Genomic DNA, 66,662 nt, shown 5'->3' with positions numbered 1-66,662 from the left:
AGACAATAATGCCGTCCACACTCCGTCTCAGAGCCCACCGCCTCCTCCTCTTGCTGTAAATGATGCTGCCGGCCTAGTATCTATCTCTAGATGCCAATTACTAATGTCGTCCACAATCCTTCTCAGTGCTAAATGTCTCCTCCTCATGCTGTTACTGCTGCTGCCCAGTACCCAACTTTAGATGCCAGTTGCTAATGCCATCCACACTCCGTCTCAGGGCTCACCGCCTCCTTCTTCTGCTGTTACTGATGCTGCCACCTGGCCAGTAACCAGCTGTAGATACCAGTTCCCAATGCAGTCCCCGCTCCTTCTGATAGCCCACCTCCTCTTCCCCTGCTGTAAATGATGCTGCCACCTGCCCAGTACCAAACTCTGGATGCCAGATACTAATGCCGTCCACACTTTGTTCCAGAGCCCACCACCTCTTCCTCTTTCTGTTACTGCTGCCGCCTGCCCAGTACCCAGCTGTAGATGCCAGTTAACAAAGCTGTCTATGCTGCATTTTAGAAAGTTACAGCTAGCAGATAGGAAAGGTTTGTGCCCTACAAAGCAATGTCTCCACTAGTTACAGCTTCTACACTGTCAACATAGGTTATGGCTTTATATTGTAATGCCCTCCTTGCTCCGTCTCAGGGCCCACCGCATCCTCCTCCCAGTACCCCGATCTAGATGCCAGACTAGACTCCAGCTCAACAGGGTCTTCTTTCCCCACTGATTCCTCCAAGCCCAATCCCTTCCATGTGTTTTCGCTACATAGTAGGTAGGGACAGATTGGAATCTCGCTCATCCATTCATGTCTCCGATAGCTACTGCTTCTACACAGTCCGAATAAGTGATGGCCTTCAATTCTAATGCCCTCCTTGCTCCGTCCCAGGGCCCACTGCCTCCTCCTCCCAGTACCCAGCTCTAGATGCCAGACTAGACTCAGCTCAACAGGGTCTTTTTTCCCCACTGATTCCTCAAAGCCCAATCCCTTTCATGTGGTTTCGCTACATAGTAGGTAGGGACAGATTGGAATCTCGCTCATCCATTCATGTCTACAATAGCTACTGCTTCTATATTGTCCGTACAGGTGATGGCCTTCTGTTGTAATGCCCTCTTTGCTCCGTCTCAGGGCCCACCGCCTCCTCCTTCCAGTACCCAGCTCTAGATGCCAGTTAACAATGCCATCCACACTACTCAGGTCCCACCGCCTACTCTTCTTGCTATTACTGCTGCTGCCTGCCCACTGTCCAGTACCCAGCTATAGATGCCAGGCTAGACTCAAGCTCAATAGGATTTTCTTTCCCCACTGATTCCGCCAATCCCCGTTTCATTTCATGTGCTTTCACCCGATAGCAGGCCCTGAGACCGAGTGTGGAAGGCATTAGTAACTGGCATCTAGAGCTGGGTGTAGTGCATCTTTAATGACACCCCGAACTGTGTAATCTGAAATTTGTGATTGAATGTAAAAGGCCACATCTTCTGCTTCATCCATCGGTACCACGCTTTATCGGACTTAATTTCTGTGTATGTTACCCCGGAACTGGGACGTGGGACAGCAGTCCCTCTGTATTTGTTGGAGGATGAGATAGTAAACACCGGTATATTTATTAGGAACCGAGAGGTCCTGGATGACCACATTGAGCCATGAAGTTATTGAGATCAGCAGATGTCCGGAGACTTCTCCACAAAAGGTATGTGGCCGTCCTGGGAGACTCCATTTAAAGATCCGTCAACAAGGATCTTGTGAAAATACTGCAGAATGATGACTTTCGGACTGAGAAGCAGCTGAAAGGGAAGGGTGACATGTCATTTGCAAACAACATGTTGGGGGATCTCTATCTGAAATGCACAATGCCATAATTTACCGCCAAGTGCGTCATTACAGAACTGACCACCAACTTGTACGGTTCTATTTCCTGATCCATGTTTCTTCGGAGTACATAGAGAACGTGCTGGCCAACTTCCAACATGGACCTCAGCCCGACGTTGTCATCATCAAGTGGTGTATATGGTGTACACTGCAAATGTACAAAACCAACATGGACCACCTGTTTATTCGGCTCACCAAGGTGGTGAGCTCCAAATGTCTGTTGATATGCAACACGTCCATGTCTGTTGGATTCAAAGCTGGTGAAGTGCTAGAGTACCCAATTCCTAATGTGCGCTGGGACATCAAAGAAGGGAATTTCTTCAGCGCCACACTGGCAGATTTGCACCAATTGGATGTGATTGACTTGCACTTACACTTACGCTTCAAGCTGTGCTCCAGGGTTAAAGATGCCACCCACTCGAATCAGCTGGCTCATCGGAAGTATACCTGCATCCTGATGACTCATATTGATTAAGCCTGGGGCGTGCAGCAGGAATAGCAGGAAGAGGAGGCAGTGGGCTCTAAGACAGAGCGTGGACAACATTGGTAACTGCCATCTAGAGTTGGGTACTGGGCAGGCGGCAGCAGTAACAACATGAGGAGGAGGTGGTGGGCCCTGAGACAGAGCAAGGAGGGCATAAGAAGTTGAGGCCATCACCTATAAGGACAGTGTCGAAGCTGTAGCTATTGGAGACATGAATGTATGAACGAGATTCCAATCTGTCCCTACTGAGATTGGAATCTCATTCATCCATTCATGTCTTCAATAGCTACAGCTTGGACACTGTCCATATGGGTGATGGCCTCAACCTCTAATGCCGTCCTTGCTCCTTCTCAGGGCCCACCGCCTCCTCCTCATGCTGTAATTGATGCCGCCTGCCCAGTTTCCAACTCTGGATGCCAGTTACAAATGCGGTCCCCGCTCCATCTCAGTGCCCACTGCCTCCTCCTACTGCTGCTGCTGCTGCCACCTGTCACTTGTAGCTTATGTAGATGTGTAGCTGGCTAATTTTTGGACTGAAAGACCCCCCTTAGAGACCTCTGCCTGTACTCTGAAGCCTGTGTATTTTTACAATTTCTAATTTTTGGACCAGAGGAACCCCCTCATGTCCCTCTCTGCCTCTATTCGGAGACCATGTAAAATCCGGCATGTTCCCTTGGCCGCCCCAAAAAATGGCCTTGCTAGCAACAGAAAAAAGGCTTCCTTATTTTTTTTTTACTTGTACAGTGTTGTGCAGAGCTGGGGGAGTCTTGACATGTCTTTTCAAATGTATTTATAGGCTGTAGAAGCTTTCCACCGACCCGAGTAACAACCCAAATTTTTCCCCCATTGACTTTAATGGTGTTCGAATTCGATGTTCGATCACCCAAATAATTATGCATTATTCGACCGAATAGCGGTCGAATCGAATAGTGAGCTATTTAACCAACACAAGTGCACTATGTCTAGTAGGAACGCATGTCTGAGATGATCCACTATCATCTGTTCCAGCAGACAAATGATGGGGATGGTGTCACTGACACAAGCCTGATCTCTGTTGATCATGCTCGTGGCCTCTTCAAAGGTGACAATACAGTGCACAGGTCCTCAATTTGCAGCCACTCTGCAGGGCTGAAGAAAGGTAGTGTAGGTAAAAGTCTCAAATGAACAGACTCTGCCACATAATCCACCACCACTTTCTGTTGTTCAGCCAGCCGCTGCAGCATGTAATAGGTGGAATTCCAACGTGTGGCCACATCACAATTTAACCGGTGCACTGGCAGGTTCAGATTTCGCTGTGAATCCACCAATCTAGCACTGGCTATGTACAACTGGCGGAAATGCGCTGACAACTTTCTGGCCTTCAGCAACAGCGGCTGGAGGCCTGGGTAATTCCTAAGGAAGCACTGTACTATCAGGTTCATGACGTGAGCCAGGCAAGGTACGCGTGTGAGTTTCCCACAACGCAGGGCTGCCTGCAGATTGACCCCGTTGTCACACACGACCTTGCCTGGCTGAAGTCTGTTGGGAGTTAGCCATATGTCCTCCTGCTCCCGCAAGGCACTTGAATGGCTGCACCCGTGTGGCTGAGGGAACCCAGGCTTCGCAACCTCAGGACTGCGTGACAACGTCTAAATTGTGCACTGCAATAGAAAACTGCAGGTTCTTGCTGGCGGTGAACAGATGCTGAATGGGAGGTGCTGGGTTTCCACAGCAAAGTGTCCCTGGAGGAAGAGGTTGAGGCACAAGAGTCAAAGGAGGGGGTGGAAGTGGAGGTTGAGGAGGAAATTGCATGGTGATGTGCTCTGGGCGGAGGTAGGTATGCAGGCCTTGCTGCAGCTGCATCTTCCCCTGTTGCCACCAAAGTTACCCAGTGAGCTGTATAGGAAATATATCTTCCCACTCTATGCTTGCTCGACCAACCAATGCAAAACAGGAACACATTTTTCTGCAAAATACTGTCGCTTAGACATAACGTACTGTGGGTTCGTGCAGAGAAATGTGTAACGAAACACATTGGCATCCACCAGCCGATATAGGAGGAGCTATAACGCAATCAGCTGTGCAATTGCCACATTGAATAGCTTTGTTTTGGGGTCATTTGGGTCATATTCCTTCTTGCGCTCCAGCATCTGGGGGATGGAAGGTTGGATGCTGCTAATGCTAACCACAGAAAGATTGGATGGTGGGGTAGAAGTTGTGGGGGATGGCAATGATGCCTGGTCTTGACTGCTAGCAATGTGACAAACAGCAGCTGATCTGCGTTGGAGCTCCTGCTCACCGCTGATGGAGCCTGAAAAAGGTAATGCTCGGCTACATGCCCCACTCAAATTGCTGGCCGCAGCACAGGTAACTTTGGTGGCAGAAGGAGGAAAGGCAGCAGAGGAAGATCGAGCAGTTTGAGCTTGTTTCTTGGGCAGAGGTGGTCCCACAGAGCTCTGTGCTTTGACCAGGTGTTCCCGCCAGGTTACCGGGTGGTGATAATTTTTGGACCAGAGGAACCCCCTTATGTCCCTCTCTGCCTCTACTCAGAGACCGTGTAAAATCCGGCATGTTCCCTTGGCCGCCCCATAAAATGGGCTTGCCAGCAACAGAAAAAAGACTTCCTTATTTTTTTTTTACTTGTACAGTGTTGTGCAGAGCTGGGGGAGTCATGACATGTCTTTTTAAATATATTTATAGGCTCGAATTCGACGTTCGATCACCCGAATAATTATGCATTATTCGACCGAATAGCGGTCGAATCGTGAGCTATTCGACCAACACTACTCCTGACCCTTCTTTTAAGATGGCGCTGTCTCCTGCTACGCAACACGAAGTGGACCATGTGGTCGGCGTGGACACGCAGCAGTTGGAGCAGGAAGATGCTTCTCTCCCCTGCTCCACACAGACACAAGGAGTTGACTCACACTCCCGATTACTCTTGAAAGCAGGACTTCCAGCACACACCACGCATTATGTGAAGAACTGCCTCTTCAACCTCACCAAATGGGGCAGACAAGGAGCCCTTATCACCCTTATCTTTGGGCAGCAGCCCTTCACAGCCACTTCTATCCCTTTCAGCCATACCCAGAACCGGAGGATCACAGGGTCCAGGAACCGGGGCTCTGGCGCCAAATTCTGGGTGACGACTACCAATAGAGCACTGTGGAGTACCCTGCTGGATCGGTGAGTACCCCACAGGGGTTACCCTTCATCGAGTGGGATCTGGCAACAGACCCCTCACATCCTAGAGGAAGCACTGGTACCACCCCTGATTACCAACGTAATCCTACCAGGCCCTCCAACTCTCCAGAACATTCAGGGTCCTCCTATGTGGCCAAAGGTACCCAGCGGGGGGTATCCTCATCTTTAGCACAGGATGTCCATCCTGGTACTTCGTTATGGCAAGATTATCTTCAATCAATGCCCACTAAGGAAGACCTCTGAACTCTGATATCAGAAGTGAAGGAAACCTGCTAGGCACAAATCCACATCCTGTGGACGGATTTACATGGTTTAGCAGATAGGGTTACCATAATTGATGATAATCTACAAACCACCAAAACACAGTTACTCAACAACAAGAAAAAATCACTGCTCAAGCTGTAACTATGCGTAATTTACAGCTCCACCTGGAGGATATGGATAACAAGGTACACCGCAATAATTTACGAATCCGTGGCCTACCCGAAGCCACCCAATACTCTGATTTACTAGCGGTTATTCAGGCCATTTTCAACAAAATTGTAGGCTGTCCATCTACAGAAGTGATTAAGTTGCACTGGGTTCCCAGGGCTCCTGGTCCCATTGAATCACCCGATAGGCCTTTGCCTATTGATGTAGCAATGCTGTTTCATGGGAGCCGACGTCAACGCCAGCGGGATTTCCTGTCAGTGGAACGCAATGTGCGTTGCAGCTGATGAGAGGATCGGGGGAAGTCACATGAGGAAGGGAGAGGGAAAGATCCCTACTTCCAAAGGATCATATAAATCACGTATTGAATTGGCAGTTCTGTGCAGTGTCTTGCAGAGCTGCCAATAGAATTGAGCCTAACATTCCCAGCAGGTCCCTAACATGGTTCTGGAGACAAATTATATATACATAAATAATACCTTATTAAAAGAACCAACATTTTATATATATCAAATTTACAATGTACAAAATGTATTCATTATTCATTCCTAATTAAAAAAAAAGAGGAAAGAGGCATAAAGGGGATTATTTTGTTTCATCTGTTGCTCTCCCATCACATTTTTCGAAAAAAGAATAAAATAAAATGATTTCATTTAAATCTGGGTATTCATTTGCATGTAAGTTAAATATCAATTTTCAAAATATCAATCAATTTTCACATTGAAGAATTAATTTATCGATGTCACCCCCTCTAGAATCCTCATGTATTCTATCCAAAGCGATACATTGTAAAGAATTCAAATCACAATTATGTTTAAATTGTTTATATTTATGTTGGCTTAAGTGGGTTATGATTTCTTCATTTGCAATTAAGTATATATGTTTATACAGTTAGGTCCATAAATATTTGGACAGACAACTTTTTTCTAATTTTGGTTCTGTATATTACCACAATTAATTTTAAATGAAACAACTCAGATGCAGTTGAACTGCAGACATTCAGCTTTAATTCAGTGGGTTGAACAAAAAGATTACATAAAAATGTAAGGAACTAAAGCCTTTTTTTAAACACAATCCCTTCATTTCAGGGGCTCAAAATTAATTGGACAAATTAAAAAGCTGAAAATAAAATGTTCATTTCTAATACTTGGTTGAAACCCTTTGCTGGCAATGACAGCCTGTAGACTTGAACTCATGGACATCGCCAGATGCTGGATTTCCTCCTTTTTAATGCTCTGCCAGGCCTTTACTGCAGCGGCTTTCAGTTGTTGTTTTGAGCATGCTCAATTGGGTTGAGATCAGGTGACTGACTTGGCCATTCAAGAATATTCCACTTCTTTTCTTTATTAAACTCCTGGGTTGTTTTGGCTGTATGTTTTGGGTCATTGTCCATCTGTATTATGAAACACCTCCCAATCAATTTGACCGCATTTAGCTGGATTTGAACAGACAGTATGTCTCTGAACACTTCATAATTAATTTGGCTGCTTCTGTCCTGTGTCACATCATCGATAAACACTAGTGTCCCAGTGCCGCTGGCAGGCATGCAAGCCCAAGCTATCACACTGCCTCCGCCATGTTTTACAGATGATGTGGTATGCTTTGGATCATGAGCTGTTTCACGCCTCCTCCATACTTTTTTCTTGCCATCATTCTGATAAAGGTTGATCTTGGTTTCATCTGCCCAAAGAATGTTTTTCCAGAACTGTGCTGGCTTTTTTTAGATGTTTTTGAGCAAAGTCAAATCTAGCCTCTCTTTTTTGCAGTGCACCCTCTGTATTTATTTTCATGCAGTCTTCCCTGTATGGTAAACTTGGATATCGATACGCCTACTTCCTGGAGAATGTTGCTCACTTGGTTGGCTGCTGTGAAGGGGTTTCTCTTCACCATGGAAATGTTTCTACGATCATCCACCACTGTTGTTTTCCGTGGACGTTCAGGTCTTTTGGCGTTGCTCACCAGTTCACCAGTGCTTTGTTTCTTTCTCATGATGTAAACTGTAGATTTTGCCACTCCTAATATTGTAGCAATTTCTTGGATGTTTTTTTTCTGGTTTTGCAGCTCAAGGATGGCTTGTTTCACTCACCTGCGTGGAGAGTTCGTTTGACCGCATGTCGTCTGTTAGCAGCAAAATCTTTCACATACAAGCCCCCCCAACTCCAGGCCTTTTATCTGCTTAATTGATAATGACATACAAAGGGATTGCCAACACCAGCCCATAAAATAGCCATTGAGTCAATTGTCCAATTACTTTTGAGCCCCTAAAATTAGGCGATTGTATAAAAAAAGGCTTTAGTTCATTTTTATGCAATCTTTTTGCTCATCCCACTGAATTAAAGTTCTTTCATTTAAAAGTTGTTTTAAAATAATTGTGGTAATGTACAGAACCAAAATTAGAAAAAAGTTGTCCCTGTCCAAATATTTATGGACCTAACTCTATATTCTTTTTCTAAATTGACGTTTAGTCTTACCTACATAGTAGCAACCACAGATGAAAAAAGCCAAGTATATGACAGCTGTGGCTGCACAATTCCCAAAATTACGAATATTTGGAATTGTGGTAGCTATTGTCCCACGAAAAAGCCCTATCTTTTGTGTCGTATATCCATTTACATTGCTTGCATGTATTGCATTTAAAAGTACTGAATTTCGGACAGGGATACCTTAAAGTTAAATAGAAGTGACTTTTGACCAATTTGTCTATTTATGGTGCTTATGGTGAAACCACAAATTGTGGTTTCTCCGAAATACATTTGCTAATAAATTGATCACTCATTAACAAAAGCCAGTATTTTGAGCATGTTTCGATCCGTGTTCTCTTGTATATGTAAATATACAAGAGAACACGTCTATCTGTAATTATACAAGAGAACATGTCTATTAGTGGCATGTTTTTTTGGTTTATTTTAAGAATCTAATCTCTTTAGAATCTATGTCTACTTTTTAACTTAACTTTTTGGTTAGCTTTTTTGAGGCACTTTTTGCTGTAATCTAATTTGCAGATCTTTCGCTTTTACTTAAAAATCTTCTGAATTGGAGCAGTTTCGTTTCAATCTCAAGTATTGCTAATATGAAATACTAAGGGGGCGGGTGGGCACTACTTGGATTTTTTCTGTGCTGATGTGAAATTGGTATCATGAGGTGATGACTCCAGGTTCATTTTAAGGATCTGTACCCTGGTGATATCTACAAAAGTTTGCATATGTGGATTTGTGGATTGAGGGGAAAAAAAATGTGGATTTAGGTTTCCTATGTATTTTTTATTAAGATTATGTAGCTGTTTAAATAATCAACATTTCAAGGTCCCATATTCCAAGTTAATAGCCTTATTAGCCAATAAAAAAAACAGGAATTTAGATAAAGAACATAATAATTGCACTATTTCTTAAATAATAAGACTGAGTTCACAAAACAAACATAAAACAGGAAATAATTGCAAACAATACCGCAGTAAAACAGAGTTTACAAAGAGGGGCTCCCATGTGACAAAGTTGTTCTAATGGGTAAATACACTGGAGAAGGTATGCATCGAGTTCCCTGCCACAGTTATACTAGTGTTGAGCTGTGTTAGGGATATCTGTGGTAGCCACAGAGGTGTCCTGGCCCTTTAGAGCAGACCTATCACCACAACTCTTACTTTATATAGAAGGGCAGATAACCCTTCCATGTCAAATAAAAATGTGTTTTTTCTCTTTTCAATAAATGCCACGGCGGTAAAGACTGAATGGGAGCACACAGCCTCCTGGGATACACAAGTTGCAAATCCTAAAAGGCTTTGGCCTGCTCTTTCTGCACATCCTGGTCTTCCGAGCTTTTCAGTCATTTAAAAAAAAAAAAAAGCTGGTCTCGCACAAGTGTAAGTGTTGTGGTGGGTGGGTTGTGGCAGGTGTTCCTGCCCATATTTGCAATATGGGAGACAAAGAAGAGCAGAAGGTTTCTGTGTGGAAGCTGAAGCTTGGTCAGGTTGTGGCCATCTTGCTCACATGCCAAACCGTGCCCTCCCACTTTTTTTTTTTAATGTTACTTTGTGACCACAATCATGTATAATGCAATCACATTTTTTGTTTTAAATGTTTATTAAACATTAAATTTAACATTATTTATTATTTTTTTGTTAACTTTAATCGTATTTAGCCCATTGCTGGTATTTAAATTTCTTATTTGTCATGTTGTGCCCATCTTCTTCATCCTATATTTTGAACTTCAGGACCCCGAATTTAAAAGGATTGAGATCTTCTTATTTCTAGAGCTGATTCAACCCTTTGTGAGAATAGGGAAATGTTTAGACTAGGTTTAAACCATGGTGTTTACCACCAGTGGTGGCTTACTGTCCATACAGTATTTTGCAAGCATAAATGCATGTGCAGGTCAACGCCTTGCAAAAATATTTTAAAAGCAGACCTTTTAAATAGGCTGTGAGTGTATGTCCCCCTGCCATGCTGCCTATTCATAAAAAGTTTTCTGAAATTTGGTTTGTGAAAGAAGGGAGCAAAGATGTGAGTAGCCCCTTCACTTTGGCAAAACCAGACCCTAGCCTGCCCCTAAAGGTGACAAGGGCCATTGTTGAAAAGAAGGCATCATTTCCACAAGACTTCAGAGCACAGGTGACACAGGAATAACCAAAAACACAGAGGAACACTGGGAACTGGCTGGGAAACAACAGAATGGGCAAAAAAAGGGTTAACCCCAGTGCTGGACAGGGAAAGCACTGAATTAACCAACAGGTGCACAGGAATTGCCCAGCAGACCTAGGGGGCTCAGCACTAGTGGAGACATGTTGCACAAACACGGAGTGCCGTGTCTAAGCCATAGTGTTTTTCAATGCCCGTTTTGTAAAAATAATTTAATTTTTAATTTAAAAAAAATTTAAAATAACTCTTTGCACAATTCATTAAATCAACCAAATATATAATTAGTTAAGCTTTTAGGAAAAAGTACATTTTATTCAAAACCACTTAAACCTGCATCTAAATACAGACAAAAATGATACAAAAGTGGAAAGTTAAGCAGGAAGTTGCAGCCATGGTCCAATCTTTGGATGTCCAATCATGATCCTCAAATGTCCTTTATAACCTCTTCTAGCTCCTCCTTACAATACATATGAAACTTTTTCCCAGGCTCTATCGTTGCAAGCTGTTAGGAGGATGAAAAAGAAGTTTGTTAGTAGGAGGGGAAGAACAAGTAGATGGTGGATTGAGCAGCTGTTGTGAGCCTGATTGATGTCAAAAAGAATCTCAGCAACTGCAATGTCCCAAATATAGATACTTGTAACCAGAATAGCTCATTGGACACCACTTCACTTCAGCTGAACGAGAAAATACATTCTGTGCTTTTTTACTATGTGGCGGAATGCCAGTTTACTACCTGAACATAGCTGAACATCAAAAAAGACATTGCTTGGGCTGATTACAAGTTAAGAAGACCCAAAAAAAACCATACCTAATGCATTCACTGACCTAAGGACTAGGCAAGTGGCCATTGTTCAGCTTATAATGAAAAGAGTAGAGTTTATTAAACACTGTGCCAACCTAAGCAATAAAGTGCGCCCCCACCCCCACAGAAGGTAAAAATTTTTTGAAGAAACAAACAAAAATGCATACTGCACACTAACCATATAGAAAAGGAAAATGTTAAAATTTAATTTCACTCAAAACATACATTTTAGTAGATGATGGAGGGTAAAAACAATATTCACTTTCTAACTTCTGGCATGGACTGCTGCAGAGATATGGCAGTTGAAAAATCTTCTGCATTAGACAATTTTTTGGGTGTTTGCTGCTTTGATAAAGGGGGCATTAAGCCCCAAAACAGTGTTAGCCAGAAATCGAAGTAAAGGGGAATTTAATTAACCAATAATACTGACTGACTAATTTTTAAACAAATAATTACATTTTAGTGCGTGTAAGATAGTTTGACTTCCCCTCTGTGGTAAAGGTGCAAAAGGAAAAAAAAAAAAAAAACAGTTTGCAGAAGTGGACCAGTGTGTGTAGTATACAACATGAAAAAAAAGTTTTACTCATATTAACAAATTTTTACACCGCTACTTTTTTGGGTTATGCTATGGGTTACAAGGAATTTTCTCGTTTAAACAGTTTTTACACATAAGCCACTATATGAAATAAGCTAGGATACTTTACCTCAATGTTTGTGGCATTTAATTTTTCTTCCATCACCTGTTTTAGGATAGTCAGTGATGATTTAATGGCTTCTTTCAGGGTCATCGACTATAATTAAGAAAAAACAAATAGTAATAGACATACATATGAAAATTAATGAACTGCTGTCCCATTGATAGCATGTTTTATTCCACTTCCTGGCGAAGGCTCAAAAAACCTACAAGTCCCAGTTAGCTTCTTGAAAAGTTTTGCACTAAAGGTTGGGCCAATTGATTAAGCACCCTTCAGTAAAGTAAATGACACCTGTACTTTGATCCTCCACAAACATTTCATCGCTGCAAGTTGTGTATTTTTATAGACCTATCCCCATTTTCCATAGTATATTGCAATATACTATATCACCTTTCTACTGATGTCCCAGGGCACAACTCCTGCCACTTTGTTTTTATTTAACAGCCAGTATATCATCATAAAGTAAAGAAAGAAATGTAGCTTAGACCAGCGGTCGCCAACCTTTTCAGACTGGCAGACCACTAAATTTACCAGCTCCGGACCGCCTATCACCATCAAACAATTCGAGGTGTCTATTAAAATGATCCCTCATTGCAGACTCTGCTTCTATCATCCACCCTATATATGTCACTGACAAGACACAAGAACGTAGTGGCCTGCAACATATACACAATACGTGGAAAGAGCAAAAATACATCCCCTTCTAGACAGACAGGGTCTGTGCCATATAATTTTTTTAACAAGCATGATTAGATGGCAATGCTTCAATCCTACCTTATGATAAACCTCTTGTAGTGAGCTCTGAGCTCCTTCAGAAGCAGAGCCAATGGCTCGAGCATCACATTGAACAAAGGTTCCAGAAGGGTCCATGTGAAAACTGCAAAAAATCAAGAGTAGATACACTGAACTAGAATTACAGAAATCCCAATGTTACACATACTAAAAAGTATAAACATTGCATTTTAATTTTTTAAAGCACTTACAGCTGAGGCCCTTTCTCATCTGCGCCACCAAAAAGAAGAGCAACTCCAAATGGACGGCTCTAAATCAATAGGAGAAAATAGATCTTTAAATTCTTCCAAATGTCTTAAGACAACAGAGATAATAGTGACTCTAAACTTGGCACAAAACAGAATATGTAATCTGTTCTACAATACTTGCCATAGCTCCAGGGTCAGCATCCTCCTCTCCAAACTGTAGGGCTAGATTAGAGACTGCCTGTGTGACACTTTCCACAGTCATAGTTTCGTTATAGGTAAACCAATGATTCTGGAAGACAAATAGACAAGTACACAATTTGCCAGTGTGTTTAAAAAAAGTAATGTACAACTGTGAATCAACAAGAGGTGTTCCTTTACAAATATACATACCTGTGTTTCAACTCGAGCTTTATCAATTAAGGTCTTTGCATCTGCAATTAACCCACTCATAGCACAGCCTTTAGGAAACATTAAAAGTAAAATAAAAAAAGGTTAAAATTATATCACTGCCCATTGCTCATATGTGCTGTTATGGCCTTCTTAATTTGCTATTTGCTTTCTGTCATTTTAGCCATTCAGCCTCAGCTTCCTGTATGGGGTTTGCTAGGGTGGCCTGTATGAAAATGGTAATAGAGGTCCAAAAAGGGAGGTGAGAGCTATTTATTCAATTTTTGTCATCCTAACAGGTACATTTTTTTCTAATAAACAGTGACTCAGAAAAGGATCCTTGATCTAAAGAGGATATCTTGCTTACTATTGTAAATATTGTAAGTCATGTTTTGAAACACTAGATGAGCCTTCCTCAAATATTTATAAACATTGAGAAACCACTGAAATATCTTTTTTAGTCTTAGGTATATATATAATATACCTCACAGTAAATAATGTAATGGTTAGCTTCATACAGTGAAAGATCAGTGGGTTAGATGCCTCTAACAAATTATTAAAAAACCTTTGGGGTCAGTGATCATTTACCCCCAAGTCAGAAATTTCCGAAGTAACAACCCCTTAGAAACCTCTGAAAGAACCTTAGGGTTTCAAAGAACTGAGACTTATAATAGATTTTAGGTAAAGTGGTTGTCTACTAATCGTTCTTGCAATGCAATGCTTTCTTGCAGTAACTCCGAAAAAAAAAAATAAAAACTTATTTAATGCTGTTTAAATAATTGTTGCTGGCAAACAAACATATATGTTACCTATATGAGCATCTATCTCCACAATCTTCTCGATGCTGCTGGGCTCCATCAAAGGTGATGTGATCCGCTTCTCAACTGCAAGACATACTCCTTCTGAAGTCTGAATACCAATGGCAGTAGAGCCAAGCTGAATTAGAATTTAAAAAAAATAAAATTCAATAGTAATTAAATATAATATACATACACAAAATAAATATCCAAACACAGCACTTTTACCATAAATTGATGTTGGTCAGATTTCTATGAAATGCACCTAATTGTTGCATGTATAAAAGTGGTGCAAAATGTTTTCCACATATCCCTTTTCCCATTTATCAACTGGCCATGAATATGTACAGAATAAGTATTATTTAAAGGGAAACTACCCTGTCCTTTGCTTACTAAGATACCTCCCCTCATTTCTGCATTTTAACTTTGGTGTGCAGTCTTTCACTTATCTTTATGTGCAAATCATGAGCCTCAAAAGGGAAAAATGGTAAATTAGTATTACCCAGAATGGCAAAAAGTGTATATTATTTGAGTAACTATTGAAAATGCATTGATTTTTTTAGCTGGGTGGGAGGGAGCAGTAGTCGTCGTCAAAAAGTTGGCAGGGCAACACACAACAATGTTAGTGTTCCCAGTTGTTTGTTCCTTATTTATTCAGCAACTCTCATATTTTTGGCCACTTTCTACCACCCTACTTTATTCTAACACAGCAATGCCTGTCCCCTTAGTATGTACCATTTTTCCATCATCTTTCTATTATGCCCCAACTGTCCAATGCTGTTTTTAACAAGAGACAATTTCCTCGTGGCCCATATTTTGTAGAGAACGTTCCTATTCATATACCAGTAAAAAACTGTTTCTGCTCCTAAGTGCCTACAGGTAACACCTAGGCCCTGTGAGTGGTAACAGGAGGTAACTGAGAATTTTTTTTTTCAAGTTTCTTTTGCTTAAAAACATTTCAATATTGGTGACAAGCGGTTCCCATTAAAGTCTATAGAGATGGCTGGGGGTAGCAAGCTACCCTTGAACATCGCATGTAGGAACTGAAGAAAAAAAACTTACAGCAATGCTGCCACTTCCTACCGCCTGAGAAAGAGGACAAAAAGTTAATCCATTTATTTCAAAGTCAAACTGTTTTTTGAAATTAACCTGTTAATGGGAAAAAAAAACATTAAATAAACCTTAATTTTTGGTACATAAGGGTTCTCCTGTTACTTATTAGCACTGAAGCTCTGTGATCCCCTCGCAGCGCAATAATAGCTCTATGAAAAAGCAAGCTTATAGTGAAAGTCAGGAGCTTGTCCTTTTACTCCCAGAAGATGGGGAGTGGAAAAGTTACCAAGTATAAATCTTCTCTCCTGTTATCAGAGCTGGCAGGGTGCTTATATTTACTGAGCTCTTTTTACACACAATCTAAGAGGTTGTCTGGTGACATCTGAGCGGTTACAGAAAAGTGCCAGGTTGTGACTCCCCGCTAAAAGGGGCTAGGGAGAACACTGAGCTGTATAACATACAAAGCTTTTGTAAATATCACATTTTTACATGCAATATACAGTATTGTTCTTCAATCAAAATAATTGGCGAATCACCTAAAAAAAAACAAAAAAAAACATAAAACCTATTTAGAAGAGATTATATCAAAAAGTTGAAATACCAATATATAAATAAGCAGTGATAAAGTGTGACAAGAAATCAAGAAATACATTTTATCTACTAAAAGAAGCTTTTTACTTTTATTTGCAAAAGAGTTTCACTTTTAGTTCTGGAAAAAGCAAAGCTAAGAAATAGAGCCTTATATTAATTATTACCTTTATTGCTTCTATGGCATATTCTACTTGAAAGAGTCTGCCTTCTGGAGAGAATGTATTAACCCCCCTAAGGCAAAGAAAAGTATAAATCAGCAACAGTGATGCAACACAAAACAGTAGAAGGGTCCTAATACAACCATTGACATTAACGCTGCAGAAAAACTAAGCGGAGTATACAGCCAATTGGCAAACAGGAAACAACTGAATTATTGCACTGTACTCCAATTAATTTTGATTTATAGATAAAATGACTGAACTCTGTAGTAAGATATGACGTGTTTTACTCGCTTGCCACATTCCTAATGCCGCAGCCAAGTCCAGTCTTTCTTAACAGCAGACTCTATTTGTATGTACCAAAATAACATGAACCTGTAATCTTTAATAGACCCAGTATGGTGGACAGTTACTTCGCATTCAGCTTATGACACGACGTCTTTAAACAACCCGATTTTATCTCACCTGTCATACTCGGAGCGTGTAAGAAACATCCCGCTACAGCACACTCAACCTACTACAGAATGCACGTCTGCTAAGTCACCAGGCCTAGTTCTTCCGGCACCAATAATGTATGTAAGGCGGATGTGATGTCAGAAAGGAGAGGGGACGAGATAGAGTTTCGCCGGAAACAGTGTGTTGCAGAGAAATTAGTGTGTGGTCTATAGTGACTTTATCGTTTCAAGATTAATGGTTGTGTTGGGGACTATCGGATGTGTTAACAACGACAGTATTGCGGCTTATAACATGTATTCGCAATGGGTGAAACGCAATTTCTTCCATAGAAAATCACTTTAGAAAGTGTTTTCAAGGAGTTAAAGCTTTTTATTTTGTTTGGCTTACGTGTTTTTTATTACCATACTCGGCCCGTCAAATCAGCGTTCGGATCAAAGATTTTTATTTTGTTTTGGTCCAGGTATAATTTTCGCAAAAAGAATGTCCCTTCAATCAACGAGTCATACACCGGCTTCAGGGCTGTTCCTGCCTATCCCTTTGACCCTGACCCTTTGCACAGTCCCCAGGTTTAAGGTTTATGAATTGCAAAGACAAGAGGAAACTGGGGACAGGAACAGAGCTACTGTCTGTATGACCCTGTAATGCAGGTTTTCACCCCTTGAAATGCCTTTAGGTCTTTAGGGAAATTCTGCTATAATTACTATATTCACAGTTCATTAGTGTGAAGGTCAGTGGGAAGAATGTCACCCCCGACAGGTAGACAAAAAGATAAGTCATGTCAGTTAAAGCAGGACTATCACTAAAGAGAAAAAAAAATGTGCTGTACAGTTGGAAAGCTTTTAATCCCTTAACACCCCTAGCGGTATTCCCGAGTGTGACTCGGGGTGGATTTTACTTGCAAAAAGCACTAATCCTGAGTCACACTCGGGGTCGCCAAAAACATAAAAAAAAACACCTATCTTGTTCCTTTGGCGTCCCCCGCATCCTGCTCGTCCTCAGGACACGTCTTCTTCCTCCGATTTACAGCAGGTGACTGCAGAGACATTCTCCGGGGTTTGCCGGTGATGGTGGTGCGGGCGGGAAATTCAAATAATTTTGTATTGGATTCAATACAAAGAAATCTTTATATATAATATATATATATATATATATATATATATATATATATATATAAAATTATATATTATACATGCTACTGTACAGTTATTTTATAGGTTTTAGTATTTTTATGCACCCTTGTTTTAACAGATTTTATTTAAAGTTTATTAATAAATTTATTAGATATTGGACATATTTTAGTGAGTTATGCCTAAAATTATAGGCCTACAATTAAAAATAAATTTCCATGTAAAAAAATGTAACGCTTTTTGCATGAAAATACGGACAGAATCAGAACGCCAGGGGGGTAATGATCCTAGTCATATGCCAAGACAACAGTGAAAGATTGAAAAAACAGGAAACCCAATTTTTTGTCCTCAGCCTATAGCAAGAACAACTTCAAAAGTAGTAACTTTCCTTTTTTTTCCTAGTTGCAATATTCCCCTGGAACAGTGGAGCTGGTTGCTGGTAAAAAGTAGGTTATAAGAGTCCACTAAGTAGAGTATCATGTTCCACTATTTTGTATGCTATCCTCAGATTTTGCCCTGAGGGGTTCTTTCTCCATTACTTAGGAGGGAAGCACTAGTGGTGCCCCCTCTTGGTGCAGCATGTATGAATCTCTGATGGGGATTGCCGCTGGTCTTAGAACACATGAAGGCCTTTTCTGTCCAACCATTCTATGGTTGCAGTAGACAGATTAGAGGCCTAGGTGTCATGCAGGACACATTGGTAGCTTTCATTATCAGGGGCTTGTGCAGAAACCTCTTTTAACCCCAGTTGCTCTTTGAATGCTCAGAGTAAGCAAGCATGTAAAGGGTGTTGGTTTTGGCACAGGTTCTTTGGGACTGTGGTATTTCTGCCCTGCTCTTAGCATTACGGCTCACTGATGCCAGTAAGGGGAAGTAGATGGCAGGGCTGGAACTCTGGGAGCAGAAGTGGTGCCAAATCTTTTAGCTAAATGCGCCACTACAACTAAAGCTACACAAGATGGACTAAAAGCTATATCCGTCAAGAAGAATCTGTCTCTTGAGGCATATCATCTGGTACAGGCTCCGTGGTAGCAAAGGTGTGAGTCATCACACCCTCTTCTTAAGTTTTTTTCATCACTGAAGAAACTTGGGTTGAAAATTTTTGTAGCTCTATTTTCTTAACAAATCTCCGCTTTTTCACCTCAGGTGTACAGAAAAATTTGCCTTCAAGGTGCATGAGAAAGGCCTGTAGGGTATGGCCTGGTGGTGATAGGCAGGCCTACCTGATGACCCAGTCCAAGATTTGGGGAGCACACACAAATACTTGGTCTTTTCTTACCCACTTGGAAGCCAAAGACTGGTACCTGTTTTGGTCAAGCCTCCTAGAGGAGTGGAGGAATGCTGGAAGTCAAGCTTGAGAGTTTCCTTTACTGCACTCCTGCTACGTTCAGCTGTGAGAAAGGTGAGAAAGAGAACATTTACAGCATTGACAGGCATCTGTGGCACCAGTGATTGTCAGGTAAGGTTTTAGTTTCTAGTCTTCCTGCTGCATGTTTCCCCTTAGAAGGTAATTTGGTGAGTTCTGTAACACAGAGGCTAACACTGTTGCATTTGCAGGGCTACCTCAAGGGCAAAATTCCATGTCTAGGCCCTGCTGAGGCAAAACTAGACTCTCGTCTTAGTCTGCCTGTAGTCCTATAGAGCAAATGTTAATGTGTAAATTATTTTCATGGTAATGATTAAGGATGGATTTTCATAAAACTCCTTTTCAGTTATAGAAATATGTGGTATTTAACAGATCTTTCTAGGTCCTAATCTGACCATACATTGTGCTGTATTGTACTGTTCATTTGCTCAGCTGCCACTTTAGGGCACACAATTTACATTATGTAGACTTCTACTTCTACACAGTGAAGGAACAAGGTCCATTCAATCATTTATGACACATATCTACAATATTGTAGTTTATAAGTGATACAAGTATGCCAAGCAATTGTCCACCACATGTAAATGTAATTTCTAGTTTATCCCTCAGCATACTGTCCTAGAAGTACATTAAAGAAAATCAGTTGCCTTTGTAACCTAATTTCCAAGAATCTATTCATATGTATGTTTATGTATAGGATGTCTTTTAGATGAACGTTCTGTTTGCCTTCAGTAATTTTTTATTACTAAAGTTTACAGGAAGTATTATCTCTTTGTTGTGAGCCTTGTGTTACCTGTTTTAGGTGGACGGATCCACTCTGTCATCATTGCTGTTCTTAAAGATTATTGGAAATAAAGTTACTAGGCAACTTACTTTGTTCTTCCTTTCACTGATCCCAATGATGGGGCTTATTTTATTACTGCCATTGCAATTAATGGGCTTAAATTACTCCCACTATCATGATTGATATTTTTACCATACTGACATCAACATTATTGTACTTATTTTCCCTTTAATGACACCAATGATAGGTCTTACTTTCTTTTTACTGAGACTAACAGTAGGGCTTATTTTTAAATATTGCTGCATTATAGCAATTTGGTTTATTTTATCCCACACAGTAGTTAATTGAGTTTTAAAATAATATTGTTTTTTTATGTAAATTTTTATTGAAAGATTTTGTAAAATATTACAATACAAACAAGAGGTAAATACAGCACTTCAGACCATAAAGTATAACAAGGCTTCAGAAAAAGAGTACAGACATAACTTGGCACATTACATATGCATAATAAAGCCATAAATATAAACATCATGACAAATAATACTAAATATAACAAAATATCTGCTTCATTAGGATTATCCTTATATTTTTAATACAACAAGATTCTAAGGTAAGTACAATATTGCTATAATGACCTAAACCAGAAGTGAACCACCTTGAAAAAACATACATAAAGAAGAAAAGAGCCAAGAGAGGGAAGCATATTTTCTATCACATGAAGTTCTATCTAGATCTACTCTGCAAATAGTTTAGGTTTAAATGGGCTACAGTTGAAACTTTTCCCAGGCTGCCCAAATCTCTTGATGCTTCTACAAACGATCCTGTATTCTGGCTGTCAGCAACTCCATAAATTTAATATCCTGTGTAACGTGTATTAACGTGTATTATGTAAATCTATTTCTATAGGAGGGTAAGAAGACTTCTATCGCAATGTAATTAAGCACCTAGCTTTGGTCAAAACATTAGTCATCAATTTTGGTTTGTGTGAGGTCTTTAACAGGGAGACCAAGGAGATGTTTTGGAGTATTCCTGCAGATTGGGTAAGATAGCACCCAGGAAAGAAGATCATTCACTATTCTCCAAAATGGCACAATAAATGGGCATTTCCAAAGGATATGAAACAGTGAACCCACTGCCATTCCACATCACCAGCAAATTTTGCTTACCCCAGGATATATGGAATGCAGTATCTCTGGGGTGTAATACCAATGCATCATAACTTTGTAAATGTTCTCATGATAAATAGTACACTAAGAGTATTAGTCTGCCCAATATTGCTTCCCACTTACGCATATATGAGTGGGGTATCATGTGGTCGTACTACCCCCTGCAAGAATCTGATATATATTGGAAATCAGGCCCTACCTTGCTGGTACCCCTTATTCAGGTCAGCAGGTTCCACAGTTTTTGCAAAGGTCTTCTGGTTTGCTGATGCCAGAGGTAAGCTCTCATTTAGTGATGTGTGAACACCTTCCACCTTCAGTGCATCCCTTTTTTAAAATATTTTTGCACATATTTGGCAGCTTTTCAGTGTCTAATAGTTCATAAAATGTAAAACCAGTAAAAGGTTTAGAAAGTAGGCAGAAAAGAGTTTCCCAGGCAGGCAAGTATTTTTGTACTTTTATAAGTACCTTTAGTTTTATTTTTTTAGTACCTTTAGTTTTATTGTTAGCATCAGGCTACTTCAAGGAAAGCAGTCTAAACAAAAATGTTTCAATAGTTTATAATAACGAAACAGTTGAGACCTGTAGATGTCAAACATTAACAATATATTCTGGTATCTGACAACTGAGCTGCCAGTGACAGCTGTAGCTCTGTAGCTCATTCTTTTATAGGATGCCTTACATTTTTGATAATATATTAATGATTTTTGTTGAGTTAGAAACAGGGTCACTGTATAAACAAATTTGTCTGTATCTGTAATAACATTGTTTTTTTTTTGGTATTCTTTTTCAGTTCCCTTAATTATAGTGTGTGATATTTTAGAAGAAAAGTTTGGTGACCTCTTTAAAGTCAGCTCTTGGGTATTACCCATGAGATTACAGAAGGCGTGAAGGCCCTGTGAAGAGTGAAGCGTTACCTCCTACCAACTGCACTGATGATTGCTCATCTCCGTTTTTGGAATGGGGTGTGTGTAGGGATCAGGTGTCTTTTGCATTCACTCTGCTTCACTCTCAAATAAGATTTTTTTTTGTCAGTGTTCTGGGGGAGAGAGGGAGTGAGGAGGTAAGAGTGGGACAGAGAAAGTAGGGAGGGGGCATAAGGAAAGATAGGCAGGCAGGCAGAAAAGGGCATAGAGCCAGGGACTGGTGCAAAATATAGACACAAAGGGAAAAAATCCTATGTTTAGAGAAGTACAGGACCCTGAATTCAACTAGAGGGTGTTTATATTATTATCTGTTTTAAGGACATATTAATGCAGGTAAAAGAGGACTGAAAGAAAATATCAAGAACATATCATAGAAATGCATACATTAATGCATATAATATAGAAAAAAGGCAGTTAAGTGAGCTAAGCAATAGGTATAGGTAAAGAGAACGGGGAAATCAAATCAACAGAACCCGAAACTCTCACTTGGAATTCTTTTCATCTACCTGGCTCAAATTTATATTGAAAGGATGTCCACGGGAATGCCCTCCACAACGATGGACAGAGAAGGGGGCCACAAAGGCTGGGCCATAAAGGTAGCATAAGAGGTGAACTGCATGCCAGGGGGGGTTTAGCCTCTGTGAAGGGGGGTATATACTGACCTCTTTTTCCATTCATTAGAACCCACTCACAGGCCTGCACTGGAGGAGGCTGGAAGAACCATTGGGCTTTGTTAAACTGCTGGAATGGGTAAGCAATTCAAATGTGATTTATATTTTTTGTCGTAGCAGAAGTATACATATCCTCCTATCCTTTTTTAGAAGTATTCTCTGTGCAGTTACATTTTTAGGGCTCAGTCTGATAAGGGGTGATGTATATTCTGCAACAATAACTTAAAAATGACCTAATTTTTGTATATTTAAATAAATTTAGTTAAAATTCAATTACAGTTTACATATCAGTAGTTCCTGAAAAATGTCTCTAGAGATTGTATCCTTTTTATGATAGGTCTCTACAACTCAATTATATGACGTGTATAATGTACATTGTAAGTTAAAAATTCTCTCACTATGATGAAAATGTTTTAACAGCTGTGCCAAGCCACATTTGCTTGTCCACCTCCTATACATAGTCTTCAACTGTTTCTGCACTAAGATCAGTACAACTAATTGCCCAGTGCAAGTGTCTGTTAACTTATGTTGTCTTTAGGGACGCCTGATCTCTTATGTCATCCTTCTCTATGGAAAACCTCCATTTCTGTGTTCCACCTGACATCTCCTTTTCTATCCCATTCCTCTTTAGTTATGTTCCCAGCCCCCATTTTGGTAAGCTCAGCTCTGTATGCTTGTCACAAATAGCTGTTCTCATATTTCACTGCAGTTTAGGAATCTCTCCCAGTCAGTAACCTTTCCACCATCTTCATAACCTACATACTTGGGATCATTCATCACACAGCCTGCGCCAAGAAGTATCCATATCTCATCTGTATACTTCATATTGTGCATACGTTTCCACTTTTATAACTTACCTCGTATGCTAACACTTATGAATTCAGCACAGCGATTGTCACATCATGCTCAGTTTGTATGCCACATGTGAAACAGCTGTAACACTCCAAAATGTATTATTTTGTCATTTTATTTCTTTGACCAAATGTTTTCATATTTTATTGGTAGTAAGTATTTCCAAGTGGCAATAAAATAACTTTTTAAGATGGTCAAAAAAATAAAAATGACAAAATAATACATTTATGCGTATTACAGCTGTTTCACATGTGGCATAAAAACTGAACATACTGTGACAATCACTGTTCTGAATTCATCATTTTTCCTACTATTTTCATTACTATTTTTGTTTTTAATGTAAAGTGTTCTATTGTGCTACAGTAAGCTAAAATTTGGTTGGTTTCCTATTTATTAGGAAAATTAAGAATACCACTCCCTGAGTGTCTAAAATATACATTGATTAATTTTATACATATCACCCCCCTCCTATTGTGTGCTGCTTCCCCACATCTTAGATTGTAAGCTTTTGTGGGCAGGGTCCTCTTCTCCTCCTGTGTCACTGTCTGTATCTGTCTGTCATTTGCAACCCCTATTTATTGTACAGGGCTGCGTAATATGTTGGCTCTATATAAATACTTTTTATTAATATTAACCACCTGAGCGTTACACTGAGGTCTAGATTTCTGTACCAAAAGTGATCCACTGTTTTTCATGAATTTTTTTTTTTTAAATTGTAGACCTGTAACTTACAGAAATATGTCCGAACAAGGGTTCTAGTAGATATTATGAATATAAAAGATGTTTGAAACACACAATCATTTAAAAAAAAAATTTGAATTTCCAAGTTATTTACTTTTATTTTATTTATTTTTTTATTTTTTGTATTGGATTGGATACGGGAGTTTGTATCCAATCAAATACAAAATATAAATTTGAATTTCCAATTATTTACTTTTATTTTATTTTTTTTTTATTTTTTGTATTGGATTGGATACGGGAGTTTGTATTCAATCCAATACAAAATGACAGTTTGAATTTACCAATTACACACTTTGTATTTATTTGAATTATTTTGTATTGGATTGAATACAGGAGTATACAGGAGAATACAAAATGAATGAATGAGTTTGAATTTGAATTTCCCGCACATGCGCCGACGTCATCACGCACGCAGGGAAGCCGTCCGGCTATTTTTTTCTCAGCCGGACGGCTTCTCACTTCAGAAGACACCCGGCGCTGGAAGAAGAAGGATCATCGGCGATCAGCGGGACCAGGTAAGAAGCCAACCGGCATCTTATGTTCCGCTGGCCGGTATCTTGTGTTCCGCTGGCTGGCATCTTGTGTTCCGCCGGGCGGCGGAACAAAAGATGCCGGGCGGCGGAACAAAAGATGCCGGCCGGCATCTTACCGGTCCCGCTGGCACCCGACGCTGGAGAGGGAGACCGACGGAGGACGACGCTGGAATAGGAAAACGACGCTGGATGAGCACAGGGGGACCAGGTAAGTATGGATGCGACAAAAATACGGGGTTAACCATCCTAGCCTTTTTTTTTGTCCGTACGAAGGTCGGGCTTAACGGCTAGGTGGTTAATAATCTCAAGTGCTTTATTTACAAAGGTAAACAATAAATGTAAACAGCTAATATTTTAAACTCTGAGACCTAAAAACAGAGCCGGATCATCTTTTGCCTTCTTTGTATGTAATAATTTAGGTTCTAAACCAAGCGTAATGGGATTTTGCACAGTTCCTAAAGTACAAAAGTAGAAAAGCCTCTAGCTTGTTTAGGGAGGAAGGAGGTAGAAATATGCTTTGCATTCCAGAGCTTCTCACAAAGCTTTGGTGATTATAGAGATCATAAGAGTTGTTTTAAGCTAATCGTATTATTCATGAAATCATTGTAAATATTGTTATTTTTTTGGAGATCAGTGTCTTTCTGTGAAATCTATTAGAATTTTACAAATTATTACAAATGTACAAAATGTTATCCAATGACAAAAAGAGTGTCCAGTCAAAGCAACAGTAAAACATAGTAACTGTAACAAAACCAGATGATGACATACATCAAAACATAAGCATGGGTTTATGGTTCAAAATCTGTCAAGTATGCTATATATCAAAAAACTGGCAAGTCCAGACACAAAGCTCTAAGTGGATTATTATTATTATTATTATTAATAATAATATTAATAATAATAAACAGAATGTATATAGCACCAACATATTATGCAGCTCTGTACATTAAATAAGGGTTGCAAATGACAGACAGATACAGACAGTGACACAGGAGGAGGAGAGGACCCTGCCCCAAAGAGTTTACAATCTAGGAAGGGGGGGGGGTAACACACAATAGGAGGGGAGATATGTAATGGAGAGAAGTAGTAAGGGTTGAAAAAGACAGGTAGGCAAATTAAAAAAAAGGGGTTTTGAGTGCTGTTTTAAATGAGCAGAAAGTAGGAGCCAAGCAGGGTTAGGGTTAGGCAAAATAGGATGAGGAGGACTATTTCAGAGAGTCGGGGCAGCTCTAGGAAAGTCTTGGAGCCCTGCCTGTGATGAGGTTATGAGTGAGGAAGTCAGTAGTAGTTCATTGGAGGAGCGAAGGGAGCAGCTAGGGGAGTATTTTTTACCAGGTCAGAAGGTAAGTGGGACAAGAACTGTGGAGAGATTTGAATGCAAAGCACAGGAGCTTGAAAGTGAAATGGAAGCCAATGAAGTGAACTACAAAGAGAGGCAGCAGAAGAGGAGTTGTCAGAAGGATAAATAAGTCTGGCTGCAGCATTCCTAATACATTGTGGTGGAGAAAGTCGGGTTAGTGGAATACCAGGGAGGATGTTACAGTAGTCCAGACGAGAGATGATGAGAGCGTGTACAATGAGTTTGGTGGTCTCTGGGGACAGGTAGGGTGGATTTTGGAAATATTGCGCAGGTAAAGTGACAGGACCTCGAAATGTTCTGACTACGGGGGGTAAATTAGAGTTCAGAATCAATGGTGACGCCAAGGCAACGTACCAGAGGGGAGGGACAAATACCAGTGTTGTTAACAGTATTATGTCGAGGAGATTTGTACATTTCGGAGGGGGGGTATGATGAGGTTTTATCCAGGTTGAGTTTCAGAAGTCTGTCAGCCATCCATGATGAGATGTCTGAAAGGCAGCATGAAACCTTATCCAGGACTAAGAGAAAAGTCAGGGGTGGACAGATAGATTTGAGTGTCATCAGCATACAGATGGTACTGTAAAGCAAAGGAGGCTTTGAGACTACCGAGATAGGAGGTGTACAGGGAAAAGAGAACCGATGCAAAGACTGACCTGGGGAACACCAACAGGGAGGGGAGTGGGAGAGGAGAAATTACCATTGAAAGAAACCTGAAAGGATCAGACTGGTGGGAAGCAAACCAAAAAAGAGCAATGTCACTGATACCAATGGAGCACATGATTTGGATAAGAAGGGGTGACCAACAGTGTCAAAAGCAGGGAAATGATCAAGGAGAAAGAGGAGGGAAAAGTTGCCTTGTCAGTTAGCTCTGAGGAGGTCATTGGCCGCTTTAGTAAGGGCTGTTTCGGTGGAATGGGCAGTTTGAAAGCCAGACTACAGTGGGTCAAGGAGAGCTTTGGTGTTCAGGTAAGTTGGTGAGTATTTTCAAGAAGTTTAAGTAGTTTGGAAACATATGGTAGTAAAGAGATAGGGCGGTAGCTACATGGTAGAGGGGGGGGGGGGGGTGGATCTAGAAAGGGTTTTTTCAGAATAGGGAGAATAATGGCATGTTTGAAAGTGGAAGGGTAGACACCAGTAGAAAGGTAGAGGTTGAATAGTTTGATTAGGGCTGGAGCCAGGGTGGAGGAATGGTCACAGAGTAGATCAGAGGGAATTGGGTCAAGCGGACAGGTAGCAGATGGAGATGATGAGAGAAGAGAGGAGACTTCGTCCAGAATAACAGCGCTGAGGGAGGTTAGTAATGATTTACAGGTGAAAGGAAGGGGGGGGGGGGGGGATATGGTTTGAGTGGCACAGTAAGCAGAAACATCATGTCTGATTTTGTCAATTGTATCTCTAAAGTAGGTGGCTAGGTCCAGGCAGAGAAAGTAGTTGTGGTGGTAGCAGTTGTGGGGTTTAGGAGAGAGTTGGAAGCTTGGGAGGAAATGATAGAGGAGAAAAAATTTTGCTTGGCAACAGTGAGTTCAGTGTTCAAGTGTTGTAGAGGCCAGATTTCCTCCACTTGCGCTCAGATGCGCAAACAGTTATTTGTACATGTTTGAGGTGATTTTTTGCCAGAATTGGGCGCTAGCAGGAGGGGGGTAACGGAAGGTGGCAGGGGCAACAGCAACAATGAGGGGTAGGGGGTCCGAAAAGACGAATTAGGAATGGGTGGGGTAGGAAGGACTCTGTATGTACAGTTAGGAGAGAGAATGAGACCCACACCTCCCCCTACTCTTTTGAGAGTGCAGCAGTAGAGGCTGAGTCTGAGGAGGAAAGCCAAGTTTCAGTGAGAGCCAGTAAGTTTAGAGATTTAGAGAGCAGAAGGTTGTGTATAGATGTTAATGCATTGCCAACAGATCTGGCATGCCAGAGAAAAGGGGTAACTTATGGGAACGTATGGGTAGGGTGAATGGGAATGAGGTTAGAAGGAGGGCGTATAATGCTGAAAGGGTAGGGAAGAGAGAGGCTGTGGGGGAGACAGGGGTTGGGTGAGATGTCACCAGCAAGTAGCAGTATAGAAAATAGGTGCAGGAGTACAGACAGAAAAAAGCAGGAAAGTGAAGGGGCAGTCAAACAAGAAGTTAACAGACTGGGAAGGGGAAGGAATAGAGCCAGTAGAGTAAATACAGGTGAATGATATGTTGTTACAGATAATTGTGAACCATATGAGTTCATGATACAATGTGGCAAACTTAAGTCCATGTGAGCAGGTCCTGTAGTATGGGTTGTAGTAAAGATTTTTGGTTAGCTTGTTGAGTTCTAGGAGTGGGATAGGAGTCAGTCAGAGAGATGGCTTGGTGAAAAGGCAGTTCAGGATGACAGAAGCAGAGGTTGTGTTGGAGTCCAGGTGGATAGTTAATGATGATTCAGTCCAAAGGCATGAGTTGGGAGTTGCAGATAGTAAATGGTGTGTCCAGTCATTTTCCAAATCCTGCTTCAATTCCTTGGATTAATTCCCATTGCACTTTAAATGTGGGCATGTGACCTTGCCTGATGTTTAAATAGAAGTGCTTTGGACCCTGAACATGGATGGACTGATGGGAGTAACAAGGAATTTAGGATATCAGTTGAACCTAGGTAGAGGAGGGGTTGGCAGGGCAATAATATATCAATGAGCACTCAACTGGAACGAAGGGATAGTGAACAGATAATTCTATGGGGAGATTCAAATGTGAGCAATAAGTTCATCTACAATGCAAGACGTACCATACACAATCAGATGAAAATTGTAGAGGAACACAAATGGGTAAACAGGGTGGATATGGCAGCCAGAATGTAAGATGTACCATACACAATCAGATGAAAATTGTAAAGGAACACACATGGGTTAACAAGGTGGATATGGCAAAGTTCAAAATAAATGATATTATTAACTTGAACTCTAAATTTTAATACCTTTAAACACTGTGCATACCATACAATGGATACATTCTGAAACAATATTCAACTCTGTTGGAATACCCTGTGACTACACAACAAAGGACTGGGAAATAGGAATAAAGTTAGGGAAAAAATCAGGAAGGAGGGGGGAGTAGGTTCCTCTTACGTTATCTAAGATAAAAGATAAGGGATCAAAGGGTTCAATGTTTTATGAAAAGGAATTCAATCCTTAAAGAGGAACTAAACTGAAAACGGCAATAAAAAAAAAATACATATACCTTCAATCCTGCAGTGCAGTCCGATCGCTCTTGGGGTGTTGTGCATCAGGTCCCACGTTGTCCCGACATTCGTCCAGGGCGCCACCATCTTCTGCTCTTTTTCCTGGTTCCTCACCCTACATCACCCGACCCAAGCTCGAGATCGGGAGACGTAGGATGAAAAAAAAATTGGCCAATCACACTGCCCATGCGTTAGATAGCCAAATTTTTCTGTGTGAGCGAAAAGGCTCCTTCTGTGCATGCTCAGGCACGTGCAAAAGGAGTACACAAGAGTCTCCCGGGATGCCTGATGGCGGTGCTGCACCCTTTTTTATTTTAAAAAGGGTGTTGCACTTAAGAAAAAAAAAAAACAACAGAATTTGTTCGTTTTTCATGATCCAGTTCAATTTATTCTTAGTAAATTCCAGTGGTATACTAGAGCAGTGGTCGCCACTGGTGGTCTGCGATAAAATTTTGGTGGTCCACAGCTCTGGCCGGTGCACCCCCGAGCGGGGTCAGAATAAGGAACCCGCTGGCAGAGCGCACCGGCCATAGCCATGGACCATATCCCCCGTACAAATCCATGGCTCAGGGCTGTGTCCCTGGACACAACCAGCCCACTCTCCAATTGCAGGTTTAGATCTGCGATGGGAGAGTTATGTCATGATTACATCACTACGAGAAGGTTTCTCCCACTTTGATTGAAACCCTGCACCCCCTGCATGCGCCGTCAGGAGCCAGAAATGTTAGTGGTCCGTGGAACCAAAAAGGTTCCAACCACTGTACTAGAGGCTTTCCAATAGCAGACTATTGTTATTCAAGCTGCAAGGAAAATGTATGTAATCAGGTGGGCAGTTTGTTTTAAAAGCGTGGCTTGGGTGACTGAGTAAATAGAATTATGTACTCTGATCCAAAATCTCTGTTTTGGGCAACTCCACCAAGCAAGTAACATTGTACCACGCTTGCCTTAGAACTTTATAGTTGGCTTCAATAGGAGAAGTATTACAAGATGTAGCCGAAGCTGAGCTCACAATACTCTGCCATTCATCAATGCTCAGCATCTCTCCCACAAATGTATAGAGAAAAGTTTTCTATGAGGATCAAATAAAGCTAAATAAACGGCTCAAATTCTCCCTTTTGCCTCAGATTAGGCTGAACATGATTTTTCAAATGCTGTGCTCTAATAAGGGAGAGCTCCTTTAAGTTTAAACTTTAATAGGCTCCTTTAAGTTTAAACTTTAAAAAAAGACTGTATCTGCATAAAGCTGAACATCCCTCAAAATGGGACAAAGTATTTTTTATGTAGTGTGGCAGTACTCATAACATCCCTTCTATCCAAGAGATCTCCAATATGATATATTCCCTTATCTAGCCACCATTTAGTTAGTTAGCTTGAAACAGCGCTGCCATAGAAGGTGTCAAGTTAATGCCTAGATATGGAATAGATTATGTTTCCAGGTAAATTTGAAAGTATTCTGCAATTGGGAGACCACTGCCTGAGGGAGATTTAGATTAACCACCTAGCGTTCTAATTCTGTCTGTTTTTTGATGCAAAAAGTGATACTATTTTTTTTACATAAAAATTTTTGTTTATATTGTGGGCCTGTAATTCTTAGGATTAACTCCCGGGTATAATAATTATATTTATTTATTATATTATAATCATAAATTATATTATAATACATAATTATAAATCATAATTATAAAAAATAATGAAATAATAGATCACAACAGTGTAATTTATCAAAAAATATATATTTTATCAAGAATAAACTCACTGAAATTTTCGAAACAAGAGTGCAATATTATTGATAAATAATAATATAAGTTCAATGCAGATTTTAGAAAAAAAAATATTTAAATTTTTAGTGGACATCCCGGGTGTGGTAGATTTTGAAGCAGGGGGCTGCACAAAGTCCAACATCACAGTCAGGACAGTAGAACCTGGTTTTGCATTTCTTCCTTCCTCTGTCATCGGTCTTTGAGCAGCAAACCACGCACATCCTTGTAGGTGCTGCCTTTTTCCGGGTTGGTGCGATGTATTCAGTGAAGTGACGACTGGTCAGGCGTTCTGGGTTGACAACGGGGGAAGCACAACGTCCAGGTCTATTCATAGCCACTGATTGACTGGTGTTTGGTGGTTCTTGACTATGGATTCGGAAATTTGCAAAATGAACTCTAAATGAGTCACAGGCCTCTGACTATTTTTTTTGTACAGAACGTAGGCATTCCATAGGCACTGCTCAACTAGATGCCTGAAAATCATTTTGAAGTACTTCCTTTGCTGCTTCCTCATCGCTGGGTAGAATGTCATGGCTTGGTCAGCTCTGTTGACACCTCCCATGGTGTTGTTGTAGTCAACCACCACCTGTGGCTTCGTCACTTCTTTCCCACGTTTTGTGTGTACCAGAACGGTGGAGGCATCATTAACAGTACTCATCAGGCACACATCTTTCTTGTCACGCCATCTCAGGGCCATCATCTTTCCTTTCTGCCAGGCAACAATTTCTCCTGTCTTCAGCTTCTCTTTTGCAAACAATGATGGCAGGTTTCGCTGGTTAGCCCCAATGGTTCCATAGGCATCGGTTCTGTGTTGCAGAGGGAACTCATAAAGGAGATGTGTAGAAATTGTCAGTTATGACACAATAGCCCCGATCTAGCAATGGCTCAATGAGGGATAGCACTGAAGATGTTGCCAATCTATAATTGCTGTATCTGGGGTTGAACTGTGTCACTTTTCCAGTGTATAGTACTGTATTCCAGATGTAGCCAGATGAGGATTCGCACAGCATATAGGTCTTCACGCCAAATCGTGCCCTCTTTGACGCAATGTACTGCACCCAGCTGAGCCTCCCCTTGTAAGCCATTAGACTTTCGTCAATGCTGACATCTCTTTCTGGCACATAGGTTTGCTGGAAATTTTGTAGAATCATCTGAGACACTTCTCAAATTTTCTTGAGTTTTGGTGCAGGATGGGTAGTCTCATCAAATTCTTCACTGTTTGCGAAGTGCAGGTACTTCATTATGAGGGAAAAGAGGTATTCTGGCATGACTGTGCCAAAGAATGGAGTGGCAATCATTTTATTCTTGGACCAGTACCACTTCTGCATGGGTTTGCCCACAACTCCCTGCAGGATCACCAAGCCCAAAAACAGCCAAATGTCATCCTTGGTCACAGTTTCCCACTTTCTGCTTCTTGCAAACCTCAGGTGTGGAGCACCTTGTTGTTGTCCAGCGTACCTGCATAAAACAAAATAAAAAATGTATTTTAGGATATGTTCTTTTATAGTGTAAAGGTTGCAAGTAAAATGTTAGCAAACACAGAGCTGCATACATGTTTGCATAAAAAAAAATAGCACAAAATTTCAAAAAATTAGCAAACACAGAGCAGTATACATGCTTACATTTGGCAAAAAAATTCAAAAATTTTAAAAAGCACAAAGCAGGATACATGTTGGCATAAAAAAAATGTAAAAAGTTAGCAAACACAAGAGCGGCTTACCTGTTTGTCTCTGCAACAATTTTTTAGATAACTTCATCGGTCAAAAACAACTTCAGGTATGCCAGGGGGTTGTCGCATTCAGCCTCAATTTTCATCCCAGGTGCGCCGGTGAATGGAAATCTTGGCTGTGCTGCCTGGTCCACATCAAGGTTGATAGGACACCATGTGCGCACAGCACTGACCTCAGGCTCAGAATCGTTGTTCAGTTCACTTTCGCTGTCCGATGACAAATTTCCAGGTTAATCAGTATCGCTCGATTCCACAAGGGACTCCAAATCGCTATCGCTGCTTTCAAATTCCTCCAAAACCGCGCTTGTGTCGGGGGAGTGCCTTTTGATGCCATGCGGTCTCCAGCAATCAGTCAGGAACAATCAAGGTCAAAGACAAAGTGATGATATGGTACATTCAGGAAGTGATTTATAAATCATCAAAAGGTCAGATCAAGGTCAGGGTAATAGTGGCAAAAATGTAAATAGTTTCTATGGCAATGATGCTTGGTGCACTAAAAATGTTTTTTTATACTTTTATTATATGTTTTTATGTGTTTTTTACTGTAAAAAAATGTTTTTACTTTAAAAAAAAAATTACTATGTAATCTGCTTTTAAATTTTCCACCCGAGAATTCATCACTCCATCGCATCACCCGGAAGATGTCACACATCTTGCCAGGTGATGCGAGGGGGATGTCCCGCCCTGCTCACTCCACTGAAGCTGCTTGCATCACCCGGAGGCTGATATCCGGGTGATGCGAGCAGCTGCAGTAAATTCCAGGGGTGATGCCAGCGGGAAATCGCCGCTGGCATCACCCCAGGAATTTTCTATTGGTGATCGCATCTGCAGTTAGATGTGATGCACCATGCAGAAATCCTGCATGGTGCATCGCATCTAACTGCAGATGCGAGCAGGGGGGTGGCGGGGACCCAGATTAAAGAGCATCACAGCAGGATCGTCTGATCGCCGCTTGAGCGCGGGGCTGAGGTAAGGAGGACCCCCAAAGTTACCTAAAGTGTGACTCAGGGTTACCGCTTTTTGCTAGTTTTTTCCACCCCGAGTCACACTCAGGATTACCGCTAGGGGGATTAAGAGCCATGGATTTGCTCAGACCTCAGAGAATACATCTAATTCTTGGAGATTAGGGAACGTAATCAAAGGAGAAGAAATATACACCAGCACATCATCTGAGGTTGTATGTGGGGTTCTATAGCTAATGCATACAATAGCGAGGAAAGTTGATACCCCCGTTTAGTTCCCCTCTGTATTATTGGGGACAAATGCCCCTTTAAAGAAATATTTGCTAAAGGTGTGAAGTAAAAATAAGCTATTACTCTACGAAAGCTACTCCAAATTCCTCTACGAAAAGCTACTCCAAATTCCGTTTTCTCCAAAAGTGCAAACAGAATTACCCAAGATAAGCTGTGAAAAGGCTTATGTAAATCTATAGACAATAGCATAGCTTCTCTACCGTGTATAAGATCCCATGTCCTTCTGCTTTGGTCTGGGGCTTGACGGTGACAAATAAAACCAACTTGGTCCAGGTGTATGTAATGACCCAAAAAGGTATTGAGTCTATCTGCCAATATTGTAGTCATTATCTTAAGGTTGCAGTTAATTAGGGATATTGGTCTGTAGTTTCCCACTTCAAAATGGTCTTTACCTCGTTTAGGTAGGATAATAATAAGAGCTTTGTTGACATCTCCTGGAACTAAATTGCCCTCTTTTAGATAATTAAAATAATGGCCTTGATCAGTAGCTGAAAAATCATCCACACCAGGGGCATTATTGCCCCTCAAACTTTTAATGGCTCTCAAAATTTCTTCAGTATTCATTTTTTTTTTTTTGTCTAAAATGTTAACATGATCTTGGTTCAATTTTGGAAGAGGAATTCTAGAAAAAAAGGGTCTCTAATCTGGCTCTGGATACCTCTGGGGGAGCAGTGTACAGCTTACTATAAAAGGTCTCTAGAACCAGCATTGGATTCTGAGAAAGTCTGCCATCAGCTAGTTTGAGTTTAGGTAGGGCATAAATCCTGTTTTTTTTTATGTAATCTATTTGCTAGAAGAGTTCCTGGTTTATCAAGTGAAGAATTTGTGTCTGAACCAGAGCAGAGATTTTTCCGCCCTGGAAGTCAGACACAAATTCAATCCAGTAAGGTATTTGATTTGTGGTCCTAAATCTAGATCTGGCTGCTGTTTATTTTGATGCTGCAATTCAAGTAAGGCCTGTTGTTTATTAATTCGGGTAAATTGCTTTTTCGGAATGGCAGCCAGGGAAATTATGTGACCTCTAATGGTTGCCTAATGGACGTCCCAATTGGTTATAGAAGAGGTATCATGGTATTCAAGCTAAAATATTCAAAGATTTTAGACCTAATGGAGGCACAGGTTGGAACATCATTCAATAAAGATTTCTTTATTCTCTAGTGTGAGCAATGGTTCTTTGTCCACAGTTTTGATAATTGAAACAAAACTGGGTCATGATCCGACCAAGGGATTGCTAAAATATGTACTGAAGTTAAATGTGTAATACAGGTAGATTTTATAAATGTGTGATCTATTTGTAAATATTGTTTATGAGCTGAGGAATAATAGGTGTAATCTCTTGTGGATGGGTTCTGTTCCCTCCCAGTGTCTACCAGGTCATATTGATGTAATAAAGATGCCAACTTTGAACTCTGTTTAGAAGGATATTTGTAAGTTGGCTTGGAATTCTTGTTAAGTATTTGGTCCAGAGACATTTGGGAGTCTCCCATTAATATCAAAACTCCTTCTATGTGTGGAGAAAAATACTCAAACATGTGTTGAAAAAAAGAATATTGGTCAGAAGTAGGAGCATAATATGCCAGAATAGATACCAATGCCTCCCCCAATTTACCTACTACTTATATATAGCAACCATCAGCGTCCCCATGCTCTGAATGAAGTTGTAATGAAATATCATTTGAGAAGCATAATGCTACTTTTTTTTTTTTCCAGGAATTAGCCAGAAAAACCAGTGGGAACCGTTTATGCAGGTACTTAGGATAGAAAGTAGCAGAAAAATACATCTCTTGTAAAGCTAGCACGTCTACCTTAAGCGAATGATAGTACTGGAAGGTCTTAACTCTGTCTCTGGAGAGTTGAGGCCTTGTACATTATGTATTGGAAAAGTTAATTTATGGGTCATAGAGGTCATCACAACTTGCAAAGAGCAGAACGCCTATCCACATAATCAGCCGTACCAAGGTCAATAACACCAAACAAGCATACCCTTGGACTATAAACCTTAAATGCAGAGGAACCAGGGACAAAAGGGATATTGAGAAAAATAGGTTAGGGAGGGTAAAAAATACCTCCATGTGTAGCACATGGAAAGCTAACCAATAGCTGGGGTAAAAAATCAAAACAAAAAAAATGCATTGATAGATTAGAATATCTGATCAAAAAAGGGAATCTGGTTTTCATTATGAATCACTGTTAATCTCCAAGGGAGGTCATGTTTACCCCCTCCAGTTTCTCCATAAAATATTGTACCAAATTCAATTACATAGAAAATATAGCCTTAGAAAATACATCTCTTCATCAATTAAAGCATGAAAACATTGGTACTGAATGCCTCAGTCATAAGGAAACCTAATAGAAATATCTCCTCGAACTTTAAAAACTGAGGATCACAGCGAACCGTTTAAAAAATATAATGCAATGTCAACAATAAATGAAACATGAAAGCACTGTTATCAAAACTTAGGTATCAAGAAACCTATTAGAAATATTTCTTCAGTTTCTAGAATTATAGGGTTACAGTGAGACTTAATAATAATAATCTATATTAAATGTCATTTGCCACTTGGCTGCCCAATCAAACAGTACATCCAGGTCTGCTTGTAGATTATAGACATCCTGTATGGGCTTAATTCCATTACATAGTTTGGTGTCATCTGCAAACACAGAAATGGTACTTTAATCCAAAACTCTATATAATTTATAAAGATGTTAAACAGTAAAGGTCCTAACACTGAACCCTGGGGTACACCACTAATAACCTTACACTCATGTGTCACAGAGGATGGCGATTCTCCTCTCCGTATGGACCTAATTTCATTACATAGTGTCATCTGCAAACACAGTAATGGTACTTTTAATCCTAAACTATATAATTTAAAAAAGATGTTAAACAGTAAAGGTCCCAACACTGAACCCTGGGGTACACCACTAATAACTTTAGACCAGGGGTAGGCAAACTCCGGCCTTTAGGCCAGATACGGCCTAGCCAGATCTTTCCAGCCTAAAGCCCCCCTAGTCGATTTGGCCTAATTCCGGCTGGCAGGGGTCCGCAAGCCGCGGCTCAGGAGCCGCATGGAGCTTTTGAGCCTCCTTGTTTTGCCTCCCTTCCCTCTTTACCGTGGGCGGCGTTAATACTTCCGCCGCCGGGGTAAGAGACATTTCCTCTCCTCCGTATGCATTGCGGAGAAAAGGGATTTCCCTTCAGGGGTGTTCCTGGTGGGGAGCAGAGCCATCAGCTTGGGACTCGAGAGAGAGTCCGGCCTAGTGTGCTTTCTTGACCTCCTAAAATGGCCTAGTAGCCAAAAAAGTTTGCTGTCCCCTGCTTTAGACAATCCAGAGTATGAATCATTTATCACTACTCTCTGGATGCGGTCTTTAGGCCAGTTCTCTATCCATTTACAGATTGACTTTTCTAAACCTAACTTGCATATTAACCGTCTGTGTGGTACTGTGTCAAATGCTTTGGCAAAGTCCAAGTACACTACCACAACTGCTACTCCACTGTCTACCTGTTATTTCCTTCCTCATAAAAAGAGTAACATTGTTTGTCAACTTTGTTCTTTCTTGAAGCCATGCTGACTATCACTTATAAATTATTTTCTAGCAGAAACTCATCTATGTGGTTCTTTATCATACTCTCCAGGACCTTTCCAACTGTGGACGTTAAACTAACCCCTTTGTAGTTACCTGGTAATGACTTTGCTCCTTTTTTGAAGATAGGAACCACATTGGCCTTATGCCAATCCATCCATACCATGCCAGTGACTAAAGAGTCTCTAAAAATTTGAAATAATGGCTTTGAAATAACTGAGCTGAGCTCTGTGAGGACTCGTGGATGTAATCCTTTGGGTCCTGGTGTTGTCAGCCTTTGTCAACCCTAATTTTGCCCAACTGTTTCTCAATCATCAATTTTGTGCCATTTGCCAATTTTGTGAACCATTTAAGGCAGTGACATTGTTATTATGAATTTGGACATGAGCTCTGCCGTTTTCCTTTGTGTACACAGAGCTAAAAAAAAATGTGTTTAGTAAATCCGCCTTTTCGTTTTTCCTAGTTACCAACCTAGAGACATCCTTTAAGGGGCCTACATGCTTAGATCTGATCTTTTTGCTATTAATATATTTTTAAAAAAAACAAATTTGGGGGTTTTATATACTTTCCTTTGCACTTTGTCTTTCATTTTGAAGTTTTGCACATTTTGTCTCCTTTTTACATCTTTTGTTATTTTTTTTATAGTTTTCAAATGATGCAGGTGATCCTTCATTTTTATATTTTTGGAATGCCTTTTTCTTGTTGCTTATGGCTTTTTTAACATCTGCTGTGAGCCATATAGGTTTTAATTTTAGCCTCTTAAACCTATTACCCATTGGAATATATTTTCAATGTGCTTTTGTAGAACAGTCTTGAAACATTCCCTTTTCTGTTCTGTGTTCTTTAAGGACAATATTTTCTCCCGTCCAAGTCACAGAGAGCCTCCCTAAATAATGGAAAATTTGCTCTCTTAAAATTAAATGTTTTTATCTTTAGTGTTTTTGCTTCCTGTTTACAGCTTACATTAAATGAAATCACATTATGGTCACTGCTACCCAGATTCTCATTTATATGCACATTTGTTATTAACTCTGCATTGTTAGAAAGAACTAGGTCCAGCAGAGTATCACTTCTAGTTGGGGCTTCTATAAACAGTACCATACAATTATCTTGTATTAAATTCACAAATTTCCTCCCTTTTGCTGTTCTTGTAGTTCTTGTCAATGTCAGGGTAGTTGAAATCTCCCATGATTAAAACATTTCCACTTTTTGCTACTATGTTGGTGGGCTGTGAAGCCTAAGGTTTCTTCAGGGGCAACAATAGTATATTTTCCTTGTTAACCCCTCCTACTATAGAAGTTTAAATGGGGAGCTTTTGACAGGCTAAAGTTGTAATCATTCTCTTAATGGGATACCAAGTCTAGCTATCATTTTCCTTCATTCTGGCATCCCTGCAAGGCTATGTGCACACGTTAGATTTTAGTTGGTGGAAAAGATCTTTGAAAGACCGAAAGATGAATGAATGAGCACTGTACATACAGGGCTGGTATGTTCTTTGGAGAGGGGAAGGGGGAGAATGAGCAAACAGCACTCCACTACGCTATTCTCCCTTCACTTCCGTTGCGGTCGTTGTCTTCGTTGTGTGTGGATCCATCAGGATGGATCCATGAACGACGTCCGACAGCCAATGTACATGTCAGATTCTCATCTGAGACGAGCCCTGAGGCTCATATCAGACGAGACTCGACTGACGTGTGTACATAGCCTTAGTTGTTAGCTCACAAGATTATTTTATAAATGAACAGCTATTTTTGCACTTACACTTTTGAACAACACACCTCCGCTTTTCAATAACATAGTAGGTTGGGTTCTGTTTAGTAGGTATCTTATTAAGAGTGCAGCAAGGAAATTATTTGCATACAAAATTTCTGACATGGTTATCAGGTATTTTGTTTACAGTTATGAAACCGATATAACAAAACACTTACAGACCGGAAAAAGCACTTTTGAGAACTTCCTCAGCATATACACTGAAACTGTGTCCAGCTGAAGGGGAATTAGAGTTTGTGCTGCAGCTATTTAGCAGAGTAGCAATCACTTACAAGTAGCAATTCCGTATCACAAGGCTCTTAATGGGGTAAAAAGCCCCAGCAATAATACTTAGTCTCCCCTTACCCCTGAGGAAACCCGGTTCAGGCGAAACGCGTCGGGTGGGACACCTTACCGCCATCACTAACCTAGTATGATACTAAACCATATAAAAAGGAAAAACAATAAACATACTATTTTAACAAGACTTTTTTTCAATAATATCTGCAATAACGAATCAAAATTATCCTGCATCACGAAAAACCTTCAGATGTAACCTTTGTCAATTGTTTGTAGGAATCTGAAAAGTAAAACATTACCCACGATGCCCATGTTTTTGTAAACGTATTTGCTCTTACATCCCTGTGCTTTCTCTTTCTGTAAATTCTTTCCTGTGGAGTAAAATGATAATGAGGACCGAGGGCCTCTGGCAATCAAGCTAGTCTTTAAAGAACAGAGACATTGTTTGGAAGTGGTGGAGTATCCAGTGACAGCATATACAGACCATAAAAAGTTGTAACACATAGAGGAGGCTGAAAGATCAAATTAAATGGCATTATTTTTCTCACGATTCAATTTTACGATCACAAATAGACCTTGGTTTAAAAAGTTAAAGCAGTTACCTTATGTTGTAATTTTCCCAAAGCAGGTTCTTGTTTAGATTAAATTTCCAAATCTATCCCCTCTTTTCACTGTGTGGTTGGGGTACTGTCAAAAAATGAACTCTAACCTGATTTATATGTCTTTTTAGCACCCCACCATTTAGACCCTCTACCAGGCAAACCCATGTTATTTATATGTGCCACTGTCCCTCCATCTTCAGGTTCTCCAACATTTGCATGAAAGATGGGTTACTGGACACCCAGGGGAAAAAAGACTTGGCTTTACTGGCACGCTACGTTTGGCAACTCTCCTTTCCTGAAGATACTCAAGTCTATGTAAAAGCTATAGTAAAATGGCACAATTTGTACCCCTTTTCAAATTGCCTTCTGCCAAAGAGTTGAAGTGACCCCAGAGTCTAAGTGACACCAGGTCTTCACCAGGGTACCCTGCATGGAGTGCAGGGCTGATAGCCTAGAGGCCACTGGGCTCAGGGCCACGCTACCTGAGGAGGAAGGCTGGAGCGGCCTTATTGTGGCAGGTGAATGCAGTTGGGGGCCAAGCAAGGGTCAGGGCAGGCAACAGAAAAAAATGTGGTCAGGGTCCAGGTGCAAAGTCACAGCACCAGCCACCATTACTGCTGAGGCTAAAATAGCCTCTATCCTTTTTAAGGAGCTACTCCTCCCTGGGCCGTGTAAGCAAAACTGTCCACAGACATGTGAGACCAGGAAGAGCTGTATGCTCTGACAGAGAGTGAGTGCTGCGCTTGGCAGCTTGACAGGGCACACAGGAGTGAGATGCTGCTGGGCAGTTTAGCACAGACTGCAGTTTAGCACAATCTCCTTGAAGGAGGCCCTTGTTTGGAAGGGGGGTAATGTTAGAGCCTCTTATCTGGTCATCAATCCTGTGCTGTGCACCATGGCTGGTGCCCTTAGCAGAATTTCTGATGACAGAATGCGGAAGGATATATTTGCTAAAAACAAGACAGAGTTCCTTTTCCTCACAGGTTTTTTGCAATCTTTTCCACAGTGCTTAAGAGACAGGTCAGTCCATCCAATTCTGGACCTCAGGAGTCGCAATTCCTTTGTTTACATTTGGAACAGAATCAGTTTGGTTGTGGTATCATAAGAAAAAGCCCTAAGTGGTCATCCAAGATGCATATCTCTGTCTCCATGCATCAGTGGAGGTTTTCACAGGAGGATTAGCAGTTCCAGATACAGTTTTAGATTACATTGCCTTCCCTAAAAAGTTTCAGGTAGCTAGTAAATTACCAGAAATCTTTCCTGTTTCCACCACAATGTCTGGAGCACTGGGCCTGATCTTGGACATCAGGCCAACAAAGATCTTTTACCACTGCAGAATCTGAAACTGCTAGGATTTTAAGTCAAGGTCATCTGGAGGAAGTGCAGCTCATCTTTGTGCCAAAGTATATGCGTACTAGGGAGGTGATTCCCATCACTTAGTTCCTCATAAGATAGCTAAGAACCCTCCTTTTTAATGGGACAGATCCCCTATCTCCTAGCACTGGGAGAGCTGTCTTCTGCCCCCACACCAAGATATGTTTTCTGTGGGGGTTTGGTCTAATGGTGTTACACCACTGTTCATTTCTATACCTTTACAGAAAGATCCTGATCACAAATGTGAAATTCTCTGTCTAAGAAGGAGTAATTGGTAATCAAGGGTGGTTGATCTACCAGTCAACATCTTTCATCATAACTTACACTGCACAACAACGATTTTGCTTCTGGGAAAAACACATGTGATTTACGGGTGTGCTGATTCCAAATCTGAACTCAGAATTTGCCTATCACGTACAGATTTTAGGTTATAGACATGCTATAGCTATTCAAATGGTCGGTAATTGGGTCAATAATTTTTCATGGCAATATTATACCAGTTGCATCTACCCCTATGCCTGTTGCCTCTCAGCTGAATCATGTCCTCTGGTGGCATTCATGTTCCAGCAGCTGCTGGACATGTCTGGGCAAGTCAGTGAGCTGACGTCCGAAATAGGAATATAATGCAAGATTGACCAAGGGCTTGTCTCTAGTTTCGCAACTTTCATGATCGTCAGACAAAGTTCGCAGTTTATTACAAGTTGGAAAACAACATTTGCTTCTGTACCGACATGAGTGGTCTGATGATGAAGTTAGGTTGCGAATACATACCGGAGCAGTGTAGATTGTTAATAGACTCAAGCAAAGCAAGTTTGAAAGCTGTAGTGCTGCATAAAGGTAACGAAAAACCTTCTGATCCTCTTGCTCATGCCGAGGGAATCAATGGAGGTCATTTTGAAGTTGATTAACTATTCAGAACACAAGTGGAACGTTTGAGGGTGACCTGAAGGTGGTGGCACTGCAAATAAGATATACAAAATATATACGCTTGAGCTGTCATCAGGGTTTATCTTTCCTTGGCCAATCACAGAGCACTATAGGTGATGAATGCCCGGGGATCCCACACTGAAAGGAGGATTTCCACGGCTGTGCTCATGAACGAATGCAGCGTGGGTATCATCATGTCAGTGTCACGGGCCGTGGAGTCACAGTACTACAGTTCCGCTAGGGCTGCAAGAGCAATCAGGAACGGAGCCCCTGAAAAATATCGGGCCATTCGATCAAATAGCTGCCGAATCGAAAACTGATATATTCGACCAACACTACAAATAAATAGCAATTTTGTATATAGTTTGACAATGGCAGTGGTTTACTTTAACCAGGAAGCACAAGATGTCAGATCACAATACAAGAAGTAGAACACATCATCCATTTGGTGGAATGTCAGATTCCAGCTCCTGCGTAGTAGACATACCCAGAGTGGAAAACTGAAAAGACAGATTATAAATCAGCAATGCATTTACCTAGAAGGCATTTCATGAGAATTGTCAAAAGTGGGGCATATCATACATAAATCTGTTTGCATCCCATTACAATAGATTTATTCTCAGGTACATAGCCAGAACCAAGCAATTCCTTGGTAAACGTGTTCTTGCTGTGTGTTTACCCTGCTGTAGCTTTATCCACACATCCTAGGAAGAATTAAATTAGTAAAAATGTCCACATTTTGGAAGCTCTGGACTGGCCAAGAAAAAGCCTAAACAATAGTCTAGCTATAGTTAATGCATTGCCTCCTTCTGTTTAACCAGACCTTTTGTCTCAGATACCAGTATACCATCCTGGTTTTCAGAATATGGCTTTAACAACATAGCCACTGAAACACAGATTCAAAGAAAACAGACATGAAAGACCTTTTTTCAGATTCTGATTCTGTTATACTCTTATATATAGATCTAGAGCTTTTCCTTGTAAAAAAAAAAAAAAAAAAAAACGCACTGGGTGTGCATTTCTTTTTCTGTGGTATGTATCTGCAGTGTGAGGTCATTTAAGACACTGCTGTTTTTACTTCTATTTTTCCATTCTGGAGCAAGGTTTGGTGATGCTACTACTGCACTACCTCTAAATGCAAAATACTGCAAGAGTAATTTATTGCTTCTGGTTGCAGTAAGCAATGGATTAAAGCACTCTTTTACTTTGGGCATCTGTGCCCACTGCATCATTGACAATTCTAAAAGGACAGATAGAAAGAGTAATTCTATTTAGCAGTGACACTGACAGCAAAAAGAACTAATCATGTTATCTAACCCTTCCCTACTATTTCTAAAACCCAAAAACAAATTAAATTTGTATACAAAATGTATTTTTCGCCATTAATTTCTAGATCATAATAGATAATTCTAGCAAAAGAATTGTGATATATTTGTGTATGGGTTTGATTCTCTTATGTTTGTACAGGCAGGACGGTGTACAGGAGAGCACCAATGCAAGAAAGTTACTTTGAACCACCAAAAAGTAACTCTGCAAATATACAGAGAGTTAGCTTCACCTAGCCAGTGAAGAGACTGGAAACTCTAAACCTGGAGAAAGACCAGGTGAAGACTGTGGGTGGACCAAGTGAAGTGCTAGCAAAGGAAGGGAGAGAAGGGATTGCTGTTTTGGAGGGATCACTATGCAAGATAATTGTCATAACATGCAAATATTTGCATAGTATGACAAAATTTCACCAACATGTGTGGACTTAAGTAAAACTTTAACGATTGCAAACCTGTGAAAATGTTGTTGCTAGCATGCACAATTTTGTCCACACAAACCCTAATTAAGCTTACTTGAATATTACACCAACAGTTTGTACAAACAGATATATTTCCTGGGTGCATCATGGTGTAATGTCTTAAGGGAAAAAGACCTTCTAAATAAAACTCTTTTTATCACATAGACAATCAGGAGAAATTGTCGGAAGTGGGATATTTAAAAAAAAACAGCCCTCTAAAAATGTTTCTGGTTGTCCAAATAAATAATTTCATGTGTACACAAGCTAAATTATCCAGCAGCCTTCTGGTCATTACAGCAGTCACAATTGTGGCTATATATTTAGAATGGTAACTATCACTGTTAGGGGTAATCGCACATTAGCAGAAAATTATCATGTACTGAAAATATTATGAATATTTGCAAAACAAATCAGTGAACAATAAAAAAATAGTAATGTCCATAGTGGTCAATAAATCAAAACCTTTAACCAGTATTCATAAGAGCGTGTGTGAAGTACTGGAATGTACTTTGAAATAGTATAGGATACTTGAGAATTTGTACAAGATAATCCAATCGCTCCCAAATAGGGAACATGGCATACAATATTAAACCAAACTCAAAAATAATACATAGTAAACCAAATGAAATATATATGGATCCAATACTTACATTAAATAGCAATAAACATTAAACTCACAAGGTCCACGATTTAGTGATTCATATAATAACTGGTGAGCCCCACCAAAGATGTAATGAGGGGGATATCAGATATAGTGGTAGCTGCCCATACATATAATAAATAAATATAGTAAGTAATGGCAATAATAGATTTGGGGAAAGAGTATACAGGAAAAGTATAGTTGACTATGTATGGGAAAAAATAAATGTGGGTATTTGTAATAAAGTTGTAAAAAAGGTTACCAAAAAGGAGAAAATGTAAACAGGAGTTTGGTACATTATAGAAGAATATGTGATTGAGAGCTGGCAAGAAAAAATGAAATGGTGGAAAAAACAGAGTACAGAAAATGAAATAAAATAGTACAGAAAATGAAATGAAAAAAACTGAAAAGAGGAAATATGAAAGGTAGTACCTGATGATGGGATGTGACAAAAATGTAGCATACCAAGCGGGAGAGAGGTCTGTGGCCTCTCCTAGTGTGTGTAGAATTGTGTGGGGAAAAGCAGGGCCAACCCTTTATTCCATGAGGAAGGTGGCGTCCTGTGTTCGCAACTGTGCATGCGCCCTGGGACCCAGGAGCTTGTGTTGATGTGGCTCAGGTGGATGAGACCCCCCCCCCCCCCCCCCCCCAGTGACGTCTATTGCACTAATTGTCACATCCCATCATCAGGTACTTCTTTTATCTTTTCTTTTCAGTTATAACTTCTATATTTATCTCAGAACTGTGCAAAAACCCTACTTTCTCATATATTGCAAACGACAAGCTGTTGCTTGCTGTGCAAAACTGTAACATTAGCAATTGTTGGTATTACCCAGATTCCTTTTGATTCCTAAATTTATGAACATTTTACATGGCACCATGTTTTCCTGGGCACAATTCTCATGTCTATTTACATGAAGCTCTCTTGCTTCTAATGTTTGTTCTTTCCTTTTTCCACGTTTCCTCTTTGTTGTAGCTCTTTGCTATCTTTGCATTTGGAAGTTGTGGTTCATTCAGTGGAGAAACTGCAGCAGTCGTGATGTGTAAAGTTACAGAAACGCAGACAGACACAGATCTCATCTCAGTGTCATTTTCATACCCCTTCAGGTAAAATCTTTGCAGGGTACCCACAATCATAACTATCTATTAGGATTAGAATTAGCTTTAGAAAATTAGAAAATTTAGCTTTACTATGTTACATTAGCTTTGGCTGTTGGCAAAAGGTTTCTAAAGTACCATTAGAATACTATACTAATTTCCTTATAGTTATTCATTGTGAGGTCTCCAATATTATTTTAGCTCAACAAACAGCTTTAGCTAAAAAACATTCCAACAAAAATTTGTGTAATTCCAAACCCCGTTTTTGTTAAAAAATTTTTTTAGCTTGCTCAGTTTAGTTTACCAATCTTTAGTTATTTTTAGCTTCCTTGAACATGATATACATGAATATATATATATATATATATATATATTTATATATTTATTTATCTCAATTCATCAATTCTCTAAAAGACTTTGCTGTGATTGCTCCACCCAGCACATGGTTTATATGTTTTAGTTAGTAGAAGCAGAGAAAGGAGTGAAGCCAGTTGTAGCCTGTAGAAAATATTCAGAGATAGGATAGCCCTAATAAATGTAAATCAACTCATTATTGGCTACCAAATGAATGGAAAGTGTGCTAAAGATAGAATTCCTGATTCAATTGATTAGACGCCTAATTATTTTACCACATTATATTTTACCATTAGAACATATTTATTAGATAAGTTCCCTATTAATTTAAATGTATCTATTGAATACCTGTTTCAACACTATTGTACTGTTACAATATATTTACAATATTTTGCACTGTGTGTGTTCGCTCTAGGCTGTATCGACAACGCTATGAGATGCCAACATGTGGTGATATTGAAGCTCGCGTTTTGCATCTTTCAGGGGATTTTTCTGCACCAGCTGAATTCTTTGTGACTTTATCTGTCTTTGCCTTCCTATACTCTATGTTTGCCTTGTCGATTTACTTGATTTTCCATGAAAGATACACTCAGATCCGGAGAGTGCCAATCGTGGTAAGCCAACTTAAAATTACAACAAAGAAATTAAAAAAAGATAGGGTACAGGCTAAACTGTCAGGAATTACTGAAACTGGGGTAAATGGCAAACTGATAAGCATACAAGGAAAATGTATAGAAGTCAGGACAGAACTTACACCAATAGTTCAAATATTAGACTGGGGGTAACAGGTTTGCTTAACTACCACATCTTTACATATGTACATTCCTTTTGTTCCCCAACTGATTTGTTCAGCTGCTAGGGTCAAAGACAGGATACCCCTTCCAAATTGTTTCTTGGATTAATTTAACAGTGCTTGGTGCCTGGCAGTCCAAGCACTAGTGCTATTCTTTTGGAGGAAAAAGTGAGTAAGTCACATGCATCCCGTATACAGATGTACTTGGTATTTCTCTATACTCCTGTCAGCTGAGTGGGGAGGAAGCAATGGAATGGTAAATATATGAAGTTGATGGGAGCAGAAGTAAATGAACCAATTTCTTGGAAATATCACTTAACATACCTTATATTAATTCCTTGCAGGAGAACAGGAATAAATCGACAATCTTAGGTGGTAGAGTAAGCTGATAATTGGAAAATAAATACTGGACAAAGATTTTTTTATTGGAAGTATGTTGTATGTTTTAAACAATACATAGCAATTGAGGTTGAAAAAAGACATCAAGTACATTCAACCACTAGGTCACGTTCAGCCACTAGGGAAATAAACATATCCCATATAAAAAAACTCTATGAACATAGTTGGCCCAGAGCAAGGTAAAAAATCCCTCCTACAATTTGCTCCAACAGGGAAAAAAAAAATCCTGATTCCATGAGGCAATCAGATGATCCCTGGATCAACGTTCTCTGTTATCTTTACTTTAAAGCTTAATACCCAGTTATATTCTGTACTTCAAGAAAGCCATCTAGCTTTTTTTTAAGCAATCTTTAGTAGTTGCCTATTCCACATTTTCACAGCCCTTACAGTGAAGAATCCCTTCCTTATCCAGGGCTTAAAGTTCGTTTCCTCCAGACGCAAAGAGTGCCCTCTTGTTCTTTGTAATGATCTCAAAGTGAATAATTGGAAAGGGAGTTCTCTATGTTGACCAATAATATACTTATACATGGTGATCATATCCCCCCTTAAACATCTCCTAATCTCTCCTCATAGCTGAGTTCTTCCAGTCTTTGTATTAGTTTAGTTGCCCTTTTCTGCACTCTCTCCAATTCCACAACGTCTTTTCTGTGAACTGGTGCCCAAAACTGGACTGCATATTCCAGATGTGATCTGACCAATGCTTTGTACAGGGGTAGGATTATGTCTTGATCTCTGCAGTCTATTCCTCTTTTAATACAAGAATTTACTTTGCTATCTTTAGATATTGGAGTTTGGCATTGCATGCTATTATTAAGTCGATGATCCTCTTTGAGGACACGTGGATGAAATCCATCAGGTCCTGGCGCTTTGTCAACCCTAATTTTGTCCCACTGTTTCTCAATCATATTTTGAGCCATTGTGGCTCATTTAAGGCAGTGACATTGCTATTAGCAATTTAGACTTCAGCTCCGCCATTTTATTTTTTGTACACAGAGCTAAAAAAAGTGTTCAATAAATCCGCCTTTTCTTTATCCCCAGTTACCAACCCAGAGACATCCTTTAAAGGGCCTACATGCTCAGATCTGATCTTTTTGCTATTAACATATTTTAAATAATTTTGGGGGTTTGCCCTACTTTCTTTTGCAATCTGTCTTCATTTTGAAGTTTTGAACATTTTATCTTCTTTTTTAATCTTTTGGTATATTCTTTACAGTTTTTAAATGATAAAGGTGTTACCTCCTTTTTATATTTTTGGAATGCCCTTTACTTACTCTTTTCGGCTTCTTCAACATTAGTTGTGAACCACGTAGGTTTTAGATTTAGCCTCTTAAAAATTCCTATTTCTGTTCTGTGTTCCTTGAGAACAATGCACATTTGTTATAAGCTCTGCATTGTTAGAAAGAACTAGGTCCAGCAGAGTATTATATCTAGTTGGGTCTTCTATAAACTGTACCATAAAATTATCTTGTATTAAATTCATATATTTCCTCCCAATTTGGTGTACGTATAGTGCCATTACTGCAGTTAATGCCAGGGTAGTTAAAATTTCCCATTAATAAAATATTACCAGCTTTTTCTATCTGTGCTGGTAGTTGATTCCCTATTTTTTCCTTAGCACTGCAGGGCCTATAGTGGACTCCAATAATTAACTGTGTATTATGCATCCCCATATTCAACTCCACCCATAATGTCTCAACCTCATCACTTGCTCCATCAACAATTTCTTCTTTCACATTCACTTTCAGATCACCTCTCACATACAGACAGACACCACTACCTTTTCGTTTGACTCTGTCTTTACAAAAGAGAGTATAACCAGGAATATTGACAGCCCAGTCATGTGAAGAACAAAGTCAGGGATCAGCAATACAAATTAAGTCATAATGCTCTTCATTTATTAAGACTTCCAACTCCCCTATTTTGTTTGTTAGACTTCTAGCATTGGTGAAAAGGCTCTTTAAAGCATTGCTGCATTTACCAGTGCTGTTTGTCAATTCCTTTTGTTTTTCAGTACAATTAGTACAATGCAATCCAATGTTTGTGTGTAAGATGGGAAACCCCCTTTATTTATCTATATACATTTATTCTTATTTACATGTTTTACATTTTTTAACTAAAATTGCTTGCCTGCTCTAGTTTTGAAGTTTCGTGTTTCTCAATGTTCTGATATAAAGTCTTCCAAATCTTAGTGGCTTACATGCAGACTTTGGAGTCTAAATTCCTAGGGATTTTTAGCTTATTTGTCACATGCAATATTTGTTGAAATTTTTGTGTAAACGTGTGCCTTCTTACCATGCTTATTGTGTCATATGCAATGTTTATTGAAATTTTTGTGTAAATGTGTGCCTTACCAGGCATTAAACTAGTATCTGTGATTTTGTTAGTACCCTGGGGCTTAGTGGGGTGCTTCCTTGTTCTGATCCACTATAGCTTTTAACCCACTTTTTTTTCAACTCTCTTACCTAACTAGTTGTGGCATAGCACCAAGCCAGAAGATTACATAAATTTAACCTATGAAGAGAACATTCTGTGCACCCTTGACAGCAGATATTTAAGAAAAAAAATCAGTGTCCAGCTTCTACTAAGGCACCAAACATTTTGTCTAGGAAGGTTTCTAGTTTGCAGTAAGGAGCTTGTATACTGTAAGTCTCCACATTTGTGTTACATAAACTAGCATGTTATTTATAGCCTTAGTCACAGTAAAAAGTTCAGAGGACTGAAATCAATAGATGATTGCTAGTTCCCTGTCAGGGAAAATTACTTTTTTGTTCATTTCTGGACACTATAATGATAAAATATCTATATATATTAACTATATATCAAAGGTTACTCTCATGTAACTATCTTTTTGTATTGTTTTGCTTATACAATTATATATACAATTTTTACTACAGTACATGATCCTTACAGGGGAAAAAAACTGTTCTGTTATAATTTAATGTACCGTTAGTGAGTTTCTACTTTTTAACAACAGTGATTAGTTCAACCCAAACACAATATTTACAGTACTTTTTCAGTCTGAAATAGTAACATTATGCTCAGTATCAGTAATTTAATTTCTATATCTATGCAGGATTTTTGTGTCACTGGGGGCTTTGCCTTCCTGTGGCTTGTAGCTGCTTCAGCTTGGGGAAAGGGTTTGACAGATGTGAAGTTAGCCACTCACCCGTCTAGCTTACTGTCATCTATGCCAGTGTGTCAACTTGAAAAAACAACATGCAGCGCCAGCATTGCACCATATTTTGGACTTGCGAACATATCTGTGGTAAGTGTGTGTTTTGTAATGTCAATAGAATACATCATTGTTTGAGAAACATTGTTTGAGAAGTATATGGCAAATATCACAGTACATCACCTCTACTACACACACGTTCAAGGAGCGTAGAGTGTAATTATATTAGTTTAGTAGAAAAAAATATATTGGAAAGTGTAATGTAATATACTTCTGTGAAAAGATTTGTTGATTGGATTGGTGCTCATACTGGACTTCCAGTTTCGGATACACAGTAGCCATACCACTCGCTGCAGTACATTACCAGACTCCCAGTTTGCAGACACTAAGGGCCTGGTTTATTAAAGCTCTGCAAGGGTCAGTTAAGCTGGGTGATTCAGCAAACCTGGAATGGATCTGGTGCAGGATTTAAAACATTTGCTAACAAATAGCAAATAACTTTTAGGAATCATCCAGTTTTACTGATGAAAGTGTATCCTCCCCAGCCTTGGAGATCTTTAATAAATCAGACCCTAAGGGACCACCTAGAGTGGTGAGTAGGCTGTATTCTGAGGTCTTTTCTGTATCTCTAAGTTCTTTTTACTTTCCAGTTTGGTGGTTAGTTTTATTTTAACTTTATGCTTATGTTCCCACTGTTCTCTGCTGTCATCTTTACTATATAATAGTGATGTTCTGTGTACTAGGAACATTTTTTCACTCTTTACATTACTCACATCCATTTTGCTTTCATGGGGGATACTCTAATTCATTACAATCTGCTGAATACTAAGCTTAATTCATACAGAGGCCTTCTAAAAACACCAAGTCATCCTACAGAACTTATTGGTATGAGTGTCTGCACCCCATATAGGTAGCAGGGTGGAGGAATTGGTGTGGGAAGTGGTATACAATATAGTTTCTATTTACAGCAACACTTTTTTCTCTTGTTTAGTGAGAGCCACAAGGTGGTACAGTGGCCAGTTTTCCTTGAAATAGTAATTTCTATGCTCTCTCGTTAATATTAATATTTTATTACACAGTATTTATATAGGGCCATCACATTACGCAACGCTGTCTATAGTCTATAGACATGTCACTAGCTCCCAATCTAATGTCCCTACCATATATCCCAACCATATACCAATGTACCCAGTCATATGCCATTAACACAGCCTAAGGTCAATTTGGAGGGTAGCCAAATAACCAGACTGCATGTTTTTGAAATGTGGGAGGAAAGAGGAGTACCTGGTGGAAACCCACGCAAACACGGCGAGAACTTGCAAACTCTATACAAATAGTGTCCTGACCGAGATTTAGACCTAGGACCTAGTGCTGCAAAGGCTAGTGCTAACCTCTGAGCCACTGTGCTGCCCACGTGCTGCTCATAAACCTTACAAGGGTTTTTCTCAAAATTAATAGATAAACGTGTCTACTGTTTTATTTGTGCGTGAAAATTTTGAATGGAATCAAATTGCTTGGTAGTTGTTTCTGTGCAACAAGGAGATCTAAATCACCATTTGAGGCAGGACAGAGCGAATTGACAGCACCCTAATGCTCATTGCCATGGATGTGGCTCCTGGGGTCCCTAACATTCAAACTCAGTTTGGAGGCCCTGTTCTTGAAATAGCCCACCTTAATGTGAAAATATCCGTGATTGTTGTTAGGAATGTAGGCTTGTGACCCCATATCTGGCAACTTGTTATATTTAGGGGTCTGAAATGTATGGTTTATTACCAGCTCTCAGGGTCCCCTGTGTATGGAAAATTTCACGTTTCCACAACTAATGTTGTGGGAGATATGAAGGTTTATACATGGGGATAAAGACAGCAGCATGGACACAGCTCTCATGCTTCTGCTGTAGGAGGGGTAGGATTATTTCACAGTATGATGAGGTGGGCAGGGAGCAGCCACAGCTGATTGGTGACATTATTAGTACACGCCCACTGTCAGGGAGCTAACACTGAGCATGCTCAAGTAGCTCCCCCTCCTGGTAGCACAATCTCATGAAGAAACATAAGAGATGCGCGCATACCATCACCGCAAGACGACGAGCAGAGAGGGAATAAGGAGAGGGCCATATGTGGCAGCTTCACAGACCAAATGTGACTCATGGGCTGTAGGTTGGGCACCCTTGCTCTAAATTATTCTTTAAAGTTTCTCTTATGACTTTATCCCAGAAGGAAACCTACCTCATTGCCATCACATTGGCTAGAAGGGTCTAGAAGCTAACAGCTCTGTCTTGAGTCCACATTTTCTCATCCTTTATGAAGAAGAGATGCATCAGCTAAGCCTCATAATTTTTAACAGATGTGAGTTTGCTTTCCAATTATCTTCTTGTGTAATAAGCTTGAAATTTAGTTTTTTTTTCCCTCTTTACTTAAACTTTGGGTAAATAAAAAAAATATTCCAATACATATCAAGTCCTAAATGGACTGTAAAACATTTCAAACTGAAGGCAAACTTTCGTTAACACTTTATATACAATTACAGCACTGATCAGCACTATGGAAATACAAAAGTGAATAAAGGCTACAATGATGCTCTCTTTAACTGTAAAGAATAAGAAGTAATAATTCTGATTGTAAATCATTTTTCCCAACCTTTCTAATGACCACTGCAGTACTCCACTGCTGGATAGCTTAGGTTGTAAAATAAAGTAAAAAACATAAGATCTACTGGCAGGATCAACCATTTTTTAGGAGGGCTCTGAAAAACTACTGTTTTTAACCAACATATATTTATCTATTTAACGTTGCCCATAGTTTCAGTATAACCCTTAACCTAATCCAACTGTCTTATTGGGGTTATATACCATCTGAATGAATTTTATGTCAATACATGCTCACTATCCCATGAAATTTTATTATGAAAGTTTGTTAAATACTGGTTGGTCTTTTACATATACTGAGAGACCTTTAAAACATCTTGTCACTTGATTATTGCTAGATTATGAAGAAGCAAATATGCTATAAACGTGAATAGCAGCTAATTGATCTTATTCTCATTTTTGTTAAATAGACAACATTGTATCCTTTCACGGAGTGACAGGATGAATGATGTCCCCCAAAAATTCCAACAAATCAAATGAAAGTAGCTAAGAGTGAAAATGACAGCAAGAATTTGAGGTCAATATCATGAGCACTTTTGCACTTTTTTGATATCCATGATAGTTTTTAATAAATTACTCTATACACACTTTTTAAGTAATTTGAATCACTTTTAATTACAGAAAAACTAAATTTATTTAGGCACCCAACCTCTTTTTAAGCTCTATTTATTCACTCACAGGAATCTTCCAGGTCCATGTTTTTCAATGGCAGGTACTGATTCCTTGTTTATAAATAGATCACTTTGATTTCTTCATGGATGTTATGGAAACTATAGATGGATGGCTGTATAAATATGTTTGGTAATTTTTGCACAATAAAGGTGAATTAAAGAGGACGTAAAAAGCTAATCATTTCAATTTGTATGTTGCTGTTTCCTGCCAGGATGATAAATAGTAGTGCTTATTTTTCCCCATTTTGACAACAAAGACCCTTAATATAACATGAAGAATCTTTATTATACTTTTTTCCCATTAATGCATACATTTAAAAATAAAATATTTTAGGATTATCTGGTTATTTTATTGTCTTTTTCTATCCATCTCTATAACTTTTATCTTCTTTATATAACCAGCTCTTTGGATTTTTGAATTTCCTGATTTGGGCTGCCAATGTGTGGTTTGTGTTCAAAGAAACTGCATGGAGCAAGCAATCATCCAACAAAGAAGAGTCTGCTGAGCGTGGAGAAGCTGCAGACATTCAGTAATCTGTCATCCTTTTTCTTATGGATCAGCAGCTGTTTATCTGTTACTGATTATATGAACACAGGAGTGTGGACGTTCTGTCATGTACCCTACCAGCTTTGTGTTTTGTCTCATACTTAAATGTTACATTACGCAGCCTTTTTATAGCCAGAGATTTACTCAACTTGAGCTAAAATATCTACTTAATTATAATAATACTATTTTTCCTCCAGTTTGCCTGTCATTTATATTACATTTAGGAGCTGTTACCGTCCGTATATGGTGCTATTTACTAAATAAAATAACATCCACTAAGGCCTGATTTGTTTTGTTATTAATCTTGTTATATATATATATATATATATATATATATATATATAAAATTAGACACATTAGTGTTAAATTAGTCCTAGACCCTAAAATACTAACCTTATCAGTAATTGAACCCATCTGTTCCGCAGCAAATGCTTACATGATGAAACCCTGATTCCAGATTCAACTGTTCCTCCACTGATCCCTGCTCCTTCACTTTCTAGTCACATTATTGTAAAGTGACTTAAAGGATCTTGAAACTTTAGACAGCTTTCTGAATGCTTTCTACATTAAATTCTATTGGTTTAAAAAAACATTGTTCTGTGGGCGTATCAACACCAAAAAAAGCCTATTACAATTGTGTATGTGTCACCTGTAAACCAGCTATGTCTCTGTTTAAACAAAACCTAAGTTGGACTTCCTATTTTGTTCTGGTTAAAATGGTAAATTGTTGAAATCTCCTGATTTAGAATTCCTTCACTTTCTGGTAAAGTGTCCAAATAGTAATTTAAGACATTTTGTGAGACTTTTATGTATCTAGGATAGTACAACATAACGTACATTATAGTGAACCACAACACACAGGTGTGTCTTGCAAGAAAGGTACAGATCTGTCTTATTGTGTGTTAAGGGTTACTTTTCGCCAGAGGTCAGCAAACTTTTTTGGCCACTAGGCTATTTCAGGGGTAGGCAGGAGCACACTAGGCCGGACTCTCTCGAGTCCCGCCCCCACCAGGAACGCCCCCTGAAGGGAAATCCCTCTCCTCCACAATGCGTACGGAGGAGAAGGGATGTTCCCCATTTACCCTGGCGGCGGAAGTGTTAACGCGGGCCGTGGTAAATAGGGAAGGGGGCCACCACACAGAGGCTTGAAAGCCGCATGTGACTCCGTAACTTCGGCTGCTTTGGTAGATTGTTCCGGTTCCGGGTTGCCGACTGGGATTAAGCCGGATCGGCCAGGGGGGTTTAGGCCGGAACAAACTACCCGCTAGGCCGTATCTGGCCTAAAGGCCGACCGGAATTTGCAGACCCCTGCTTTAGTCCCAACTTAGGATGAATAGATCAATATGCTTATCTGAGAGTGTATTTACTTCAGAGCCTGGCATCCTGATGTCACATAGCTAAGTGCTCACTTGTTACACTTGTATCTTAGACTATCTTTACAGCAGTATGTTCTTATACTTTTCAGTCCACTTAACACTCCTATGTGAGAGAGTGAAAAATGGAAAAGGATCTGGAGGTTTTGGTAGATCATAGACCTTATAATAGTATACAATCCCAAGCTGCATTTTTTTTTGGTTTCAAAAAAAGTTTATTAAGTTTTACAAAGAATAAAAATAGAACCATGAAAAATAAACAGTCAGTCCTACAGTCAGGTATTTACATAAATAAAAGGGAGGGGGAAACACACTCCAAGCTTCATATATCTTCAAAGTAAGATGGCTTAAACAACATAGTTCTCCCCAGCCCCCTATTTGTGGGTGGAGTGCCCGGCTGCTGTTAGTCCCCCACCCAGCTCACATCCACAGCTCTAATCCTCTGAACAGTCAACTAAGAGGCTGCCCTGCTCTCAGCTGTCATCCATTCAGAGGACTCCAGCTGCTGATAAGAGCCGGACGGGGAGAACAGCACAGCTATGATGAGATGGGAGTGGGAGTGCAGTTTCAAAAGTTGGTGTGCCTATGAGTCCTTAAGTGAAAATACAAATTGGGGACCTCCCGAGTCAACTCCTCCCGAGTTTTTTATGTTGTAATGATGCCATCGTGATGAGAGTTTGGGGGATGTTAGCCACAAATGTCCCCACTTGCACCTATAATTTTGTTTACCTGCACCTCTCTGTTCTAGAAAAAATTAGGGTTCAAGGTAGGGAAGTGGATAGTTATGTGTAACAGGGTAGGGCGTTTTGATGGGCAGTTTTTTACGTTCTAATGATGCCATGCTAATGAAGTTTAAGGGGGGGGTATATACAAATGTTTCCCACTTGCACCTACATTTTCAGTTTCTTACACCTCCCCATTCCAGAAAAATTGGGGTTCAAAGAACAGAAGCAGAAAAGGAAAATACCTTTTCCATCCTTGGGGGAGGACCCATCCCTTTCAGTCTTTACTGCCATGGTGGCTGTAGGCTGCCTATAATGTTAAAAAATTGCTCAATCCTACGCATGCACAGTATGCGTGGTAAATGGCCCAGTTTTTGTACTGCTAAACCACATCACACTATTACACTAATACAGGGGATTACACTTGGAACACCAGGCAGTTGGATCAAATTACACAGCACTGAATAGTTTTGACATAATACAAAAAAAGGAAAAATTGGACATTTTACCAAGCCAGGCATTAGAAAGTTGGAACAAAGTATAGGGGATAGGCAGAACACTGACACAATAAGAGGTTACTGGATACCTATGGCATAAACTAGGAATACTAAATATGCTGTCTTGCCACGCCCACTTTTTTACCATCTGGCTACAGCTTCCCACCACCTGGCTCAAAAACATTTCTGGGTCTCCAGTCAGATACTCCACACTCCTTTTTCCTTACTAAGTAAGTTGTGGGGTACTAAATTGAAGCAAAGATTGATCCCATACAATGGGCATACAGTTCAGGTCCATAAATATTTGGACAGAGACAACTTTTGGTTCTGTACATTACCACAATAATATTTTAAATGAAACAACTCAGATGCAGTTGAACTGCGGACTTTCAGCTTTTTTTCAGTGGGTTGAACAAAAAGATTGCATAAAAATGTGAGGAACTAAAGCCTTTTTTTTTTTACACAATCACTTCATTTCAGGGGCTCAAAAGTAATTGGACAATTGACTCAAAGGCTTTCATGGGCTGGTCTGAGCAATTTCTTTGTTATGTCATTATCAATTAAGCAGATAAAATGCCTGAAGTTGATTTGAGGGGGAGGTGCTTGTATGTGGAGGATTTTGCTGTGAACAGACAACATTTGGTCAAAGGCGCTCTCCATGCAGGTGAAACAAGCCATCCTTAAGCTGCAAAAACAGAAAAAAAACATCCGAGAAATTGCTACAATATTAGGAGTGACAAAATCTACAGTTTGGTACATCATGAGAAAGAAACAAAGCACGGGTGAACTCAGCAATGCCAAAAGACCTGGACGCCCACGGAGGACAACAATTGTGGATAATCGCAGAATCATTTCCATGGTAAAGGGAAACCTCTTCACAACAGCCAACCAAGTGAACAACACTCACCAGGAAGTAGGCGTATCGATATCCAAATCTACCATAAAGAGAAGACTGCATAAAAGTAAATACAGAGGGTGCACTGCAAGGTGCAAGTCACTCATAAGCCTCAAGAATAGAAAGGCTAGATTGGACTTTGCTCAAAAACATCTAAAAAAGCCAACACAGTTGTGGAAAAACATTGTTTGGACAGATAAAGCCAATATCAACCTTTACCAGAATGATGGCAAAAAAAAAGTATGGAGAAGGTGTGGAACAGCTCATGATCCAAAGCATACCACATCATCTGTAAAACATGGCGCAGGCAGTGTGATGGCTTGGGCGCGCATGGCTGCCAGTTGCACTGGGACACTAGTGTTTATCGATGATGTGACACAGGACAGAAGCAGGCCAATGAATTCTGAGGTGTTCAGAGACATACTGTCTGCTCAAATCCAGCTAAATGCAGTCAAATTTTTTGGGAGGGCATTTCATAATAAAGATGGACAATGACCCAAAAAATACAGCCAAAGCAACCCAGGAGTTTATTAAAGCAAAGAAGTGGAATATTCTTGAATGGCCAAGTCAGTAACCTGATCTGAACCCAATTAAGCATGCATTTCACTTGTTGAAGACTAAACTTCTGACAGAAAGGTGCACAAACAGCAACTGAAAACCGCTGCAGTAAAGGCCTGGCAGAGCATTAAAATGAGGAAACCCAGCGTCTGGTGATGTCCACGAGTTCAAGACTATAGGCTGTAATTGCCAGCAAAGGGTTTCAACCAAGTATTAGAAATGAACATTTTATTTTCAGTTTTTCAATTTGTCCAATTACTTTTCAGCCCCTGAAATAAAGTGATTTTGTTAAAAAAAGGCTTTAGTTCCTCACATTTTTATGCAATCTTTTTGTTCATCCCATTGAATTAAAGCTGAAAGTCTGCAGTTCAACTGCATCTGAGTTGTTTCATTTAAAATTAATTGTGGTAATGTACAGAACTAAAATTAGAAAAAAGTTGTCTCTGTCCAAATATTTATGGACCTAACTGTATAGTAATCAAACCATGTCTTATGTCCCCTGAAACATTCACTGAAGCAGGTGGGTTTGGCATCTTGGCTAGATGGATAGGTACCATGTACCACCACAACAGTATTTTGTAATTGGCTTCCACTGTCGATGTATTAATACCACAGTGTGCCACTGTGCCAAATCTGTACCCACTCTTCCTCCCATCGGGTCATATAAGGAAGTGTACACACCTGCCTCTGCAGCTGTGCATTTTATAAAGCTGAGATTACCCCCTTGCTAGTGGGTCATTCACACATATCCTCTCAAGCTGCATATTTTTAGAGCTAGCAAAGTACTTTCTTGTATTAGGAGAGGTATAGACTGCAGAGATCGAGACATAATCCTGCCCCTGTACAAAGTTTTAATCCAACCCTATCTGGAATATGCAGTCCAATTTTGGGCACCAGTTCTCAAAAAAGATATTGTGGAATCAAAGTTAGTGCAGAGAAAGGCAACTAAACTTATAAACGGAATGGAGGAGCTAAGAACTGAATCTATTCTCTCTTGAGAAGAAGCGTTTAAGGGAGACTATGATCACCTTATATAAATACAAGAATATATATATGGCACTCACTTCACAATTTTTCAATTTAAGGTCATTGCGGGGGCACTCTTTACATCTGGAGGATGCATAAGGAAGGGATCATTCACAGTGTGGACTGTGAAACTGTAAAGACAACAGAGACTGTTGATCCAGGGAACATCCGATTACCTCATAGGATCCGAAAATTATGTGTTTTGCCTGAAAGCTGTTGCTAATCCAAATTTCAGTCCCCTAAACATAACAAGTTTCCAGATACAAGGTCACAAGCATCAAATCCTAATAACAAGCAGAGATATTTTCACATGAACGGGGGCTAATTCAAGACCAGGGCCCCAAATTGAGCTTGCATGTTAGGGACTCCTGAGGGCCATTTAAATGGCAATGAGCATTAGGGTACTCTCAATTTGCTCTGTGCTGTGGTGCCCCACATATATACTTGCTCGTTCACAAAACTTCAAGACTGCGTTCAGACGCAGTTTGTGGAGGTTGTCATGTGGTTACCCCTTCCTCATGCCAATGAACCCTGTCTAGGGGAAAATTCTCCCGGCCACCTGTCATATCTGCAGACGCTGTGGTGTGATGGTTAGTGGCTGAGTGACTGAGGCACCCCACATGCCTGTTACACATAGCTGATGACTTACCATCTGTGACCCTCAATTTCTCTGAGAGATGTTGGCACCTGGAAATGTGGGATCCAGTAGGAAATGCCTTTTGTCCCCCCCAATAAAATTTCATACCCATCGTATAATATTACCCTGTCACACATAGCTATCACTTTACTCTCCATGAACCCCAAATTGTAAGAAAAGAGAAATGTAACTGCAAGTGGGGGACTCATGTGGCTAACTTGCCCTAAAATTTCATCACTATGGCACCATCATACGAAAAACTATACCTATCATATCGTGCTACCCTGTCACATAAAGCTTTCAACTTGCCTTTTGTGAACCCTAATGTCTCAGGAATGGGGAGATGTAGGGATGGTAAGATGTAGCATTAAGAACATGTACCCCTTAGCTATCTGTCACATGAATTTCATTTCTCTAGAAGTATCCATTGCAAATTTTTTGGGGTACAAAGAAGGTGTAGTCTTTGTTCTTTGGTACAGGAATGGTGAGCGGGGGAGCAATATATGACCAGCCAGCACTGTATGATAGCTTTAGTTTTGTATCTATCATTAATAAAATGTTGCATTAATAAAATGAGCATCAAATGGTAAGTGCAGAAATTCTTGCTTTGTCATTACTTTTATTTGGTGCTGTACGTTAGAAACATTTCAATTTAATTCTAGTTTTAAACATACATCTTTAATGTTTGTTTACATTGTGTCCCGCAAGTTTTATTTCAATGTCATCAGTGGCCCCCAGATTAAATCTCTAAATCAACTATGTATATAGAGTTTTATCTGGAATATGCTGGTTTAAATTATGTTTATTTGCCTAGTGATTAAAATGAAAACCATTTAAAGGCATGACAATAGGCTGGTTTAAGAAAAATCTCCAAGGCTGGAGAAGATAGACTATAATGGGAGAACCTGGGAGACCCAGCAAACCTGGAACTAATTTCTTAATCTTCCTGGCGGTCTGAATAATAAGTATTTTTTCTTATCCCCAAAAGAATTATTAAATTTCCAGCCTGGTCCACGCCTCCCAGCCGCACGTTCCCACCCCCAAGCTGCAATGCCTGGCCGGCATTTGTGTCCCCTGTCCAACATCTGTGTCCCCTGGCCTCGTGTTTCCCACCGTTCACACCTGGGGAAGCAGATGCCATTGCTGGAGGATGCTGCGGGCACCACTGGAGGACACCGCGGACAAGTGGGGACCAGGTAAGACTTGAAAACTCCCTGGCAATTCCACCCAAAGTGTGGCTCAGGGTTACTGCTTTTGGTACTGAAAATTAACCGTGACCCACACTCGGGATTACTGCTAGGGAGGTTAAAAATCGTTTGCTATTATTTGCCAAATACTTTCAATCTAGGACCAGATCCATTGTAGGTTTGCTAGATCAGGCATTTAGGAGTGAATGCTATAGTTATAGGTAAACTGAAATTTTAGCTGGTAAGGTATATTAGGGTTCAGTAGATATTTGGGTATGAGCTGTTTATTGGATTTCAATGTATGGAGTGTATTATATGTATTTTAGTGTTAATTATCATAGAGTATTAGCTGCGTGTATTATGGTGTAGTAGATATTTTGGGGGTAATGCCTGTGCCTTATGGTTTGTGGTATAATCTTTGGGGCTATTATTGCATTTATGTACTATAGTGGGTCTCAATTTGCTCTAATTTTTTATTTGTGTACCCCTAGACACAATTTTGTCTGTCACACTTACCTCTTCCTTGCTAAAGCACAGGCACCTCTCTCCTGCGCATGCCTGCATTTCCGAGCCCATGCGCACCTGCTCTTCCAGATTTAATATTTATCACCCCTCCTGCCAGTCTGTTATTTTCCAGCCAGTTCTCTTGTGCTGTTCCAGTGTTTTACTCTGTCTGTGTTTATCCCTGTGTCACCTGTGCCTCCTGTTGCTTCCTGTGTCTTCTGTGTTCCCTGTGTCTGCCCTCTACCTGGCAGTAACCATCTGTGCAGCATCCTCACCCTTAGAGGCTCTGGAGAAGACCTGGTTGCTGCATATATTCTGCAACTTGGCCCTTCTCAGGGCTCACACCACGTTTTTGCAAGCCGTAGCGCTCCCTAGAGGCCCTGCCGCTCCAAGCATGACATTGTCCAAAGAAAACAGGTAGGGATGCCACTCTTCAAGCTGTGAAGTGACACTTTATTGAACCAGCCTAGAGGTTGACAGTGGTAAAATTGTACACCTGCAATGTAAGGGACACGATCTTATACTCCTAACCACAGCATTGTGTTGTATCTTACACAGTCCTGATCAAATTGCTCCTTTGTCTCAACAATTATTGGACACTGAAAGGTCACTAAAGAATCCATTATTTCTTAGTAAGCAGGTGCAGGCAGCTGCTTAGGCATTGGCAGCTCTTTATAGATCAGGGGAACAGGAGGTTTAGGCATCCAGGGGGTGCACTGCTGGTATACTTCGTTTTACAAAAGATGGTTCAGAGGTGGAACGTAGTGCAGAGGGATTGCATTGATGAGCAGTAACAGGGGGAGTTATGTGGTTGCAAGGGAAGTCTTGGAGAAAGGCAAGGGGACACAGCCCTACCACGCATGGCTTTTCTTTATCTATTACAATTGCACAGTAGAAGTTCTACATATATTCATAAGTCCCCAAACTGCAACAGGGTCCAACATCATCCAGGTCAATTTTTCAGTTTTGAAATAGAATTTTGGTATAATTATTGTATATTTAGTATCCATCAGGTCTCATAATACAGCAAGACATCTCTTTATCCAACACAGTGATAGTAAAATTCCCCTACAGAGCCCCAGTGTACAGCATTATCCAGATCACATTGTATATTTACTTCTACAATTTCTTTGTTTGAACTTGAAGTAGTAACACATTGCCAGGGCTGCATGTGACAGCAGTACATTTTATGCAGTACAATAACATCTGCATGCATATGCAGGCACCCACATTACAACAAGCTCAATGTTCACTGAATACAATTATACAATAGAATGTATTTGTTTTCAGAAACTTTACTGTGAGATTGAGAAACAGCACTCACTGTTCAATGTTTGTAATTAAATATAGGACTGTCGTTTTGCATTTCAGCCACAAGATGCCGCTGTTTCTTAACACAGCTAAAGCTGCGTACACACTTGCAATTTTTGTCGTTGGAAAGGATCTTTCACGATCCTTTCCAACGACAAAGGAGTGCACGATGCATGAACGGTGCTGTACATACAGCACCATTCATGCTCTATGGAGAGGGGAGGGGGAGAGCGACGGAGCGGCACCCTGCTGCGCGCTCTCCCCCTTCCCTTTCATTAGGATCGGTCGTCGTCCATCGTCCATCGTCCGTGGATCCGGCAGGTCGGTCGTTCAGACGATGGACGACACCGACTGTACACACGGCAGATTTTCGCCCGATATTTGGCCGATGCCGATTATCGGGCAATAAAAATCTGCTGTGTGTATGTAGCTTAAACAGGTTGCCAGTATTTGTATGTTGATAGGAGGTGTGGTTGTTCTGAGAAAGAAAGAGGAAGCAGGAGAGCAGACATCTTGCAAGGACTGTGTGTGAAACAGAATCCGCTCGCATCCAAGTATCAGCGCGTCCTAGAGTCTCAGGAGCTGTGGCTGAGTGAGGCCTACCACCGTCCAAGGCAGATCCTGTCCAGAGGAAAAGGATTGTTTTCCAGAAAGGCTGAAAGGAGCTGAGGAACGGAGCGCTGTCTGTCTTGCAGGACCTCATGTTTGCTGAAGAGACTTGTTGCTGTTGTTCAGTTTAAAGACATCATTGGATCCAGAACAAGACCCGGGTCAGTAAAATCGTGCACGCACCGCATTATAGGATTGGCGCCTGAAATATCAGAAACTGAGATTAGACCTGCAGTAGCTAGTAAGTTAGGGTCTATGTGTGTGGCAGGTCATAAGAACCAATTTTGAAAGAGGGCGCTGTGCTGTCCTCTGGGCAGAGTGTATGTAATGTAATTTTCTTTGTCTTTATATTTGGAATTTTGTTCATTGTTATATTACTCATTAAAGTACGTTCTGTTTTACATGAGCTGGTGTCCACGTTGTCTTCCCTGTTTGTGACTTCGCTGTATCCTAGAAAGCCCCTGGTACACGGCTTACATTACTACATTCATCAACAGAGCCCTAAAGATAAAGAAAGGTCCAGCTAAATTTCCTGTGCCCCATATTACACATCAAGGCTCAGCTTTATCCAATAGAAGAACACACTTCTTTGCAGACACAGAATTCTTTGCAGACACAGAAAGCAGAAATTTCTTTATTTTCAACTTGAAATTTCTACTTTCATAGAAAAAGTTGAAGTTTAAAAAAAATTGAGATGACCATCTTTTTTTCTTGTTCCAAAGCTACAGCATTGACCCACCCCTGTCACATTCATATCAGTGTACCACAGCAACAGGTTTCTGGATTGTAGTCAGGCTTAAAGGTAGGAATTGAAGCGAGAGAAGGAGGGAATAAGAGCTTGAAAAAATAAGAAAAAGGTTAAAGTATGAAAGACAAAATAAACTTAACAGACAGAAAATACTAAGCAGGCAGCATTTTTTTTTTTTTTTTTTGCAGTAAGGAAATGCTATGCCGCATACACAATAAAATAAACTTACCTGCCTGTTCTCAGCCTGCCATTCAATGTACACAAGTAAAGTGACTTTGCACTCTCCTTCACTTCCTAAATCTCCAGATCCTGCAACTTCCATCTGCACAACATCCCCAAAAAGACACCCTTTCCTGTCCACAGATGTTATGTCACGGATATAATTTGTGACAGTTTATGCAAATATTGATGGGTTGAATTTGAAGTGTACAAAGAGAGATAACACAAAGACTTGAAAGATTATACTATTTAATATTAAAAACAGATAGATAAAACAATGCAGTAACAAAGAGTTAGATATAACAAAAATACTTTAGCTGCGGAAGTGAGTTGCATTCATCCAAGGGGTCTTCCAAATTAATGGCTTGGCAGATGATCAAAAAACATGTTGCATACAGTTAGTTCTGGTCAAGATTAGTTAACTAGGTATGGCACTATGTTTTAAACTTCCCAGGAACTAAGACAATGGCCAGTGTTTGACCAGTACTGACCAATGATCAAACCAATTAGAGCCACCAAGATTGAAACTAGGAAAACAAACAGGGTTAACATCAACATCTCTGAGTTTTACGTTAGTATTAGCTTTTACTAGCAAATACTTCATCTTTCTTCTTACTTTCCCTTCCTCTATCTGCTATACTGGATATTATTCATGTCCATACAAATAATCTCATAACATTATTGAAAAATGTCTTGGGTCAAGTCACTGTCATATCAGTCAGGCAATGGGTCATAGTCACATCATCTTTTTTATGTATGCCTGATAGAATACGGTAGTCCAGTTTATACAAACTCACAGTTTTTCTCCCACAACTGACCCCCAAAAATGTCTATCTTGTCTTGCACCTGAGTTCACTTTTTTACATTAAAAACTAATTCAGAAAACACTTTGTTGTCCCTGACCTAGCATGTGAAGGAACTGTGTACCCCCCACCACCCACTGATTTGACAAAAATGAGGCTTGTGACACAACTCAAACCCAATCTATCTATGTATTTGTGGGGGTCAGCTCTTTTTTGTTTAAGCAGGCCATTATACCTTTCATTACATCCAGATGAACTTGTGGCATCTTCGATCTTCATGTCCACTGCATGTATTTCAGCATATCGGCTAAACCCTCCCTCACAATATGATAAAACATTGTCTCTGTGGAGGGTTGAAAAGCAGTAGTAGTCCAAATTTGTCCATAGCTCAACCATTAGTGTATCACACAATTATTTATTCATCAGCTGTCAAATGCTCCCAATCGGAAGCCTTTTGGCAAAGTTTCCCATCAACCATGATCACAGGTGCTTCCAGTTCAACAGGCGCGGTCTCCAGTCCCGCTAACTGTTGATTCAAAATGGTTGATTCCTGAGCAGAAATACCACCACTTTAACTTAACTCTGTCCGTATTACCACTGGTTGTTGTTTGGTACTTCATCTAGAGCTGTTCCAGATAAGAAATCGGTGAAAGCTTTTCTAGATCTTTAGCAACCAATCCATGACAAATCATTGGGCTGTGTGGGTAACCTTGTAATAATCCAATTGTGGCATGTTGTCTTGTACACAAATTGATCCTGAGACTCTCCATCAATGGTCTTTGGAAGGAAAACCTTTGATAAATTAAGTACCGAATGCCACTCCCCCCACTGTCTGAGTGCTTCAGGGGTAGAATGTACACCGATGTCCATTTAGCATAACCCCTCACAATGGGTTTGACTGCAAACACAGAGAAACAACAGACTGAAGTGCCAAACACATACATCCCTGTTATTGTATGGAT

At 40.0% G+C, this 66,662-nt stretch overlaps 2 protein-coding genes across 6 annotated transcripts; one reads left to right on the top strand and one right to left on the bottom strand.

Moving 5' to 3' along the window:
* Positions 1-10,867: 10,867 nt before the first annotated feature.
* Positions 10,868-16,657, bottom strand: PSMA5 (proteasome 20S subunit alpha 5). 2 transcript variants are annotated; one of them, XM_072423731.1, is made up of 10 exons: positions 16,511-16,657; positions 16,052-16,118; positions 15,306-15,329; positions 14,256-14,382; positions 13,450-13,517; positions 13,241-13,348; positions 13,063-13,121; positions 12,854-12,956; positions 12,089-12,175; positions 10,868-11,084 (listed from the first exon to the last, which is right to left on the bottom strand). In XM_072423731.1, exons 1-10 carry the CDS (start codon positions 16,537-16,539, stop codon positions 11,007-11,009), a joined length of 750 nt encoding a protein of 249 aa, XP_072279832.1. In that variant the 5' UTR covers positions 16,540-16,657; the 3' UTR covers positions 10,868-11,006. The 2 variants fall into 2 exon arrangements, with proteins under 2 accessions (XP_072279832.1, XP_072279833.1); XM_072423732.1 differs by lacking the exon at positions 15,306-15,329 and having other exon boundaries at positions 16,511-16,655.
* Positions 16,658-16,782: 125 nt separating this feature from the next.
* SYPL2 (synaptophysin like 2) lies at positions 16,783-54,891 on the top strand. 4 transcript variants are annotated; one of them, XR_011922368.1, is made up of 7 exons: positions 17,669-22,463; positions 22,549-22,617; positions 45,907-46,037; positions 46,798-46,996; positions 50,648-50,839; positions 52,963-53,094; positions 54,467-54,605. XR_011922368.1 is itself a non-coding variant. In XM_072423719.1 (7 exons), exons 2-7 carry the CDS (start codon positions 22,398-22,400, stop codon positions 54,596-54,598), a joined length of 789 nt encoding a protein of 262 aa, XP_072279820.1. In that variant the 5' UTR covers positions 17,704-19,030; positions 21,735-22,397; the 3' UTR covers positions 54,599-54,891. The 4 variants fall into 4 exon arrangements, 3 of the variants coding, with proteins under 3 accessions (XP_072279831.1, XP_072279828.1, XP_072279820.1); XM_072423719.1 differs by lacking the exon at positions 52,963-53,094 and having other exon boundaries at positions 17,704-19,030; positions 21,735-22,463; positions 54,467-54,891; XM_072423727.1 differs by lacking the exon at positions 52,963-53,094 and having other exon boundaries at positions 17,702-21,906; positions 54,467-54,891.
* The last annotated feature ends 11,771 nt before the right edge of the window (positions 54,892-66,662 follow it).

This window comes from Pyxicephalus adspersus, chromosome 1, assembly GCF_032062135.1.
Source record: "Pyxicephalus adspersus chromosome 1, UCB_Pads_2.0, whole genome shotgun sequence".
NCBI classification, from domain to species: domain Eukaryota; kingdom Metazoa; phylum Chordata; class Amphibia; order Anura; family Pyxicephalidae; genus Pyxicephalus; species Pyxicephalus adspersus.
The sequence above is the reverse complement of the archived record's forward strand: the minus strand, read 5'-3'. Positions and strand labels throughout refer to the sequence as shown.

Coding starts and splice junctions, on each gene's coding strand:
- PSMA5 (XM_072423731.1), bottom strand. CDS start 16,539: ATGTTTCTTACACGCTCCGAGTATGACAG. Junction 12,957..13,062: donor GATGAGAAAGGGCCTCAGCT/GTAAGTGCTTTA, acceptor GATTTTTTGCAG/TTTTCACATGGACCCTTCTG. Junction 11,085..12,088: donor TAAATGCCACAAACATTGAG/GTAAAGTATCCT, acceptor TCCTCCTAACAG/CTTGCAACGATAGAGCCTGG.
- SYPL2 (XM_072423719.1), top strand. CDS start 22,398: ATGTCCACGGGAATGCCCTCCACAACGATGGACAGAGAAGGGGGCCAC. Junction 22,464..22,548: donor ACAAAGGCTGGGCCATAAAG/GTAGCATAAGAG, acceptor TCCATTCATTAG/AACCCACTCACAGGCCTGCA. Junction 50,840..54,466: donor GACTTGCGAACATATCTGTG/GTAAGTGTGTGT, acceptor TTATATAACCAG/CTCTTTGGATTTTTGAATTT.